At 33.7% G+C, this 72,089-nt stretch overlaps 5 protein-coding genes, 1 non-coding gene and 1 pseudogene across 8 annotated transcripts; 3 read left to right on the forward strand and 4 right to left on the reverse strand.

The window, feature by feature from the left end:
• Positions 1 to 15,733: 15,733 nt before the first annotated feature.
• Positions 15,734 to 20,635, forward strand: LOC145642498 (two-component response regulator ARR12-like). Its single transcript, XM_081693707.1, has 6 exons — positions 15,734 to 16,153; positions 17,006 to 17,158; positions 18,147 to 18,536; positions 18,974 to 19,050; positions 19,141 to 20,163; positions 20,441 to 20,635. The coding sequence occupies exons 1-5, from the start codon at positions 16,024 to 16,026 to the stop codon at positions 20,140 to 20,142; spliced, it is 1,752 nt and encodes a 583-aa protein (XP_081549833.1). The 5' UTR covers positions 15,734 to 16,023; the 3' UTR covers positions 20,143 to 20,163; positions 20,441 to 20,635.
• Positions 20,636 to 21,297: 662 nt separating this feature from the next.
• LOC145556827 (brassinosteroid-related acyltransferase 1-like) lies at positions 21,298 to 25,026 on the reverse strand. Its single transcript, XM_081618474.1, has 3 exons — positions 24,211 to 25,026; positions 22,711 to 23,175; positions 21,298 to 22,145 (listed from the first exon to the last, which is right to left on the reverse strand). Exons 1-3 carry the CDS (start codon positions 24,622 to 24,624, stop codon positions 21,639 to 21,641), a joined length of 1,386 nt encoding a protein of 461 aa, XP_081474600.1. The 5' UTR covers positions 24,625 to 25,026; the 3' UTR covers positions 21,298 to 21,638.
• A 6,176-nt stretch (positions 25,027 to 31,202) lies between these two features.
• On the reverse strand, positions 31,203 to 54,917 carry LOC145642499 (CHD3-type chromatin-remodeling factor PICKLE-like). Of its 2 annotated transcripts, XM_081693709.1 has the most exons (32): positions 54,721 to 54,917; positions 54,034 to 54,183; positions 52,856 to 52,993; positions 52,610 to 52,764; positions 52,317 to 52,478; positions 51,668 to 51,909; positions 51,430 to 51,525; positions 51,201 to 51,337; positions 50,886 to 51,104; positions 50,649 to 50,756; positions 48,324 to 48,374; positions 48,109 to 48,208; positions 47,029 to 47,171; positions 46,849 to 46,952; positions 46,586 to 46,724; positions 46,079 to 46,248; positions 43,681 to 43,747; positions 43,343 to 43,465; positions 41,506 to 41,612; positions 41,348 to 41,429; positions 40,841 to 41,041; positions 39,582 to 39,732; positions 39,384 to 39,489; positions 39,222 to 39,296; positions 37,219 to 37,280; positions 36,956 to 37,032; positions 36,285 to 36,415; positions 33,323 to 33,674; positions 32,654 to 32,771; positions 32,364 to 32,437; positions 31,805 to 32,162; positions 31,203 to 31,764 (listed from the first exon to the last, which is right to left on the reverse strand). In XM_081693709.1, exons 2-32 carry the CDS (start codon positions 54,178 to 54,180, stop codon positions 31,721 to 31,723), a joined length of 4,239 nt encoding a protein of 1,412 aa, XP_081549835.1. In that variant the 5' UTR covers positions 54,181 to 54,183; positions 54,721 to 54,917; the 3' UTR covers positions 31,203 to 31,720. The 2 variants fall into 2 exon arrangements, with proteins under 2 accessions (XP_081549835.1, XP_081549834.1); XM_081693708.1 differs by having other exon boundaries at positions 31,203 to 32,162; positions 54,721 to 54,916.
• Positions 54,918 to 61,370: 6,453 nt separating this feature from the next.
• Positions 61,371 to 62,803, reverse strand: LOC145642500 (putative CCR4-associated factor 1 homolog 7 pseudogene; annotated as a pseudogene). Its single transcript, XR_014115688.1, has 2 exons — positions 62,631 to 62,803; positions 61,371 to 62,545 (listed from the first exon to the last, which is right to left on the reverse strand). The product of XR_014115688.1 is annotated as a putative CCR4-associated factor 1 homolog 7 pseudogene (transcript).
• Positions 62,804 to 64,493: 1,690 nt separating this feature from the next.
• Positions 64,494 to 64,567, forward strand: TRNAT-AGU (transfer RNA threonine (anticodon AGU)). Its single transcript has one exon. It is a non-coding gene; the product is annotated as a tRNA-Thr (tRNA).
• Positions 64,568 to 64,626: 59 nt separating this feature from the next.
• LOC145642501 (signal peptidase complex subunit 2-like) lies at positions 64,627 to 69,057 on the forward strand. Its single transcript, XM_081693710.1, has 5 exons — positions 64,627 to 64,841; positions 65,580 to 65,731; positions 66,759 to 66,840; positions 68,386 to 68,528; positions 68,626 to 69,057. Exons 1-5 carry the CDS (start codon positions 64,734 to 64,736, stop codon positions 68,720 to 68,722), a joined length of 582 nt encoding a protein of 193 aa, XP_081549836.1. The 5' UTR covers positions 64,627 to 64,733; the 3' UTR covers positions 68,723 to 69,057.
• A 348-nt stretch (positions 69,058 to 69,405) lies between these two features.
• On the reverse strand, positions 69,406 to 71,189 carry LOC145555543 (F-box protein SKIP23-like). Its single transcript, XM_081617278.1, has 2 exons — positions 70,969 to 71,189; positions 69,406 to 70,782 (listed from the first exon to the last, which is right to left on the reverse strand). The coding sequence occupies exon 2, from the start codon at positions 70,780 to 70,782 to the stop codon at positions 69,406 to 69,408; it is 1,377 nt and encodes a 458-aa protein (XP_081473404.1). The 5' UTR covers positions 70,969 to 71,189.
• Positions 71,190 to 72,089: the final 900 nt, after the last annotated feature.

Genomic DNA, 72,089 nt, shown 5'->3' on the forward strand with positions numbered 1-72,089 from the left:
ATAATGGTCATATATGCATCCGAACGACATTATATGACACAGAGATGTATCTCCTAGGATCACAAGACTTTTTGACACTGAACCCCAAATCCTCCAAAATTACTCAAAAAACGTGGATAATAGCCTTTAATTTTGGAATTTTTGACTTTTTTTCGCCTAGAAATAAAAATTGTCAAGATGTTTACCATGGTCCCTAATACCCCCGAGAGTCCAATTGGGTGGGTAGACCCATCCAATTTGCCTTTAAACGTAAAATTTACATGTTTACAACTTGCACCGATTTCGTTAACTCAAGCCAACCACAAACGTTTATTATGAAAACATATATTGGTCAAATATACTTCCAAATGATATTATATGACCTTTAGATGTATCTCCTAAGATTACAAGACTTTTCGACACCGGACCTCGAATCCTCCAAAATTACTTTAATAGCGTGGATAATAGCCTTCTATTTTAGAATTTTTTGACTTTTTTTTCGCCCGGATATAAAAATTGTCGATATGATTACCATGGTCCCTGATACCCTTCGGGAGTCCGATTGGGTGGGTGGAACCATTCAACTTGCCTTTAAACGGTAAATTTACACATGTTTACAACTTGCACCGATTTCGTTAACTCAAGGCTACCATCGACGTTTATGACAACATATAGTGGTCCTATATGCTTTTAAATGACATTATATGACCCCGAGATGTATTCCCTAAAATCACAAGACTTTTCAACACCGGACCCCAAATCCTCTAAAATTCCTCAAAAAGAGTAGATAATAGCCTTCAATTTTGGAATTTTTTGACTTTTTTTCGCTCGGGTATAAAAATTGTCGAGATAATTATCATGGTCCTAAATACCCTTTGGAAGTCCAATTGGGTGGGTAAAACCATCAAATTTGCCTTTAAACGGTAAATTTAACTGTTTACAACTTGCACCGATTTCGTTAACTAAAGGCTACCACGGACGTTTATGACAATATATAATGATCATATATGTTTCCAAATGACATTATATGACCCAGAGATGTATCCCCTAAGATCACATGACTTTTTCGACGACGATCCTCAGTCCTCTTAAATTCTTCAAAAAGCGTGAATAATAGTCTTCAATTTTGGAATTTTTTAACTTTTCTTCGGCCAAAAATAAAAATTGTCGAGATGTTTAACATGGTCCTAAATACCCTCCGAAAGTCCAATTGGGTGGGTGGAACCATCAAATTCGCCTTTAAACGGTTAATTTACTGTTTACAACTTGCACCGATTTTATTAACTCAAGCCTACCATAGACGTTTATGACAACATATAATGGTAATATATGCTTTCAAACGACATTATATGACCCAAAGATGTATACCTAAGGATCACAAGACTTTTTGACACCGAACCCTGGATCCTCCAAAATTACTCAAAAAGCGTGGATAATAGACTTCAATTTTGGAATTTTTTAAATTTTTTTCGCCTGAAAATAAAAAATGCCAAGATGTTTACCATAGTCTCTGATACCCTCCGAGAGTCCAATTGGGTGGGTAGAACCATCCAATTTGCCTTTAAACGGTAAATTTACATGTTTACAACTTGCACCGATTTCTGTAATTCAAGGCTACCACAAATGTTTATATGACAACGTATATTGGTCATATATGCTTCTAAACAATATTATATTACCCAGATATGTATCCCCCAGGATCACAAGATTTTTTGACACCGGACCCTGAATCTTCCAAAATTGATCAAAAAGCATGGATAATAGCCTTCAATTTAGTAATTTTTTTTTACTTTTTTCGCCTGGGAATAAAAATTGCCAAGATATTTACCATGGTCCCTGATACCCCCCGAGAGTCCAATTGGGTGGGTAGAACCATCCAATTTGCATTTAAACGGTAAATTTACATGCTTACAACTTTTACCGATTTCGTTAACTCAAGCCTACCACATACGTTTATTATGATAACATATATTGGTCATATATGCTTCTAAACGATATTATATGACCTTTAGATGTATCCCCTAAGATTAAAAGACTTTTCGACACCGGACTCCGAATCCTCCAAAATTCCGTTAAAAGCGTGGATAATGGCCTTCAATTTTAGAATTTTGTGACTTTTTTTTCGCCCGAATATAAAAATTGTCGAGATGATTACCATGGTCCATGATACCCTTCGTGAGTCCAATTGGGTGGGTGGAACCATCCATTTTGCCTTTAAACGTTAAATTTACATGTTTACAACTTGCACCGATTTCGTTAACTCAAGGCTATCGCGGACGTTTATGACAAAATATAATGGTCCCATATGCTTCTAAACGACATTATATGACCCCGAGATGTATCCCCTAAGATCACAAGACTTTTCAACACACTGAATCCTCCAAAATTTCTCAAAAAGCGTGGATAATAGCCTTCAAAAAATTTTATAAAAGGAATTTTTTGACTTTTTTTTTCGCTCGGTTATAAAAATTATCGAGATGATTACCATAGTCCCTGATATACTCCAGGAGTCCTATTGGGTGGGTGGAACCATCAAATTCGCTTTTCAACGGTAAATTTACTTGTTTACAACTTGCACCGATTTCGTTAACTCAAGGCTACCACGGACGTTTATGACAACACATAATGGTCATATATGCTTTCAAACGACATTATATGACCCAGAGATGTATCCCCTAAGATCACAAGAATTTTCGACAACGGACCCCGAATCCTTAAAAATTCCTCAAAAAGCTAGGATAATAGCCTTCAATTTTAGAATTTTTTTACTTTTCATCGCCCGAATATAAAAATTGCCGAGATGTTTATCATGGTCCTAAATACCCCGTGGGAGTCCAAATGGGTGGGTGGAACGAACCCTCAAATTCGCCTTTAAACGGTCAATTTACTTGTTTACAACTTGCACTGATTTTGTTAACTCCAGCGTACCACGGACATTTATGACAACATATAATGGTCATATATACTTCCAAACCACATTATATGACCCAAAGATGTATCTCCTAGGATCACAAGACTTTTTGACGCCAGACCCTGAATTTTCCAAAATTACTCAAAAAGTGTGGATAATAGCCTTCCATTTTGGAATTTTTTTACGTTTATTCTCCCGGATATAAAAATTGCCAAAATGTTTACAATGGTCCTTGATACCCTCCGAGAGTCAAATTGAGTGGGTGGAACCATCCAATTTGCCTTTAAACGGTCAATTAACTTGTTTACAACTTGCACTAATTTCGTTAACTCAAGGCTACCACGGACGTTTATGACAACATATAATGGTCATATATGTTTCTAAATGACATTATATGACCTCGAGATGTATCAACTAAGATCACAAGAATTTTCGACACTGGACCTTGAATCGTCCAAAATTCCTCAAAAAGCGTGGATAATAGCCTTCAATTTTGAGATTTTTTGACTTTTTTTCGCTTGAAAATAAAAATTGCCAAGATTTTTACCATGGTCTCTAATACCCTCTAGGAGTCCAATTAGGTGGGTGGAACAATCTAATTTGCCTGTAAACGGTTGATTTACCAGTTTACAACTTGCACCGATTCCGTTAACTCAAGCACCACGTACGTTTATGACAACATATAATGGTCAAATATGATTCCAACCGACATCATATAACCCAGAGATGTATCCCCTAGGATCGCAAGAATTTTCGACACCGGACCTTAAATCGTCCAAAATTCCTCAAAAAACGTGAATAATAGCCTTTAATTTTGGGATTTTTGCACTTTTTTCGCCCGGAAATAAAAATTGCCACAATGTTTACCATGGTCCCTAATACCCTCTTGGAGTCCAATTGAGTGAGTGGAACCATCTAATTTGCCTGTAAACGGTCAATATACCAATTTACAACTTGCATCAATTTCGTTATCTCAAGCCTACCACTGCACGGACGTTTATGACAACTTATAATGGTCAAATATGCTTCCAAAAGACATCATATGACCCCAAAATGTATCCCCTAGGATCACAAAACTTTTTGACACCGGACCTCGAATCCTAAAAAATTCGTCAAAAAGCGTGGATAATAGCCTTCAATTTTGGAATTTTTTTACTTTTTTCACACGGATATAAAAATTGTCGAGATGATTATCATGGTCCCTGATACCCTCTAGGAGTCCAATTGAGTGGGTGGAACCATCCAATTTATCTTTAAACGAAAAATTTACCTGTTTACAACTTGCACTGATTTCGTTAACTCAAGGCTACCACGGATGTTTATGACAACATATAATTGTTATATATGTTTCCAAATGACATTATATAAACAAGAGATGTATCCCCTAAGATCACATGACTTTTCGACAACGGACTCCGAATCCTCCAAAATTCCTTAAAAAGCGTGAATTTTTTAACTTTTCTTCTCCCAGAAATAAAAATTGCCGAGATGTTTAACAGGTCATAAATACCCTCCGGAAGTACAATTTGGTGGGTGGAACCATCAAATTCGCCTTTAAATGGTCAATTTACCTGTTTACAACTTGCATCGATTTTGTTAACTCAAGTCTACCACAGACGTTTATGACAACATATAATGGTCATATATGCTTCCAAACGAAATTATATCACCCAGAGATGTATCCCCTAGGATCACAAGACTTTTTGACACCGGACCCCGAATCCTCCAAAATTACTCATAAAGCGTGGATAATAAGCAAGCTTCGTTTTTCCTTTTTTCCAAAAATGCATGTCATCAAAATCTACACAAAATCGTACTTAAATATTTTAGCTACACACACTATCTTGTTAGATTCATCCATAAATATATGCGGAAGCAAAATATGAAGGATATAATACACGAAATCGTAGCGATTTAGAAGGTGCCGTGACCCGGTGTTGGAATTTCACGGAACAATACGGGATGCATCCCGGGGTCATATAATATTGTTTCGACCCATCTATGACCATTACCAGGCTATGTATAAGCCCCATGAAAACTTGTAGTCAATACAAGAGGTGTGTTCGAAAACAAGCAAATTGATCTTTTTAAGGCAAATTGGATGGTTTCACCTACCCAATAGGATTCCCAGAGGGTATTAGGGACCATGGTAAGCATCTCGACAATTTTTATTTCCGGGAGAGAAATGGTCAAAAACTTCCAAAATTAAAGGCTATTATCCACGCATTTAAAGGAATTTTTAAGGTTTTGGGGCCCGGTGTCAAAAAGTCTTGAGGCCCTAGGAGATACATGTAATGGTCATATAATGCATTTGGAATTATATATTACCATTTTATGTTGTTAAAAATGTCTGTGGTAGGCTTCATTTCACGAAATTAGTGTAAGTTTTGAACGGGTAAATTGATCGTTATAAGGCAAAGTGGATGGTTCCACCCACCCAATTGGACTCCCGGAGGATATTAGGGACCATAATAAGCATATATCGACAATTTTTTTTTTCCGGGCAAAAAATGGTCAAAAAAACTCCAAAACTGAAGGCTATTATCCACGCTTTTGAGGAATTTTTAAGGTTTCGGAGCCCTGTGGCGAAAAGTGTTGAAACTGTATGGGATACATCTTAGTGTCATATAATATGACCATTATTTGTTGGCATAAATGTATGTGGTAGGCTTGATTTCACGAAATTGGTGCAACTGTGCAAGTTTCGAACAGGTAAATTGACCGTTTAAAGGCATATTCGATGGTTGCACCCACCCAAATAGACTGTCGGGATGTATTAGGGTCCATGGTAAGCGTATAGACAATTTTTATATCCGGATCAAAATAAGTGAAAAATTGTCCAAAATTGAAGGCTATATACATGATTTCAGATCATTTTTTTGACATTTTTTCATAAAATGAACTGAATGCGCTAGATGACTCATAGGGTCATATAAGGAGGTTTGAAACCATAAGACCCCAATAAAGATGTCTATAAAGTACCCTGGGCCCTAAGTCGCATCGTATTGAAAGTTCAAATAGTCAATTCTTTATTTTATTTTAGCATGCTTTTCGTGTATGTTGTGTCATGCTTCTCTAAAAAATGGAGCACAATACTTCTTACTTGTTAACGTGTCGTGTCAAGTGTTATGTTAGGCCACGTCATGTCACAGATCGACCCTACCCAATGCCATCTTTAGGTATGTCATCCCTTTTAGCTGCTCTAATACAACTATATATAAGACATAAGACATATCTTAAGTTTTAAATTTTTGATGTAATAACTAATTATTTTAGGTTAATATCAAAAATTGCTCTCATCATTATCCAAATCTTGCATCGCCTCTAAAATATAACCATCTTAGCTTTTAGTTACCACAAGTAGTTATTAGGATTATATATTCATTCTCTCGCTAACACTTAATACGAATTGATTCTGTATCCAAAAAATAGATCGAAATAAAGGACATATAGTAGACCTATGATTGATTAATGAAACCAAAAGAATTAAAGGAAGCTAAGGTATTTTTGGGGAGAATTTAAAATAGAAAAGAATGTTTGAGATAAATTATTGGGTAAGCTAGTCAATAGCAAGCTTCCTTTTTCCTTTTTTCCAAAAATGCATGTCATCAAAGTCTACACAAAATCGTACTTAAATATTTTACCTACATTCTACACACACTATCTTGTTAGAGTCATCTATACGGAAGCAAAATATAAAGGATATAATACACGGAATCGGAGCGATTTAGAAGGTGTCGTGACCCGGTGTCGGAATTTCACGGAACAATTCGGGATGCATCCCGGGGTCATATAATATTGTTTCGACCCATGTATGACCATTACCAGGCTACGTACAAGCCCCATGAAAACTTATAGTCAATACAAGAGGAATGTTCGAAAACAAGTAAATTGATCGTTTTAAGGCAAATTGGATTGCTTCACCTACCCAATAGGATTCCCATAGGGTATTAGGGACCATGGTAAGCATCTCGACAATTTTTATTTCCGGGAGAGAAATGGTGAAAAACTTCCAAAATTAAAGGCTATTATCCACGCATTTAAAGGAATTTTTAAGGTTTTGGAGCCCGGTGGCAAAAATTCTTGAGACCCTAGGGGATACATGTAATGGTCATATAGTGCATTTGGAATTATATATTACCATTTTATGTTGTCAAAAATGTTCGTGGTAGGCTTCGTTTCACGAATAGTGTAAGTTTTGAACGGGTAAATTGATCGTTATAAGTCAAAGTGGATGGTTCCACCCACCCAATTGGACTCCCAGAGGGTATTAGGGACCATGGTAATCATCTCGACAATTTTTTTTCCGGGAAAAAAAGGGTCAAAAAAATTCCAAAATTGAAGGCTATTATCCACGTTTTTTGAGGAATTTTTAAGGTTTCAGGGCCTGGTGGAGAAAATAGTTGAAACCGTATGGGATACATCTTAGGGTCATACAATGCCGTTTGGAACCATATATGACCATTATTTGTTGGCATAAATGTCCGTGGTAGGCTTGAGTTCACGAAATCGGTGCTAGTTTCAAACGGGTAAATTGACCGTTTAAAGGCATATTGGATGGTTGCACGCACCCAAACAGATTCCCGGGATGTATTAGGGTCCATGGTAAGCATATCGACAATTTTTTTATTTCCGGGTCAAAATAAGTGGAAAATTGTCCAAAATTGAATGTAATACACGATTTCAGATCATTTTTTTTTTTGACATTTTTTCAAAAAATGAACTAAATGTGATCGATGACTCATGGGGTCATATAAGGAGGTTTGAAATCATAAGACACCGATAAAGATGTCTATAAAGTACCCAGGGCCCTAAGTCGCATCGTATTGAAAGTTCAAATAGTCAATTCTTTATTTTATTTTAGCATGCTTTTCGTGTATGTTGTGTCATGCTTCTCTAAAAAATGGAGCACAATACGTCTTACTTGTTAACGTATCGTGTCAAGTGTTATGTTAGGCCACGTCATGTCATAGGTCGACCCAACTCAATTCCATCTTTAGGTATGTCATCCCTTTCTGCTGCTCTAAGACATAAGGTGTTTAGTTTTAAATTTTTAATGTGATGACTAATTATTTTAGGTTAATATCTAAAATGAGTCTAATCATTGTCCAAATCTTGTATCGCCTCTAAAATATAACCATCTTAGCTGTTAGTTACCACAAGTGGTTATTAGAATTATATATTCATTCTCTTGCTACGAATTGATGCTATATTCTAACAATAGAAATAAAGGACATATAGTGATGGACTTATGATCGATTAATGAAACCAAAAGAATTAAAGGAAGCTAATGTATTTTTTTTTTTTTGGGGGGGGGGGGACTTAAAAAAGAAAAGGATGTTTGAGATAATTTATTGGGTACGCTAGTCAATATCAAGCTTTCTTTTTCCTTTTTTCTTTTCCAAAAATGCATGTCATCAAAGTTAGGGGTGTTCGCGGTGCGGTTTGGATCATAAACCACACCAAACCGCAAAAGTGCGGTTTGTAATTTTTTCAAACCGCACCAAACCGCACTTTTAAAAAAAACCGCACCAAACTGCACTGCAAGATGTGGTTTGGTGCGGTGCGGTGCGGTTTGCGGTTTAACCGTATTTTATTAAAATTGTAATTATTCTTTTTAAAACAAAACTTTTATTTTGTATTATAATTATTAGATGATAATTTAAAAATTAAACTCTTTTTATTAACTTTAATTAACTAATAGTAAAAAAATTAGCTCATATATTTTAGTTCTTTTATATAATTTTATTGAAAATATAGTATAAAAATCGCAAACCGCATTAAAGTGAGGTTTGTTAATGCGGTTTGCGGTGCGGTTTGGTATCAATAATTTTGGAAACCGCAAACCGCGGTTTGGTCATTTTAAAAAACCGCACCGCAATTTTCAAACCGCAAATCGCAACAAACCGCACTCTTTACAGCCCTAATCAAAGTCTACACCAAATTGTACTTTAATATTTTATCTACACACTATCTTGTTAGAGTCATCCATAAATATATACGGAAGCAAAATATGAAGGATATAATACATACACGAAATCGGAGCGATTTAGGAGGTGTCAGGACCCGGTGTCGGAATTTCACGGACTAATATGGGATGCATCCTATGGTCATATAATATTTTTTCGACCCATGTATGACCATTACCAGGCTACGTACATGCCCCGTGAAGGTTATAGTCAATACAAGAGGTGTGTACGAAAACGAGTAAATTGATCGTTTTAAGGCAAATTGGATGGTTCCACCCACCCAATTGGACTCCCGGAGGGTATTAGGAACCATGGTAAGCATCTCGGAAATTTTTATTTCCGGGAGAAAAATGGTCAAAAAATTCCAAAATTGAAGGCTATTATCCACGCATTTTGGGGACTTTTTAAAGTTTCGGGGCCCGGTGGCGAAAAGCCTTGAGACCCTAGGGGATACATGTAAGGGTCATATATTGACGTTTGGAATTATATATGACCATCATATGTTGTCAAAAATGTCCGTGGTAGGCTTCATTTCACGAAATTAGTGTAAGTTTTGAACGGTTAAATTGATCGTTATAAGGAAAAGTGGATTGTTCCTCCCACCCAATTGGACTCCCGGAGGGTATTAGTGACCATGGTAATCATCTCGACAATTTTTATTTCCGGGCGAAAAATAGTCAAAAAAATTCCAAAATTGAACACTATTATCCACACTTTTTGAGGACTTTTTAAGGTTTCGGGGCCCAGTGGAGAAAAGTGTAAAAACCGTACGGGATACATCTTAGGGTCTTATAATGCCGTTTGAAACCATATATGACCATTATTTGTTGGCATAAATGTTCGTGGCAGACTTGAGTTCACGAAATCAGTGCAAGTTTCAAACGGGTAAATTGACCGTTTAAAGGCATATTGGATGGTTGCACCCACCCAAATAGACTCCCGAGATGTATTAGGGTCCATGGTAAGCATATCGGCAATTTTTATTTCCGAGTCAAAATAAGTGGAAAATTGTCCAAAATTAAAGGCATATACGATTTTAGATCATTTTTTCAAAAAATGAACTGAATGTGTTAGATCGATGACTCATGAGGTCATATAAGGAGGTTTGAACCATAAGACACCGATAAAGATGTCTATAAAGTACCCAGGGCCGCCCTAAGTCGCATCATATTGAAAGTTCAAATAGTCAATTCTTTATTTTATTATAGCATGCTTTTCGTGATGGTTGTGTCATGCTTCTCAATCTAAGAAATGGCGCACAATTCGTCTTACTTGTTAACATGTCGTGTCAAGTGTTATGTTAGGCCACATCATGTACGTCATAGGTCAACCCAACCCAATGCCATCTTTAGGTATTTTATCTCTTTCGGCTGCTCTAAGACAACTATATATATAAGACATAAGGCATATCTTTCGTTTTAAATTTTTAATGTTATGACTAATTATTTTAGGATAATATCTAAAACGACTCTCATCATTGTCCAAATCTTGCATCGCCTCTAAAATATAACCATCTTAGTTGTTAGTTACCACAAGTAGTTATTAGGATTATATATTCATTCTCTCGCTAACACTTAAAATGAATTGATTCTATATTCTAACAATAGAAATAAAGGACATATAGTGGACCTATGATCCATTAATGAAACCAAAAGAATTAAAGGAAGCTAAGGTATTTTTGGGGAGGATATAAAATAGAAAAGGATATTTGAGATAAATTATTGGGTAAACTAGTCAATAGCAAGCTTCCTTTTTTCCAAAAATGCATGTCATCAAAGTCTACACAAAATCGTACTTATATATTTTATCTGCACACTATCTTGTTAGAGTCATCCATAAATATATTCCATTGTTCCTTGCACAACTACTTGTTCATGGTCAGAGTTATGGTCCATAGCTTTTCAAAATTAATAAACCGAGAAAAAAAAAAAAAAGTTGCTTTCATAATCCCTTTTCTTTGTCTCTTTTTGTTTTGCAAGAATAATAATCTCTTTCATTATCTTATAATGGTGTATTATTCCGCAATTCTATCCTATTCATGTAAAGAATTTGGTTTTAATCAATCATTGAAATTTTATTAATCAATGTAGGATACCTAGGTTGGCAGCTTAACTTCATGACTAAGTGTACCAAGTTGGCAATACTTATATTTTCTTCATGTTCAATTCCCTTTACTTAGCTGTTGCTCCATCAATGAAGTGCCAAATTATATATAATACTTGATTATGATTTGATTTCAATTTAACATAATACACATATTATATTATTGGTGTAAGGGTCAAATTGCAAACCAAGTTATTATTAATAATCTTTAGGCATGAAAAATGTCAAAGCTTAATAAATTTAGATGTGAAAAATTATACTTAATTAGATGATCATAAAATCTGAAAGGAGGGATAGCTCAAGTGGTTAGAGCTTTCCTCTCGATTCTAGGAGGTCTTGGGATCAATTCTCACCCCCGTCCTTATGGGCTCTCTAAACACCAAAAAAAAAAGATTTGCATGATGCTCGTTATACGCATGTGTACAGTCCATAGTACAAACGTTGCTATATTTGGTATGGTAAGGCATATTTTCGTATTCTTATCGTAGACATATCAATATAATTGATTGCAAAACTCATGGCAACACCACATCAATTGTAGCCAAATTAATGATTTAACAAGTGAAAGCAATAGGAGTTGCAACTTGAAAGAGTCAAGACAAAACGTCTCCATTGTCGAAATTCATAATGCTTTGTTACGTTGTTGAAGCTAATTGATATTAATAATATTAGTATCTACTGGATCTTACAGGATATAAAAAATCTGGGACTTAATTTTCGGTGCTGTAACATTTTGAAAGTTGATAGGGATATGGTTCAGCGAGCACATTTACTGGCCAACAACAACAGGACTAGTTTAATTAGCTTTAGTTTAGACTTGTAATTTTAATTGTGTTACGCTGATGTCAAAAAAAAAAAAAAAAAAAAAAAAAAAAAAAAGAAGAAGCTAATTGAGGTGTCCTAGATGCTTCATTGACTAGGCCGCCCTCTTGTACCAAATTTACTTCACCTCGACCACTACTCGTAGTTGTCAAACAACAAGGCCAAAATTTCACCTCTTACCACTTCATCACCTTTTGTCCGTTTTTGTTTTCTTTTGCCTTGATTTTCATTTCTGTTAGTGAGAATAGAATGACAAATAATTGAATAAACTAAAGATTTACTACTATACCTCCGTTAATTTTAAACTGCAACAAAAGAATATTATTTATGAGACGTAAATTCTTCTTTATTGCAACTAAATGTAGAGTAATTTACACACCATCAAAACAAAATTTATGTCAAAAGCTTTTTGTGAAAATAGTGTGAAAAATATCTATGAACAGTAATTTGAAAAGAATTTAAATGTGCATGCAAAGCTTTATCCAATGTGAGATTATCTCCTTCAAAGTTCAAATAAATCACATGTAATATTTGTACTTTAGGCCAAAAATAATATTAATACTGCAATGAATCCAAAACCAAAAACCTTTTCCTTAAACAAAATGACATGCGTCTTTAAATTGATAAAAAAAAAAAAAAAAAAAAAAAAAAAAAAAAAAAAAAAAAAGGTGTAAACATGAAGCTTTATCTATAAAGCAGCTAAATAAAGTGAAGTGATCTGACCCCTTTAAAACCCTTAAAAGGATAAACTCCAACCCTCCTAAAAAGCCAACTCCCCTTAATTTGTTTTTTTTGTTTTTTTAAAAAATCTGCCAAAAGCTTTTCTTTCTTACACAAACAACATACGACTGTCGTTCTTAACCACTAAAATAATTTAGGAGTCACTATATATTAATGTAATTGAACTACCATTATTAAACTTTATTCTATTTGCTTTTTATTAAATTAATTGTTTTCTGACGACAGTCTGATAGCATCTCACCCTAAAACGGAGTTATTAAATGCTACTAGCTTAGAGTTCTAATTTGTATACAGGCTGAGTTATACGTAGTATCTAAAATGAGTGCCTCAATTTGACTTTGAACAACTCAAGTACGTCAACTTGAGCAAAGTTTATGTCGTATACTCGTATGTATATGATAAAACATAGCTATGTAAACATTTGTTAGAGTTGTCCCAATATAATTGATACTAATTATTAATTAAACTTATTATTAATACTAATTATTAAACATATTAATGATTAAATACGCCGGTAAAATAGAGGCAAACAAAAAAAAAACAAAGGGAGTAGTCGTAATAGATTAAGCATGAGTTGGAAAACAATAGAGTAGAAAAGATAGATGATTAACCTTAATGGTTTCATTGTGTCTGTAACCAATGTGGAAAATGTTAGGTCGAGTTTTCCAATTTGTAGGGCTCACATTAGTAAACCAGTGGGCCTACTATACTTACATTTTTCGGCTATGTTAAATGTTTCAATTGCCAATTATTGCTCATAACTTTAATCATCATCCATTCATCACAGTTACATGCGAGTACGAAGTAGGAGGAAAATTTAATTTTAGTTCCATTTCATTAGTGTTTGTTAATTATTTTTGTTTTTAAAAAATGAATAATTTTCTTGTCATATTCAACTAATTTCATAAAGTTACACTTTATTTAAGCTAGAATAATAAAATGAATACAAAAAATGAATAGTAACCTTTTAATTATTTCTTTACGGAATACCAAATATCTTAAGCTGCAAAGTAATTTTTTTTTTTTTTTTTTTTTTTTTTTTTTTTTTTTTTTTTGTTTTTGGAAAATACATGTTTAGACTAATAAAACAAATAATGTAAAATTACAACTTAAGGTTGATTGAGAAAGAATATTAAAGAAAAAATCATATTAGTATTCAACCTTAAACCATCATATATAAGCGAATAAAATAAAACATGATTTAAGTCCTTTTTAACTTGTGCAATACATTACTATAAAAGGGATATTGAATACGTTATGTCACTAAGTTTTTGCCAAATGGCAATTTATAGCAGAGTAATCTTGTGGAACCTTACGTCTAATATATTTATAGTCAACTTATAAATTTTTCTACATGTTAATGAATTCAAAGAGGAAATCAACACCTAAAATGTTGTTACCAAACCCATTTTAGACTAGAGAGGCATAGACAAAATGCCTAGCTTAGATACATGATTGAGAAAATAGGAGTCGATGTGAAACCACTCCAAACTTGAATTAATTCAATCTTCCAATTGAAAGAGAAATAAGGAAAAATAAAAAATTGCGTAGAGGATGTAGTATGTAGGAAAATAAATGAAAGATGAAAAGGAGCAAATGAAATCCCATAATATTTTATGATTTCCCATTATTAGAAGGCAAACGAATAGCAAAGAGACATGTATGGTCGGAAGCATCAAAACTGTTGATGTCAAAACAAACGACTGTCGTTACTATTTTGGAAGACATTCATCCTACGCAAACTGCCATTTTTAGGTTTAAAGGTCTCCCATCTTTATTTTCATCTCCAATCAATGATAATAGTAACTTTTTGTTTATTACTATCTCCCTATTTGAAAGTCGTTAAAATTAGTTTTATATGCACGCAATTAATAGTACTCTCTCTTTTTTTTTTAATCACTTTCATTTTTGCATTATTCACCTTTAAAAAATAAATAAATGTTATTATATAATACTCCATATTATTAGATTAGTCATAATGTCTAGTTTCATAATATAATTTTGTTATAATTTTTACTAATAGACAATAAAAGATATTAATGGTCAAAGTTTTGTCTCAGCAAATGTGTCGATCAAACTAATGCAAATAATTAAAAAAAAAAAAAAGGGTAATGATAAGGGCTGCATATAAGCATTTAATGTAATTCTTTTTTGTCAAAGATTAAGATTATGTCGATGAAGAGGTTATATACAAATGTTCTTTGAGGAGTTATATGTTGTGAGGCTAGCTAGGCACCCCTAATAAAATTTTGGAAGCCGAAAGTCTCAAGATAAGATTTAGCGTCCTACAATCAAAAATCATCATGATCTCATACACAAAATGTTTCAAGTGGAGCTTTCTAAAGACAGGATTTTGGCATCGAGCTATTGGTGATGAGTTAGAACCGAAAGTCTCAAGACAAGATTTTGGCATCGAGCTTTCTAAATAAATATTTGTTAGAGAAATAGATTTAACTTTTCTTGGATAGTCTTTCAAATGGCTCCAAACCTAAAATTCATATACATAAGATGAATAATTATAACAGCCATAATTACCCTAATAAACCTCTGTAACAATTTGAAAAAGTATACTGTGGAGTACTCCGTAGTATATTAGCAACTACTCCAACATAAGAAGATCAAACATTTATGCAATAAGGAATGCTAAACAATATTGTAATTATTTGTGACATTTTTTAAAATATGTTTTAGCAACTCATAAATGCTTGTGTGCATTTAGTCCTAGTACTAACTTAGCACTTGCTTATGAAGGTAGAGAGACTAGAGATGAATGAATGATCCATGCCTCTTGCTTTTGAAATTGACTTTGATTATTTATATAATATTTATAATTATAATCATTATATACTTATATACAAATGTATATTTTTTTTTGTCAGAGTACTTGATTGTTATTACATGTGTTATACTTGGTACTCCGTATATATATATATATAACAAATTATACTCGTAATTATTATTATTTACTTTTTTTTTTTTAAAAAAAAAAAAAAAAAAAAACAACACTTTCAGCAAGTCTGACTGCTTGCATGCTTCATCCAGCTTTCACAGTGTCATCCATATATGGTTAAACGTTAAAGTCAGATTCCATAAAATTTTCTAACATTTAATTCTCATAATTTAAAATTTAACCAATTAATTATTTAAATTAATTGATTGACAAGTATTAAAAAAAAAAAGAAGCAGAGTACCTAAATTCCTAATTCAAAGTCTTCCTTTTTACCCCCTTTTAAGTTTTAACTCTTTCCATCCATCCTATTATTCTGTCTTTCTCTCTCTGCAAATAAATTCTCAAAAATTTCTCAGTTGAAATTCATTGATAGTGACTTTAACTAATTCTTACTGTTTTTTTTTATTTTATTTTTATTTTCTCTCTCCTCATTTAGACTTTTAGTATTGCTCTGTTTTAAAACAGGGGAAAAACAGAGTTCACAAATCTCCCAAAACATAAAAAAGATAAGAACTTGTTGAATTTTTGGGGATAATTTGGTGAAAAAAATGACGGTTGAACAAAGGGAAGATGAATCAATTGATCAATTTCCAGTGGGTATGAGAGTTTTGGCTGTTGATGATGACCCTATTTGTCTTAGGCTTCTGGAATCTCTCTTGAGAAAATGCCAATATCATGGTATGTTTTATTAAATTTATCATCTTTTATTTAGGTTTGAAGATTTATGAAGATTTTCTGGGATTTTTCGCATAATTTGTTTGTAATAATTTTATACTTCATTTCTTACCCTAGAATAATTTTCTGTGTTGTTTACTAATAATTGTTCTGAAAGTGTTCTAATTTTCTACTCTTAATAATGAAATGCAATTATTATTATTTTTAATGGATTTCCCCCCCTGTTTTATTATGTGTTTGTTATTGATTTGCATCTGGATGATTCAATAAAATTTAGATAATACCTATAATGTTTAAATTGATTTGCGGACCCCTTGAGGTGGTGTATTGATATATATATATATATATATATATATATATATATATATATATATATATATATATATATATATATATATATATATATATATATTTTTTGCAATTTGTGAATTTTCAGCATGATTTTTAGTTTCTTTGCAAGCAATCTTGATTCTCAGATTTGTGTTGAAAAGATTGTGGCTTTGTGTTTTTTTTGTCAATATAAATCCTCAGATTGAATGTCTACAATTTGGGTTAATTTGATTTATTATCTACAGTAACTAAAGTTTGTAACATGAGCAATCTGTGAAATTGGGTTGAATTTTTAATTCCATATCATATTTTCTGAATAATTAGCTTTGACCAATGAGATCTATTGGCAAACTTTAAGGGGATAATACTGACTTGTCTTTTAACTTTGACATATTCTTAATAATTTGGAATTTGCTAATATTGTTGCAAAATAAGTGTAACAATGTCAATTAGTTTCAACTGCATAATTCAATTTTTTTTTTGGGTAAATGATGGTCTGATGTGTGAGAGTTTTGAACATTGTAGTTACGACGACAAGCCAAGCCATTCAGGCTCTGAAGATGCTGAGGGAAAACAAGAACATGTTCGATCTCGTGATTAGCGATGTTCATATGCCAGACATGGATGGATTTAAGTTGCTTGAGCTTGTTGGGCTTGAGATGGACCTGCCTGTTATAAGTAAGCTATGAAAATCATTTTATTGTTGATTTCATTTCCTTTTAAATCATATTATGTGTATCTTCTACTTATAGAAATATGTATAATTGTAGAAATCAATTTGATTTATTTCATTATTATACAATAATGTAGAATATCTGCATTGATTGGGTGTATTTCCAGAATGATATCTGTTTACGAAATAAATTAAGGACTTGATTGTAGGCTAAATTTGCTTGTTTACATTCACCTCACTTCAATTTGATGATTACTTTTAAAGACTTGTCAAATTGGTTAGTTATGAGGCGGGTTGATTTGGATAATCTTTTGTGTATTAATTGTGGAATGCTCTCTTCGCTTGTAATAAAGTCATAGTGCTATTTAGGGATGCCTAGAAAATTTGTCATCTTTAACAAAGTAGAGTTAGACTATTACTGAATTCCAAACACACTCTCACGTAAATAGAATATTGGATTGTTGGAGAAATAATTAAAAGGAGACAACTATCAGTAAGACAGTTTAAGCAAAATTATAGTGAACACTTAGTTATGAGGTGTTAGGGATTAAACGAGGAAGAGGGAGACCAAAGATGACTTGGTTGGAAGGAGTGAGGAAGGATATGAAGTGCATGGATTTACGTGAGGATGAAGTTTTGGATCGTAAGGGATGGAGGAGAAAGATTTATGTTGATGACTACACGGAATAATCAAATTTGGTTCATGTTAGCCGACCCCACTTTTGGGATTAAGGCTTTGATTGATTGATTGACTTAGTTATGAGGTGGGTTAATAAAAATGTAAATATTAACTTTGAACATAGAGTTTTCAGTGGGTTTTGTGTAAGAAAATCTTGTTTAAGCCCCGGAATATTTGGGGCAGGCTCGGTGTATGTAATGGGGGATCAACTTCTAACAGGTCTAATTTAGAGTGATTGTCCGTTTATGTGGGTTATTAGTCTTATTACTATAGCACAAGTTTAAGTGCTAAAATGGGAAAACTTATGTTTACAGTGCTGTCTGCTAATGGTGATCCCAAGCTGGTAATGAAAGGGATTACACATGGAGCTTGTGATTACTTGCTAAAGCCCGTGAGGTTGGAGGAGCTGAAGAATATCTGGCAGCATGTAGTCAGGAGAAAGAAGTTTGATCCTAAGGACCGAAACAGCTCTAACAGCCTGGACAAGAATTCCGGTGGAGATAATGGAACTGGAGGTCCAAACTCTGATCAAGATGCAAAATTTTGTAGAAAGAGGAAGGACCAAAATGCGGATGATGATGAAGACGATGATGAGGATGATAATGAAAATGAAGACCCTTCTGCTCAGAAGAAACCCCGTGTTGTCTGGTCTGTGGAGCTGCATCGCAAGTTTGTTGCTGCTGTCAACCAGCTTGGTCTTGAGAGTATGTTCTCTCTTATTCTCCTCTTCTTGCAGAATTTATGATGATTCTATAGTTTCCTTAAGATGGTCATTCTATATATCTATAAAGGTATATGATATTCGGGCCAAATTCTATAAGTATGATCCTAATATGTACCTCAATTTACATTATAGTATCAACCATCAAGCTACATAGAAAGCATCATGAGGTGCCGAGGATACATTATCACCAAGTATTGCTATTAATATGAAATTCAACTTATAATGATGATTGTAATGCTCATTTCTGATCCAAGAGCTTTGAAGGGGTTCAGACTTCAGAGAGTAGTGCAAGATTGTTCTTGTACAATTTAATTTCATCATTATTGTTATCACTGGTAGCTAGCTATTGTACTTTGTACTCGAGATTTGAGATTTTCTTATCTTAAATGCTGATAATGTTTTCTTTTTGAAATGCAGAAGCTGTACCTAAGAAAATTCTGGAGTTAATGAATGTTGATAAGCTTACTAGAGAAAATGTGGCCAGTCATCTCCAAGTAAATTTCTGCAAACTCAGTGTTTTTATTATTGTAGAAAAACACCATTTCACAAACTTAGAATTTTCCTTCTGTTTTTATGTTTCCCAGAAATATCGATTGTATTTGAAAAGAATCAGCGCAGTGGCTAATCAGCAAGCTAACATGGCTGCCGCGTTAGGAGGGCCTGATTATCTCAGAATGAACGCAGTGAATTTTCATGGCTTCAATGCGAGTCCACAATTTCATAACAACTCTCTGAGACCCATCCCGCCCCCTGGAGTCTTGGGAAGATTGAACACTCCAGCTGGGATGGGCGGCCTTCACGGGCTCCCTCCTTCTGGACTCGTTCAGTTGAGCCAGCCCCAAAATCCAACTTCTTCCATCACTGACTCCAAATTATACCCCAACTTGTTTGCCGGGGATCATACTGGCAATGTACTTCAAGGGATGCCGACATCATTGGAATTTGATCAACTCCACAAAAATAATACCATCTTAAGTGGCTCAAGCAATTCAATTCTCAGCCTTCCTAACAGTTCATTGACGATGCAAGGCCGTTCCTCTCAAGAGACACAAAGTCTTGACAGTTTTGGGGTGAACATGAATTCTGCCCCTAACTTGCTGGATCATAATAGATGTAGTAGCAGTTGGCCTGCAGCTGTCCAATCGCTGCCAAATTCTATGAATCCCATGGACAATAGGGTGCATGATTTTTCACCAAATATCTCTATCCAAAGCCGGTTGCAGAACTCGAACATGATGGGTGAGAATATGATGCAGAACACGAGTCATGTGGCCAAGCAAGTATGGGATGTAGATTTTTTGGATGGCTCGGCAAATCCTTCAGTGACTGGCACTCACAGTGTATACAATCCAAGCAGCAGGAGTAGAGATACGGGATATGATATGATGGGACAACCGGGGTTTGATTGCTTAGCCCCCCACCCCCAGCATGACCAGATGCTCCAAAATTCAGCAGTTGACATGACAAGAAAAACAAAGCAAGGGCAGTTCATGGAACAAGGAGGGAGGCCTCTGGGAAATTATAATGCTGGTAATGGTGCCGGGTCCTTGGAAGATGTTGTGACCGCGATGTTTAAGCCTGTATGATCTTTCGTTTTCTTTGTGCAGGTATACTTCTTGAACTAGGTTTACACCCTTAATTATTGAATCCAATGTGCTGATAATTATCCTGTAAACCTTGTTACTTCACTGTGGGGTCTGAAGCAACTGAAGTCAGTTCTATGTTCCCCCTTTTCATCATACTTAGTTAAAAGACCTTTCACAGCAGGATAGGAAATCATACCTTTGTGAAAGCATGCCTAAAAATTCACTTGTAGTTTGTATGTCACCATGTTTTGAGCAATGCTGGTTTTTGTTTTCAACTAATTTGCCGTTTCTGTTTCAGGAACAAGATGTGAAAACGTCGAGGAATGGGGAATTTGAATCTGATACGTATTCCTAGTTAGTGGAAGGCTTGTTTAATGGTAGAAGGTAAACTGGAGAAGCACAGCCCAATTTGGGAAATCTCCTTTATTTGTAGTTTTATGATACATTTGCTACCTTTGTTTTAGGCTAAGTAGTTGCTGTTCTAAATAAATGTTATGGTAAATGTTATGGTTAGTTGGTACTCAGATGCTTACCATGCCCCATTCTCTAATTTAAGGTTTCGTTCTTTTCACATGAATTGCCCTTTTTCGAACATATCTGAAATTTGCTTCCATCTAGACTTTCTTGACGTTATATGTACAAGCTCGACATACCACCTATGAAGTTTTTTTCAAGGCAAATAAGTTCACATGATGGCCAAGATGTTCAAACACGTTTTAATAAACGCTATCCAAATTCAAGTGACAACAAATTGAATTTCAAGTGAATAGAACACGCATTTACATCCTTACTGTTATTCACGCCTGCCTTAATGCTAAACATTTAATGATTTCCATTTTTATATTTATGATTATAATTTGATATTTATTTTGTCAGACTCGAAATGTCCAGATTTCATGGTATCCAGGCATCTATGAGATTGGATGAGGTAGTATATATCCCATTATTACTCCTCTGACATGAAGATGCAATCAAATGATATCCCATCTCTGAACAAGATATTTATTTATCTACTTGAAACAATAATAAAGACAATAATTTTTTTGTACTATTACCTCGTATGTTAAAGACATCTTTGTCAGATTTATCTTTCAACAATGCAATGATCCATCAATTTGATTAATAATCATAATGCCAGAGTACACAAACATTTAATTTCAGGGTAAATATTTGCTAATGTTACCTTACATAAGCATGAAAGAAGCCAAATTATCTAGGGCTATAATTTACAACCTTCTTCATCACCCATCCATACGGTGCCACATTTAATTTTAGCCGATAACATCTATTCCACGGAAGATTTTACAATGGTTACAAATTACAATACATTTGTTGTCATTACAACAATACATAAGATTAATTGATAATTAGTGTAATTTTTTTTTCTTTCGACGGCTACAATAAAGTTGTAGCTATTGTAATATATTCTGAGAGAAATATATAACAAAAGATAATAAAATTAAAGGAACAAACCAAAATAAAATAAATTGTGGGTGTTAAGAAATATTGTTAAGGAAATAGTGAGAAAATGTAGTAAGGATTTGTGAGTTTAATCCAATCCTCACATCAATACCTTTGTCTTCCTTAGGACTTTGCATGAAATATGCAACTTGTGGGACAGGAGGAGTTAAAGGGCATGCAGAAACAGCTGAATTTGCAAAAGAGTGCATGAAATTAACCTTGTGAAATGGCATTCTAGTCCAATCTGAGACCATGGTGAGCTCCCTTAGGGATGGGAGGGCGTCCCCGGACCCCTCGAGTACCTCGAGATACGTGCTAACGTAATCATTGTCGACGGAGTTCTTGGCCATTTTGATCTTGTTGACAAGGGTTTCGTAGCTTGCGAGCTCAAGTTCGCCTGCTGTGAGGGCGACGGAGGCTAGAACATAAGCATTTCCACTGAAGCCTTGGGAGAGTTGGGGTGTGAGTCTTGTCCTTGTGTCTACTGCAAATTGGAGACATACCATTCTTTCTCTTCTTAGCCCTAGTGCTTTTGTTCTTGCCTGTAGTATTGTATATTAGTTCATTGATCATACATGCTACTCATAATATAAGATTATATATGTAAATGTTGTGAAATTATAATGAACATAAATTATTCTTATTAGCAATAAATAATCATACTATAAACAGATATAACATTCACTATAACCTTTACAATTTAAATGAAACCATTAGGCAATGGTACGGTAAATTGAAGCTTCTTCCACAATAAATCATATTTTTAATGATGCAGCTTTGTTCAATCATCCCTCAAAACCATGACCTAACATGTGTGAATGATATGTGGTACATGATACACTGATACACCTTTAGACTTAAATTAAAGCTAGTTTAAAGTAGGTAGCAACTTGTACTACCGTACTAGCTCATTCCATGTACCAATTCAATTGCAACACGATTTAGATATAAATGTAAAAAAAGTTAAGTCAATTGCCTATTAGATGATTTCCATGCTTATGATAACCAAATGTTCATTCAAACTCACTTAATACTTAACATGAACAACATTATATCATATATATATAACCCAATTATTGAATGTTCAGACGAGCTCAGAATACTTGCCTTCCATAGGTGTGCAGTGACAATCTCAAAAGATGAACACGACGATGAAGAGTAGCTATTAAGGCCATAAGTTCTCCTCTTTAAGGTATCAATCATCGACGAGGTGAAGTGAAAGGTTGTAAGAAGACAATCATCTTTAATAGAAGACGGTACAAACAATTGAGGGTTCATAAGCATGCCACCACTAGGAGCTGCTTGGGTGATCAATTGGTACAAATGTTGAATAGCCGCGACTTTTGTTAATGCAGCTTCTGGACTATTGTTGTTGTTAGAGTTGGATTTGAGGTGTAACAATATTTCTCGGTCATGCACTGGTTTATGCCAATCAAGTGCCTTAATTCCAAGCTTGGTAGCTTGAGTATTGGACGCCCAAGCTGATAAAAAATTGAAGGTTGCTTGACCGTCGAAAAGTGCATGACTTGTTCCTACCCCAATTGAGTAGCCTCCACATCCAAATTTTGTCACCTGCATTATTAATCAAGCAAGTAACATGTATGGTTACAAACAATGCAATATGCCAATATATATACTTATTACAACATATATACACTAAATCGTTCGAGGAACTCCTAGTTGATCAATTATATTATATTGGGAAATCCCAGAATACCTACATGGCTACACATGTACATATAAGAGGTATAATTTGTGAGACATTAAATCCTCCTTTGTTGCAAATAATATGAAATAGAGGTAATAATTAAAAGTTGTTTTGAGTATGGACTAGATCATCCCAGAGAGTATCATTGAAGTAGTATTATACTTCATATAATTTACTATTGGCAACTAAACTCATGGATATTAATAGTTCAGAATTCGTTATTACATGATTCACTTGATATTTCTAAGGGAGTTATGAGCATCATAAAATAACAATCCTAGTAGCTATCTTACAAATTCACTTCTACGATTTAGACCGAAAAAGCTACTTAAAATAAAATTCCAAAAACTCAAAGTTAATTACAAAAAGATTTCAAATAATTCATAAGATTATGTTTGGAGGAATCTAATTTTATAGAATATATAAAAATAAATACTACACTTGCAATAATAGTGAGTCATAAACTATATTCATAATAAAAATTTATATGTAGGAATATCTTTTTGAATAAATTAAGGAGTATTTTAATTTTCTTCTTTGGGTATGAACAAACAAGAAAACAAATCAACAAGAGTGAAAGAAGTGCAACAGCTTTTATGTATAAAATTAAAAGCTGAAGTGTTTGTTTTACAACATTAATCAGATCATATAACCTAAGCTTCATGGTACACATAAAGTTTAACTATAAACTTACAAATCACAAAACCTTTATTATGACTTTCATCTTTTTATACATTATTTGTAACAAAATGAAATTTTATTAGAGTTAAAGCAATTCAAGACTAGCTTAATTTATGTTATACGTAACATAAATTATAGCGAATTTGCAATAATATACAGAAATTAAAATGTAAATATTCTAGTAAAGAGGTAAAATATACCAAATTAGAGTAAATTACCTGAGCAACAAGAAGGGGCATATCAGAAGTAGGCTTATAAACCAAATTCTCAAAAAAGTCATTATGTTGAGAAAGATTACCGAGCTCCGAAACCCTAGTTTGTGTAACAGCTTCAACCATAATTGCACCACCATTGTTGCACCAAAGATCAAGCTTATTCCCATTATTAGGGTTTTTGCTTAATCTCCCGGCTGCCGGGTACCATAGCGACAACGTCTCCTCTAAACCCAATTTCAAGCTACTAAACACATAATCATTACTATAATTATGATTATGATGAGAAGGATTATAGAAAAACACCAAGTACATAAGTGTAGGACATTGCCTATCTAAATTGGAAAGCTTCATAACTTTGGTAGCTTGCATGCTTTTTGGATATACATTTACCTTTTTTGTTACAAATACACTAGCCATGATTTTTTTGCTAAATAAAGCTTTATAAATTTAATTAGTGTAATAGTATATAATAGAGTAAAAATGAATAATTTGGTTTTAATGAGACATAGATGAATGAGGGTTTATGAACATATATAAGGAGAAATGTAGAATGAAGATAATAATATGTAGCTACGGAAGCTAAGTAGATTCCTAGCAGCCGACCTTTGTCTCTATTAATAATGGGTTTTGTTTAATAATCTATCTTATTAATAAATTAATTAATTAGAATGGTGTATGCCCTTTAAAAATAACAAAACAAAAAAAAAACTTAACTTGCAAAAAATCCATTGAATTTGCATGGTACTGTACATATATTTGTGTATATGACATGAAAGTTTAAAATTTATATAATTATTATTTGACTAACATATTATTTATTGTCTGGTTCCCACTGTTTATTATTTTTTATATTTTTAAAATAATTGACAGAGACAAAGATATGCACGGTTAAAAGGTGGCCGGTTCGTCCATATGCTAAGTAGTTGTTATAATTTTCTAAAAATAGTTGTACACTAAATTATAAAAATGAAGTATATATATTTCAGGAATAATAATAATAATAATAATAATAATAATAATAATAATAATAATAATAATAATAATAATAATAATAATAATAATAATAATAATAATAATAATAATAATAATAATAATAATAATAATAATAATAATAATAATAATAATAATAATAATAATAATAATAATAATAATAATAATAATAATAATAATAATAATAATAATAATAATAATAATAATAATAATAATAATAATAATAATAATAATAATAATAATAATAATAATAATAATAATAATAATAATAATAATAATAATAATAATAATAATAATAATAATAATAATAATAATAATAATAATAATAATAATAATAATAATAATAATAATAATAATAATAATAATAATAATAATAATAATAATAATAATAATAATAATAATAATAATAATAATAATAATAATAATAATAATAATAATAATAATAATAATAATAATAATAATAATAATAATAATAATAATAATAATAATAATAATAATAATAATAATAATAATAATAATAATAATAATAATAATAATAATAATAATAATAATAATAATAATAATAATAATAATAATAATAATAATAATAATAATAATAATAATAATAATAATAATAATAATAATAATAATAATAATAATAATAATAATAATAATAATAATAATAATAATAATAATAATAATAATAATAATAATAATAATAATAATAATAATAATAATAATAATAATAATAATAATAATAATAATAATAATAATAATAATAATAATAATAATAATAATAATAATAATAATAATAATAATAATAATAATAATAATAATAATAATAATAATAATAATAATAATAATAATAATAATAATAATAATAATAATAATAATAATAATAATAATAATAATAATAATAATAATAATAATAATAATAATAATAATAATAATAATAATAATAATAATAATAATAATAATAATAATAATAATAATAATAATAATAATAATAATAATAATAATAATAATAATAATAATAATAATAATAATAATAATAATAATAATAATAATAATAATAATAATAATAATAATAATAATAATAATAATAATAATAATAATAATAATAATAATAATAATAATAATAATAATAATAATAATAATAATAATAATAATAATAATAATAATAATAATAATAATAATAATAATAATAATAATAATAATAATAATAATAATAATAATAATAATAATAATAATAATAATAATAATAATAATAATAATAATAATAATAATAATAATAATAATAATAATAATAATAATAATAATAATAATAATAATAATAATAATAATAATAATAATAATAATAATAATAATAATAATAATAATAATAATAATAATAATAATAATAATAATAATAATAATAATAATAATAATAATAATAATAATAATAATAATAATAATAATAATAATAATAATAATAATAATAATAATAATAATAATAATAATAATAATAATAATAATAATAATAATAATAATAATAATAATAATGTATAAAGTTGAGGTGCAAAACTTATATTCATGAACCTACCTGAATGAAATTTAATAACTAAAAGATGAAATGTTGTGGTTGTCCAAGGTTTTTTTTTATAACTAATTAATAAGTTAATTAAGCTGTTAATAATGGGAAACAAATGCAGTTGTTAAGGCAGAAAAGTAGCAAAATAATGAAGAGAGACAAAGGTGTTGTAAAAAGTGTATTGATTCTAGTTACAGCGAGCTTTGTTTGTAATGTTTTCAAGTACCCAAGAAATTCTGGTAGCATACGTACAGGTGCTCTCCAAGAATTTTCTTGTTATCTTTTCATTGTCTTTGGTCGAAAAATCTTTGTTACCTATCAACTTGTCGATCACCAGGTTTAATTTTTCCAATGAACAATGAACGTGTACTCTCTTTGTCCAGTATTGATGATCACATTCCACATAATAATACAGACGATATTCAATGTTTGATTATACAATTGTTTGTTGTTTCATAGAAGTTGAGAATTTAAAACTAATATGATGTATAATGTATACATATGCATGTAAATTAAAACATGTTGGTGTTAGTTAGAGTTTAAGACAATAATGTGATAATGACGTGACGAATACATATATAATTTATACGACTAAGGTTTATGAGGCTAATGAATCAGTAATTTTCTAATTAGTCGTGATGAATTAGAGAAAGTACACATTTCAAAGTGGAGATTATAATTCTTACAAGATCAAAGGAGATTCCATCAAAAATTCAATTGAAAATAGGGAAGGAGAGCTCTTCAACCTTCTAAATGGTTAATATCTCTTCCCTTTTCCAATAACAATGTAATGTATAGTTTGACATCTAGTACTCTTGTACAATATTAAATCTCAACATGATCCATAAGTGGCTCCAAACAATATTATATGACCCTGGAAAGCATCCCTTACAATCTCGAGAATTTCGACGCCGAGTCTCAAAACCTCTAAATTTGGTCTAAAATCATGAATTATAGGCTTCATTTTGGACATTTTTTGACTTTTTTAGAACTAAAAATGAAAGACCTTGAGGTGTCTCCCTTGGACCCTTCAAGACCTCCGGAGGCTATCTGAGTGGTTGGAACTAGCCATTTTGCTTCTAAACAGTCAATATGACTTTTTTGTATACGTCTCCTTTCATTAGTTAAAGGCCATCATGGACCTTTATGTGATCGACTAGTGGTTGTATACGGTCCTAAATAACACTATATAATCTATCTCGAGATGTGTTCCTTACAATTCGGTGAGTTTTTGACACCAAACCCCAAAACCTCCGATATTTGTCCGATTTCGTGTATTATAGCCTTTAACTTTAGCTTCAAAGAACGATTTTAGGCCAAGTAAGATTATGTTTCCAGGTGTTTCTTGGGCTTTCCAAAGGTTCTTGGGAGTCCTACTTGGTGCTCAAAACCATCTCATTTATGCCTTTACGTCACTTTCAGAGTTCCTTCTCTTGTCTTGCCTTGGCCTTGTTACCTTGTCTTTGCCTTGTGTTGCCTTGCCTTTTCTGGCTTTGTCTTAGCCCTAAGGCAAGCCAAGACACTAGGCAATTAAGGTTTAATGATACTAATTAATTAATAATTTTCTAAGACATAATGAATTATTAGAGTAATTAAAGATTCCAATATGGGGGTTTAGATTTCTTACAAGATCACATGAGATTTCATCAAAAAATCAATTGATAATGAGGGGTAGAGAGCTCTTCAACCTTCTAAATTTATTAATATCCCTACTCTTTCCCACAACAATATAAGACATCTCAATACTTGTGTACAACCTTAATTTTAACCTGATTCATAATCAACGACAGTCGCGCGACTATACTAGTCCTTTTTGAATACTTGTTCAAAAATATTATATTAGTCATTATAGATAGTAAAAATTGTATATGAAATTCACTGCTAAATATTTTTTCCTACACCAATATAACACAATTAGTGCTCTTTTTTTTAAAAATATATATATATATATATATATATATATATATATATATATATATATATATTTATATAATTACAAATCAATTAGTACTCTATATATCATAATTCAAGTATTAATTCTTAACATAATCTCATATTATAAGTACGGAAAAAGACGTCTTATCATATTGCAACCTCGCACATGTCAACCCGGCCAGGTTGGGAACAAAGCCCCTTGGGAGTGAGGGGGAGGTAGCATGATGTATGAATATGAGATGATATGAAGGAAAAATAAAAATACCTTTTTATACTTTAGTGAAGAAGGTTGGGTTAGTTAGTTTTTGATTAAAAAGTCAGGGATTCTGTCTGGTCGTACAAACATGATATTTGTACACACATTGTACCACTAAAAACTAACACAAACGAAAAAACATATAGTTGTATATATCAAGTCCTAAAGAAATAAAAGATTAATTAGTATAATTATAGTACTAATGAGTAATAAAATAAGGGGATGTTTGTTAATAGGGGAAAAAAGAGAGGTGGGAAATTGAAGCAGCAAAGTTAAGCGAGTGATTTGTTGGAAAAACAGGTTGTCAAAGAGAGTTGCTGTTTGAGTTAAAAGCATGCGTGTTTTTGAAGCTCAACTTGTCTTTCTTTGGTTTCCACTTTCCCAGCACTTTGCCGTTTTTCCAGTCATCCCACGATTAGCTTTACACTTTTTTTTTTTACCTTTCTTGCTTTTTTTCTCACTTTCTTCTCTCTTTTTTAATAGATTATATTAGGTTGAACATACCAAGTTTATCTCTATCTTCTCCTATTGTATTGTTATATTGTACATTTCCTATATTATCTTATGGTGTGTGAATTCAATCATAGATTGTAATAAATTGGTCACTCCTTTTTGGCAGTGTTTGCCTTTCCTCGCCGTGTTGAGTGTACATATGCTGTCGAGTATATAGACCCGTCCAGTAGTTGTTGTGTTGATATTGTATTACAAAGTTTAAACTAATACAAATACGTAGTAGCTTAGTTGATAAGTTTGCATTTTGGGCTAACTAAAATTGTTAGGATCCTAAAAGTTGTACTAGTATAGTAGTCATAAGTATCGATAAGTTCATTTGACATCCACATAGTTTTAGCTATCTCATATGTCACATATGTGTCAATATATTGATCAAATATTGAACTTCATGATCTATTAACAAATATTTTTCATTGAATTTCATGATTATTTGACAAAGAAACGTAATAACATGTGTTTTAAATAAACAAAGTCATAATATAAACATACATACAACATAAAAACTCAAATATAAAACCGGTACTTTGTTAAATAAAGTGCCTAGCAATCTTAATCTAGTTAAATTGCCATTTCAAATAAGTTCAATAATTTAAAAATTATAGAGTGAAGAAATATTGTACATACAAGTGTTATAACTTCTATTAGCCACACACAATGTTTTGACTTTAACTTAACCAATAAACCTGATTAATTACGATTAAAATATGTACAACTTTCCATTATGTCATAGTTAATTGGTATATTTTGCTAAGGTCTAATATCAGTCACAAGATTTAAATATGGACCCTTAATCAAGTCCTTAACTAACAGCTCCATAAAGGGAAGTACCAATTAAAATTCTTAGCACAAAATAAAGTACTACAGTAGTTGGTAGTTCGTATAAAAGTCTAAAATACTTGTATGTATCTTTACTTAGAGTGGCAGACAACAAGGGTCTTCTATTGATGCGGCTTTGGCTGGCAAATGTAGCTAACTAAGCTAAGCCATAAAAACTGCGAAGGTGGTCCTTTTAATACCCAAGAACTTGATTCTTGCAATAAGTAATCTAGGTTGCATGAAAGTGGATATGAACACGGTGGAATCCGGAGCTATATGATGATATGGATACGAAAATTCTATTTTATAATTGATGGAACCAAATACAACGAACAATGATAGAAAACATAAATTGAAGGCTTAATACGTAGGATGAAACTAATATTTATACCTTGTAACAAACTGACAACAACCTTTACAAGACGATAAAGCTATGCTATGGAGTACATATAAGAGGTCCGAAGTACATAAAGCAAAGACGACACACCACCAAAATAATAGGGGGCATCAGTCGGAAGCTAATAGGGTTGATCGAAGGCAGAACTACCAAAATTAAAGAACAAGGTCTACGTCTTTGTAGAGAGTAGTGCTAAATTTATGTAATTTGTAAAAAGTTGGCGGAGATTGATCAGAAAAAGGCCGAGTAGCTGCCCCGTACTTCCTGGTCGGGAGTCCGTCCCACAGGTGGCCAATCATCGGTCCCCTCTCATGCCAGTATTCAGGGTAGTCCATATCCATCACAATCATATTAAATTTAACATAGAAACATTCACTACCGAATTAGAGATGGTACTGAATGGTAGCATAAATTTTCCTTGCAAAATTACATTAAAATTCATTACCAATTACGCTTTATGGTCGGTAAATAAATGGGGTGTTGTGTTGATGCATCTCATTGTGTTGCTATTTAAAGTAAGATAATCTCTTACAGCATGGTCAGTAAACAATCGGGGTGTTGACGCACCCCATTGTGTTAAAGTAAGATAATCTCTTACAACGCTGAAGCGGAAAAAAAATATATATATTTATGCAAGACTTAATTTTTACATATATAATCATGAAGCAACCCATAGCCCCATAAAGGTGATTAGGCGCCCATTGCCCATTCAGCAATCCTTTGTTCAGAATGCAAAGATGAAAGAGCCTCTATTAATTATAGCAGGCTGCCATAGTCCCATTTTTGACATAGGAACAAGGAGAGGATCAACCATTTAGAGAAAGATCCTGCCTTCTAAGATATATTAGATATTTATGAATAATATCAGCTTGACTTCATAACCTCAACAGGCAGGATCACAACATAGTTTCCAGTTTCATGTAAGTTGTTCCAAGTAACCTTTGAAAAATCAACTAAACCTGTGGTTTGAAGAGTTTCTGGATTGATTGAATACACTACTTTGGGAGGGAAATGAAATACACAATAGGGTTAGATCTGAGTCTAAAACATCTAAACCCTATTTTCCTTCTCCTTTCTGCACAGGTTCATCAGTAGCAGGACCTATTTTTTTTTTTTTTTGAAGGCTCATCAGTAGCAGGACCTTGTCCTTCATCAACTTGTGTCTTTGCATCAACTTCAGCATCCACCATCTCCACATCCTCGGAAGCTTGCCCAGATAAGTTACCATGATTACTTTCAGTTTGGGTTGCTTGAACCGGGCTAGAACCAGATGGCTGGCCTAATTTTTGAACACTACTCTGAGCTACATCATGCTGTTTCTGATCTTTTGATGCAGGTACATGGGCAGTAGGATGACTCTGAGGCATAGCAAAAATTTGGTTGACCTTTCCGCAAAGATCTTCTAGCTGGTGAAGTGTCTTGCCCAAATTTGGATCAGCTTCATAACTTATACTAGCTTTAACAGATATCTTTTCATTTTCAGTCAATATCTTGCACATCTGTACACAAATAGATGTAACAAAATACAACTTAAAATCCTTAATTTCAATCAGGGAAATATTTAGCAATTTTTTTTTCTTATTTTCTTTAAATCATAAGCACAAGTCACGAGACATTTTTGACAGGCTAGATTTTACACATCATAATCTTGGTAGACTGACAATAGGAACAGAAAAGCTAAATCTTGAAGAAATAGTCACCTGATTATAATGTTCAGCCAGCTGCTGCCGTCTAGGATCAGTATCATGACTAGCAGAAGATACTTCTTCTGCAGCTGCAGGAAAAGCAATAATGGTCATTATTCTTTCTAATATAAAGACTTGGATTGATTGATTCTTTCTAACATAAAAGAAATTGCTAATAGTAAAAATGTGCTGCAGTCTCCAGAGAACCAAAAACAGAAAAAGTTTATCTATTTGTCTTCAAATAGTAAAAACTACTTTATATTTTTTGACCAATTCTAGAAATAATAATGAGTAAAAGCTCATACCTAGCACTTCAATATGAGGAAGCTTGTCTGTATATTCTACAGTTGTAGTTGCCATGCTTGTTGCTTTGTTTCCATTTTCAGAGTCTTCAAAATAATCACCATTAGACTTCCCATCACCCTATGTTACAAACATTTAAATTTTAATAAATACAGTCAGAATTTGCCAATACCAAAGAGACATGCAGTGTGATGCTTCACAAAAACAAATTTAGTAAGTTATTGGACTTCGACAAAAACCCATCATATGAATATAAACAAATTTGCCGCTACTTTTGTTTGCTCTGTTGGGAAAAAGTTACTTTTTGGATGAGTCAGCTTTCCTAATTTCAACACCAACAAGGACCCTGCTAGTAGAAAGGTCTGAGGTTGAGGTGAAAGAAGCCTCACATGTGACAGGTATCAAGGGCAGTCCTCATTTAATATAATTATCAAATATTAATCAGTTGCATGTGGGAAGGCTGTATCTCCCATTCCATTAACCGAAGATTATTAAGTGTATGTGCACGAGTATGGGGGTTCACAAACATATTATGATACATGTAGCACAAGACAGAGAACCTGGTCCATCAGTCCATGAAACCATATAAAGAAGGCAATTGTTCAGTAACCAGCCACAGTCTCAGATATAAAAGATAACATAAGGTTCATGCAATACACAAATGGACTTACAAAGACTTCTTTCTGACATTCTGCTTGTAGGCCCTTCTCCAAAAGCAGCACCCTTTTCTTAATGAACTCAACTTGTCTTCTTTGCATTTCTCGAAACTGATACAATATGGTGGTAGCATCTACACCTCCTGCTGCTGGTTCAGAAGCTGAATTATTTTGACTAACAGTGCCCTTCACAGAGTCACCAGATGGTTCTATATTATTTGCCATTTGTGATCCACTTTGTGCCTGATTACCTCCAACAGCAAGGCTAGCAAGATTTATCACTTGAAGATTCAACTCTTGACAGATAAGTTCCTGAATCCTCAAGTCTTTATCATCAAGAATAGCTTGCCATCTTCCATACCCGTGCCTTCAGAATAAAAATAAAGCTAAGGCGTGACCAACTTATCAAACTTATTATCACTACAAGCAAATAGCACAACACCACAATGGAACGAGGAACTATACTATTCAGAAAGAGAGTACAAATTTCTTTGACCAAGAATAACAATTTTACAGTTCTGTAGTTTCCAAATTCACTTTAGCTAATTCACTTTAGCTTACTTATTATTGGATTGATGAGACTAGAGCTGTCAATTCAAGTGTTCAAGTCAAGCCAATTTATCAAATTGAATTTGATACTGGGAAATTCGGAGTTTATCTGTCGGTTCCAAGTTCAGGCCAGGTTATTTTGGGTTGTGTGTGAATCGGGTCATCACAGGTTTTCTATATTTCTAATCAGGTAATTGCTCAAATCATATTCAAATCAAGTCATCTCGGGTTTTTCCATTCAATCACTTCAGATTTAGCCTCAGGCTAACTCAGGTTAATTTAATCTGGATCATTTTATGAGATTGTTCAGCATTTGGGTTGAGTTATACCCAATCCAAGATAATTTCTAGTTAATAATACCTTGCATCATTTGTTTTCTTACACAGTACCCAATGCACTGGTTTGACCTTAAAGACTTTGATTGTGCATTGGTTAAAATTAGAAAAAGTTAAATATATCGAAAATACACATTATGACCATTAAAATAGATCCAACTCAACTATTTTTTCTTTTACATACTCCCTCTGTTCTATGTTCTACTTAATTACGATGAATACACAAATTTAGAAAATATTGAAAAAGGTGAGAGGGAGTAAGATAAAGTAAGATAAAATAAGAGAATGTTAAAAAAGGTGGGTTTGAGCAAGAAAAAAGTATAATTAAAGTAAGAGAGTGTGTGGAAAGGTGTAGTTACTGTGGGGTTGATGGGGTAAAATAGTACAAGGGGTAATCCAAAAATAGAATAAAGCAAAGTAGGTGAAACAAAACAAAGGACTAAAATGGAAAGCAAGTAGAACAAAAAAGAACAGATGGAGGACTAGTGAACAATTATGGTAGAAGAATATAAAGTTTGATCTTTAAAAAAGAGATGGTGCAACTATTTAGTCACAGAGGTACCAGGGTAGTATTAATTGAAGTCAGGCCAACTCAAGTCTTTCAAGAGCTTAATCAGTTATCGCTCAGCATTGTAGTTAAGAATTGTATTGCTATTGGATGATTTTGGGTTATTTAAGCTTGGGTCAATAACAAATCAGATTAGATCACGTTATCAGGTTTTGTTCATTTGGATGCAGATTGGTCTCAAATTCCAAGGTCTTTATAAGGTTTAGGGGCCGTTTGGTTGGGGGTATTCATCAAAGGGAAAGGGAATCAACCCCCCTAATTCCCTTTGTTGCTGTTTGTTAGTCGTTTTTTCCCATTCCCTCTACCCCCTCCATTACCCCAAATTCTTCTAAGTCCATTCCCCACCCCCCCACCCCCTAGGTATTTCCATTTCCCACCACCACCACATCACCACCTTCTTATGTACCCACACCACCGGAAAACCCAACCACCTTCGCCCCCGACCCTCGCCGCCCCTCCCCCAACCCCGTCGCCCTTACCCCGACCCTTGCCACCTGTCCCCTCCCCCGCAAAAACAATCCCCTGGATGTCGGTCGTCCTCCTACACCACTCGCTGACCTTGAAAATCTTCGTAGACCCTTCGTCGGAACACGCTGCCCATGTTCGTACCTCCGTCAACCCTTGTCGGAGGTTGTTGCTCCTCCCAAATCGCTGCCCCTCTTTCAATTGATTGAAGTTCAATTTCGATTGAAAATCTTCATAGACCCCTCTTCGGAACACGCTGCCCTTATTCGCACCTCCCTCAACCCTCGCCGGAGGTTGTCGCACCTCCCTCGTCAGTTTTTACTTTCTAGGGTTTTTTCGGGGAGAAGTTTTTCGAGGCCGAGGGAGGTTTTGCGAGGGGCGGGGGGCCGCGGGGCTGACCGGAGAAGGGAGGCGAGTGGTTTGGTGGCTGAAAACGTTGGAGAGCGAAGCTTTCAGGTGGTGGTGTGGTGGTGGGAATGGTGGGTTTCATTCCCTTTGTTTTCAAAACAAACAACATAAAATTTTTTAGGTATTTTCATTCCATTCCTTGTCTTTCCCTTTGTTCATTCCATTCCGATTACCCGGTGTGAACCAAACGGCCCCTTAAAGTTTTTCTCCAATACGGATGTCATATGAGTTTAGGTTTCCAATTTATTGGGTCACATATGGTCAGGTTCATTAAGGTTTACTTTTCCTTTATTGGGGTGTGCCAAAATTAGTTTCTCCAATCAGATCAGCTTTTAATAACTCAATACATCATGCCAAATTATACCTGAACTAAATTTGCACTTGCATGAAATATATGACCTAATATGGGCCCAAAACCCCTCCAAAAAGGAAAACATTAGAAAAATAGGCTTTGTAGAGTAAGTGCCAGTGGCTATGGTCATGGATCAGGTAGATGCGGCAGGGGGTTGGGCTAAAGTCCAAGTGGTCATTGCACGTCTAAAGAAGCTATACTTAATACTTCTCATATTAAGGGTGAAAGGTCAATATTCCATGTAGTGTATTCAACTAAAATGATAGATTTTTTAATGCTCAAAGTAAAAAAGTAACTTACTTCAACACTGCTTGCAATAATATAAGGTCATGCTCTCTCTTCCAGACTCTTCCACCCTTTAGAGTTGGATATCGCAAAAGTATATCATCTGCAAACAGGGGATCATCAGGGCTTCCTGAAGCAGATTTAACCTGTTGGGTAGTACAAAATGGTTAGTGAAAGGAATTAACAAAAACAAAGCAGTAAACAATGATTTAAGTATGATAATTCAGGATAGACAAGCTCAATAAACAGAAAATGAATCAAGATTTAGAACATTAATAGTAAGGTTGATATACTGTTGTGTACCAAAAGGTAGCATCTGGCATGAGGAATAATGGATATCATCCCACCCAGATCAACTTAAGAAGCTAAAACAATTATGTTAATCAAGAATACTGGCAGCATATCATGACTGAAAAAGAGTGAAACTGCAAATACCTATGCCCAATATCGTCAAAAATAGAGGCTCAAATAACCACATGTAAAGCAAATGACTTATCATGAATAAGAGACTGGCATAGTATAAGTTGCAGAAGCTATCTTCAATATGATTCACAGAATTCACTTAGCTTCATCATAATGACAGAACGATAGCCATTCTTTGCCAAATATTTTACGTTTTGTTTCCCTATAAGGATTCTGCACATAGCATATCAAAATAGACACAACAGAAAATTTGTGCTACCTACCTTATCCCTAATCATGATCAGGGTTGAAATTCTGACGAGAACATCTTGAACTCTAAGCCCTTCCTTTGGAACACCATCTGTGATCAGCATAAACAAAACATTGGGGCTCAGCAAATTAAAACTGACAATTCCAAAATCAAATTGCCTCGATGAAAAAGGCTGAATAGTAGTTATGTAAGTTCCTGACAAAAGGAAGTACTATTATCTTCTTAAAAAATTATCCGAAATTCATGCATGCATGGAGAAACGCAGAAGCAAATAACCTGAAAAGTTTGGTGAATCCGTGATATCCTCAGAGAGATGAGACAAGAAAAGTGCCCCATATCTATGTACAAAGAAAACAATACACCAGTAATCATAAATTTCTTAAAATAGAAATAGAACATAAAACTGGAAGCGAAACGAAAACAAACAATAGATTAACAGGACATATAAGCCAAACGTTACGCAAATCTTAAGCACTTAAGCTAGCTATCAAAGTTAAGGAGTACACATTCAACGGAATCATATAAACAAAGGGAAAACAAACTACAAACTTCAATATAGTTGAACATACACTAATACACACAATCACTTGCGCCCTTAATTAAATAATTTTAACAAGGGACATAGAAGGCCTATAACAAAACTTTCATGCAAAATTTCCTTTGTTTCTTCCTGGATAAATGTGGCATCAGTAAAATAACTGCCAACAAAATTAAATTAAACAGGAAATATAAAAAAGTGCTTCCTCCGTTATCTTTTATTACAGCTTAAATTAAAACCTTTTATTACAAGATTACCATATTACCCTTAGATAAACCAACTATGAAACAAATTAACAAATTGCCCCAATAACTCAGCCCACCCAGCCCATACTCTTTCTTAACCCTCACAGCTTAAAAGAATGTTTAAGAATAGGGTCCTTTCCTTTAGTTGTATAAACAATATTACAAGTTTACAACCTATCTTTTGAAGATGCACAGACTTCACAACCCCAGATGCCAAAAACAAATACAATCTGAGTCACGATAGTCTTTTCTTTGAGCTTCTGAACAAGTATTTTCTCCATATAAACACTTAGCAACCATGCAGTCCACCAATACACAAATGAAATATGAAAGTCATGATCGACCTTGACATTGAAGCAGACACAAAGACTTAACATTCAATGAAATAGCTTGAACTAAAATACTCTATGGGAGCTGACAATGATTCAATTCCACACGCTAGGATTGACACTCCACTCCTGCACTCACATAGCATGTAATGGGACACAAAAGCACAGTACTAATTGCATCTCAATTCTTACAATCCAGTCACAATTTCACATTCATCAACATATAACACTACAGTAAATCAGTAAATCACACATCTATCTGAATCTTTTTTAATATCCAAAGGTAAATTTGAGACTATCTTCCTATATCTGACCAAGAAAGGACATAAAAAACAAAATAAGAATTCAGCTCCCCCTTTTGGCTCAAGACTGTGAAGTTGTGCCTTCATCCCAATAACTAGAAACTCCACTTGTCTACTAAGCGAAAGAGATACAGAGAGATTAAGGGGAGAGATAACTGACACGCTGACAAGGTCAATAACCAGGGCAACACATCTCCTGTCTTGGGAAGCGCATGAAAGACAGAGCTCACCAGACAGCCATAGGAAAGACAAAGCATGGGCAGAGAAGACCTGGGCCCACTAGACATCTTTTCCATTAAAAGGAAGCTCTAGTGAACACAGGCTTAGCAACAGACAAAGGCAACAAGAAGCTCATATAGGCTGTAAAGATAATTAGCTAAAGTATGTAAATAACTGAAACAAAGTGAGGCAGTAACACACAGACACAGCAAATATTGAGAAGCCTATAATGGTGGCCAATGACAGGAGGCCTTGTCAGAAACAGCATTTCCCAATTAAATGCCTTTAGCAAGATCCTGATCAAAACCATTTTAGATATTCGCAAATCTGCAATCATTAATTCCAACAAGACCTCCACTATCTCTTCAACTCTCTGTCTCTCTTTTCAGAAATTTGGCCTTTTTTTCAATTAGATTAAATGCATTCCCTCATAGGGTTCTCATTAATTTCCTAACGAATGTAGGCCTATCGACAACCTACCCATAACCTCCTGTGAGAATCCCAGATTCATTCCAACAATAAAAGTAAATAGACATATATCAGGTGATAAGTCAGTTAAGAAAAATGATCTTCCAAAAGGAGGGAACTTCACTTTCTGTGAGATGATAGCTCAACTTTCAGACTATAAAAGGGCATTAATACATACTGTTTGATTTCTTCGTAAGTCTTCTGTTTCAACCGTGGTACAAACTCTACCCAGTCAAACTCGCCACATCCAAATCTATATAAAAAAAGATTAGTAGAAGCCAATCAGGCCACAAAAAAAAAATCATTTTACAACAGGGAAATGTACGAACTAACTGCAAACCTCATCAGAACTTGCACAAAAACAGCTCTCTGGCTCTGATTAAAACCAAGCACTCTAAATGATTTCCCTTCACCTTCCATCAGCGGAAAAGCTTCCATACCATCAACTGCAGAGAATTTTTCAAACGATTTTCACCTAATCAATATCCTTTAACTTACATTCGTTCATCCTTTTAAACATAAGACTGGAATCACATACCACGAGCTCTCTTTTTGTAAGTCCTCCTGCCAGAAGGTAATCCAGATGAAGTTGTCTCACTGTCAGTTAATTCAGCCTCATAGTTGTCATCTTCACCATCAGAACTAACATCTTCTAAACCGGCCAAGTCATCATCTTCAACAGATACCATCTGTAGGTGGGTAATGTCATAGTGTCAAGCATATATCAGCCTCCCATCTTGTGCATATACTCAAACCATCAAATTATGGCTTCAACCACAAAAATACAAGAATTGAACCCCCCAAAGGAAAAAAAAAAAAAAACACATACAGAAATAAAAGTAAGAGCTTAATTTTAATTAATCATCTTACACAACTTTGCGAATAATCCACCAAATTTATTTAATATAATAGCACCATACATGGACAGATAACTAAGTAAAAAAAGGCAACACAAGACAAATATGCCGTACAATATTGAAACAAAGATAGTCCATTCCTTTTTGTTTTTCCCATTTGCCTTATTGGTTTTTTGCACAGTTTTAAATGCACAATTTGTCCACACATCTTCAACTAGAAAATTATAAAAAAGTTATTTTTAAACTGCACAATGAGAAGACGAATCTAACACGATTGCACATGAGTACGTTTTTTCTTATATAATTAGATAAAAAAATCAGAGTCAAAGCCTATGACTTCAAATGCTATATTCTGAATGGCACAAACAAAAAAGAATGGAAAAGGTAATTTATTTGACAAATGCTTAAAAGGGAAAGCTAAATTTAATTCATCATTGGATAATTACAAATATGTATAACCAAAGGTGTACCCAAGAAATACATTAGACCAATTACGTATTTAAGACTCCAGTCATTAACATACATAAATTGTCTTATAAAATTAGCAAACCTAAACCAAAAAAGCAAAAAGTCAAGGTAAAACCTATTAATCTGGACTACTGATGCAATATGTTAATCATCATAGGCATCTGTTTATAATTTACAAAAACATTCCAATGTCATGTAAAAAAAATCATGCATTCACTTTACAATTCACTTTCACTACCTTAAACAAGTACTAATTTTTTGCCGAGATAAGAGATTGACAGCATTCTTCTGTCAATATTGTAGTACACCCAAAACAAGGTCTATTACAAGATTGATAATTTTCAAAAACCACTAAAAAGAATTAAAATAATGAGCTAATGATGGCATTGAAGCAGTCAAAAGTCAGGTTCACAATTAATGCACATTCATATTTTATAGCCATTATCTTCAGCTAAAAAGTCACAAGTAATACCTGCTTACGGCTTCTCTTTCCTTTTCCAAGAGAATTAAACTCCTCAACTTTGTGCACCTCATATTTATCTTTTAATAAATTCTCCCAATAAACGGATCTTTCCGAGCTATTCACGTTGCTTTTGGTTTCAGCAGCAGCCTTCTGTGCCGCTGCTTCCTTTGCTGCAGCTTCAGCTTCATCTATGTACTTAAAGTTTGCCACCTAAATAACATAATAATTAACTTCAGACCATACCTCTTCAAACTAAAATTGTGGTTTGATCCTAGCAACAGAATATTAAGTCTTGGCAGAAAACAAATACATAGGGACATGACAAGCTTAAAACAAAAAGAAAAGGCAAAAAGAAGAAAGGTAAATACATTGAATCAGAAAGCACGAGGTTTAAAATCGTTTAAAATCAACAACAAACATCAATTTATCTTTCCATTAGCAAGCGGTTACAAGCTATATCAATAGTCAAGCAAAGAAAAGTAGGCTTTGAGTCAGAAACTAGATCAGAATGCAAACCTTAAATGCTTTAAGAAACCCGTTGTCATCCACTTCATCTAAAGTAGTCTCTTCATCTCCAGCACGCTCACGGTCAAGTAATCTAAAAATTATAAACGTTATAGCTCCTAACATACAGATTTCAAATTAAAGAAAAAAGGACAATCAGATGTACTAACCTATCTATTGCAGCATCATCATAGTGAATCTGGCGGGCCTTTGCCTCTTCAGTTTCATCAACAAAAAGCTCTTTTGAGCCATATCGTATGATATCATCCAACTCTTCCTGAAAACTAACAAATATCAGCACTGGCATTTGTATTTTCATAATCAAAGCAGCCTAAAAAGAATGATTTGCCTAATTGCATATTCTTCGACAGACAACAAACAAGGATGAATCATGAACTCAATTACATTAAAGCATAGGGTCATCCCAGTTGCCAGGCAAAAAATAAGGGGTAAAAGTAGTCAAACGACCAAATTTGAGTGCGAAGTCCAAGGTCACTAAATGGAATTGAATGAAAAATCATCAGCCCATGCAAGTACAAGAAAAATAATACTAGAAGTGCATGTACTAGTCAGCCAAGATATCAAGGCTGTCACCAAAAATTCAAAACAGGAGACTTAGCAATATTAAACTCACTACAAGGCCAGGTCCACCTCTTGAAAGTTTCTAAGATTCAAAGCCAAGTTTTCTCCATATAGAGGAGTCTATTAGACTGAAGACTGTTAAGTCATTTATGTGAAGATTCTTTAGTGAGGAAGCTCTTGAAATGTTAACTTGAAAGTTCAATGTCATTAAATGTGACACTGACAACATCTACCAGTTCGTTGCAATAGAAGTAAAAACAGGTCTATAATTGGCACTGGCTATACAGCGTTGAAAACTTTTAGTGTTATGTAAGACAGTGTGTTACATTTATCTCCCTACCCCTGTCGTGGTGTGCTTGTATCCACGGCTTCTACTCCATCTGTTCCTAGTGGGGTATCTGTGTGTATATAATGGAAGTTATGTAATGGTTCGCAGTGGCACCAGCATGGAGCATGATAAGTTGCCCAAAAGGCCAAAACCATCTATAATGGACATTTGATATAAGACGTATGAACAAAAATATAAATTTGATCTTACCTCTATTGCATACACTCAGAACCTTTCATATGAGTGAAATCTACTTACGAGAAGGGAAAAAAATAACACACACACACACACACTACTCAAAATAAGCCAACCAAATTTCTTTGCTGCTATACCTCCTTTACAATCCATTACTACTACCTCCCAACAGTCAGCCTCATCCAGCATGCAACATATTATAAGCTACAGAAAGAAGCAACAGGCAAACAACTTTGTAGATGCACTCAGCTTGATAGTTATTAACTATTAGTGTTGTAAACCAGCATTTGGTGCTATATTATCATGCTCAAGCTGCAAAAGGATAAATTATACACTTGGAATGGTATAATAAACTCTTTCTCCTAGTTCCTAGTGGATATGGTAGCACTTGTGATCCATTGAGCTTGTCACAAAGAAACAAAGACAGTGACTTAATAAATCTATGAAAGTGTGAATCGAGTTCCACCCAAATAGCACACAAAGCCAAGTCCAGTCAAACAACATTTGGCGATTAGAGTGAAGTCCAATCTTGTTCGAAGACAAATTACAATGTGTAACAAACCCATAGACATCAACGCAATCAACCAAGCCATGGGTCGCTAGGATAGGCCCAACACATGGCATGCATTTCTTGCCTACACTAGATTATAATACACCACTAGATCACAGATCTACTTTCTCAATCCTTAGAGATTTATTCCCAAAATATTTCAGCACTTAACCATAATTCCATCAGTACAAAATAAATTAACATGACAGCAAAGATATTTTAGTATAATCTCTCACATTAAAAAGATTAGAAGATTTGAAATACAGATGATCATAATCTTTGGTGTAGTTCCACAGCATTTTGCATAAGTCATCAATTAAGTGACAATCTGACAATTCAGACAGGGAAAAACCTGATTGATATTTTGTGTCTTCAGCTTTCCAACAACTAAATGCTCCAATACCATCTTCTTCTTTGTCATCTGCATCATTCTTTCTTCAATTGATCCTCTTGTTATGAGTCTGTAAATCATGACCTGCAGAAATGAAAAAAAAAAAAAAAAAATTGTCCAAGAGAAATTAAACCCAAATGCTATTATGCCACATCTTTTAGTTCAAATATCAAATAACTCAACGTTAGATGGTTTAGGCAGCAATAGCCACATGTAAATTCCTAAAAAGACATTGGACAGCCCATATAAGCTATAATAAAAGATAAAATCTGCCAAAGTGGATAAAAATGAAATTTAACCTTATTAGTTTGCCCTAGCCTGTGAGCTCTGGCCATTGCCTGCAAATCAGCATGTGGATTCCAATCGCTGCATCAATGCAGAATGTGAGAACATTAAAAATCAACAGAATATGGTTGAAACATGAGGCTGTAGTAAACAGCTCAGGGTTAATGATAAAATATACATTAACCATGAAGAAACATATCTTGACTCAGGAATTATATTACATCCAGCAAAATCTAAATATTACCTCCGTTTTTTTTTTTTAGTTGACAGGTATTCCTTTTTGGGAAGTGTTTTTTTTTTAAGTTGCCACGTTTGTTTTTTAGGCATATTTTCTATGGTGAATAATCAATTGTAGTTATTCTTATTCTCTCTCCTGCTCATATTAGATTGTTAGACCAATCTCTCTCCTCTCTCTCACCTGACCCAATAAACATACCACCCACATCGTAGTATTGTACCTCACTCCTCACCACCACCTCTCATCAGTCGTCACCTCTTTCTCTCTCCTCCCTCTGCCTTCAACACATCAGAACCCTTCATCATCGCAACGAGATTTAACCCACTAGATTAAGATCTCGTTTCCGTCAATCTTGGCATTCCTCTTTTGATTCCGTCAATAGGACTAGTAATTTCATCCCCGCATAACAAACTAATAAAGAGTAGATACGGAATTTTTTTTGTTTCAACTCTTTTAATTAAATTACTAGAACTTTGATTGTAGCATCATTTTTGTCACCTTTCGTCATCGTCGTCTACTTTTTCTAGTACGTGAGATCTAAAGGTAGTAGGCAGTGAATGCTTTTGGATTTTTTAGAAATTTATCAAGGTTGAGTAATTTTGCGGGTTTAATATGATGAAGGTGGTGACGAAGGTGACGATGGTGCCGAAGTACATCTGAGTGGTGGTGGACAAGAATTAGTAGATGAAGGTGGGGTGGAGTTAGGGTGGGCTGGTGGTGGCTCATATGGCTGTCAGTAGGAAGAAGGAAAAAGGAGGTTAAATAGGAGTATTATTGTATTTCACATGTCTATCTCACTCCTTAATATGTGTACCTATATTGAACGTGTCATCTAAATAGAAACAGAGAAAGTATTTAAGAACAAACAAGCCTAATCCGAAGCCACGAAAGTATAGGAATCCCAAAAAATTTATGATCCCAAGAAGTCAAATATTAAACACAATAAAGTGGGAAAAAGAAACTCCTAAAGTCCTACCTGAATTTACACTGCTAAATAATTACTACAAAAGAAATAATTATCACAAAAATTGTAATATTACTAACATCAAGTCTCCATTTACTTCCAGCAAGTCCAAAGGCCCTTGCACACCAACTCCTTTCCAGGCTACACCAAATCTTATATCTTCAGGCACTGATGCAAACTATTACTTTAAAAATTTCCATCTAAATCGTCATAACCGAACTCAAAGTCCTTCTTTTCCTTCTTCCGCCTTTATACCATGACATAAGCTAAAAAAAAAAAAAGTCAAATCCCAAACTATGTTACTCTAATTCTAAATTTCACTTTAAATGCCTGTATCAGATGCTCGAACCTGACAAAAATATGGACATCTAACATTACAATGTAGACTGAATGTGCAAAATTTTCATAAAATTACCAGGTCAGGAACCTGATTACATACCCGCATCCAACACTAACATCCAACTTTGAGTAACGTAGGTCACAGAGCACCTAGCCAACCACATAAACTATATCGAGCCATCTTTTGAAATCCCTTCCGCATTAACGGGTTTTTAGCAATAGAAAACAAGGATCCCTATGTTATTATGGCAATGCTTTATCGAGCACTCTCTAATTTCAAGGACAAGTCTTAATGAATCACTCCCATGAGCAACTCAACCAACAGGTTAATTTTATAAATTTCAGCCAATTTGTGGTCTTAAACGATCCACAAACATCTTTCAAGACCAATTCCAAAGTTGGAACATGTTCCTAATCTAATGACTTTCTTACTACAGAGAGCTATCCCAATTAAGTGAGGAGCCAATTCTAGATCATAGATTTACCTATACATCTGTCCCAGGCAGAATCAGAGAACAAGATCAAATTAATCTCTTTTTATTTTTTATTTTTTTGGTAAACAAAAATAAAAAGAACCACAATTCAGTAATTTATTTTTGTTACAGCATCGTACTACTTATCTGAAAGTAAATCAAAATAATAATTATTCAACAACTAGAATCGCAGCCTTGCAGGTGTAAATGTGCTAGAATTCAACATATTGGCCAGAATTTCAGCAATAAAGTTGGAATTTGATGTATTTCAAGCATTTTTTTTATATTAGGTCTCAATTAAAACAACTTAATGAGTTTCAAAATGATGCTAAAAAACACAAGTACACAGCCATAGCATTTGGCCATTACAAGACTGATAATCGGAAATTAGAAGTCACCTGTCATAGATTATAACTGTGTCAGCTGTAGCAAGGTTTATCCCTAAGCCTCCTGCTCTTGTAGATAGCAAGAAGCAAAATCTGGAAGAGTTCTTGGCATTGAATCTATCTATGCGAATTTGTCTCTCAGCTCCACTGACCTTGCCATCAATACGTTCATATTGCCATTTCTAGAAAAAGAATATAATCAAGTACCACCGCTAAAAGACTACTTGGAAAATAGGCTTGCTTTAAATAGAAAAGTTGTTGAGCAAAATCATAATATAATATAATGCTGTTCAAGAACTACATAACGCTACAGACTTCCACATCAACACATTTAAAAGAGCAAGAAACAAGATCGCATAAAACATGAAGTCATGGAAACTGAAATATGAAACATGGCTGTGCAGAATTAGATCATCCAACAAGGTCAAGATCTGCAGAAAAGATGCAATCCCAACTATGCAGTACATAAGATAAAATAAAGGCACCGCCAATGAAGATAAAATGCAACAATTTCAAAACCTTGTAAGTCATGTAATCTTCAAGTATGTCCAACATATTCTGAAATTGAGTATAAATAAGAACTCTGTGTCCTTGCTCCTTAAGCTTCACCATCATTTTGTCCAACAACTGCAGTTTTCCGGAAGATTCAAGAAGTTGTCTGTCATATAGTACAAAAAGGGCAGTTAGCAATTTTCAAAGTTGAAAGTCAGCCTCTTAACCAAAGTCCAAAGATCCCAAAAATAAGACAAGGGTTCGCTAGGAGGCAAAATATGAGAAATTACTTAAAGGACTCAGTTGAATCTGGTATTATTGGCTCGACACCCTCCAGCATGTAAGGATGATTGCATAACTTTCGCAATTCCATGACCACATTAATAAGAGAAATCTGGCAAATCAAGAGCACTCAAACATTAGATCCTATCATGTCTTAAAACACAGATTAGCCAAAGCAGTAGCCTCACCTGCCCACCACCCTTACGAGTTAGAAGCTCATAGTTACGAGTCAAAATAGCCTTATAGTATTCCTTTTGCTTACTACTTAGCTCAACACGTAAGATGAGTTCTTTCTTAGGAGGCATTTCCTTCAATACATCTTTCTTTACCCCTGGACATTTCAAAGATTGAAGTCATAATCAAATCTACATGCAAGACCTATATAATTAGATAGATGAAAGTTAAGTACCAATTTTCAATAAGTACATAGCCTCTCCATCACATTTTAACATAGTTCAAACAGACTAATGAACCCAGCAATTTCTCTTCCATTCAAGCTTAACCAATAAGAGTCTAAGACTGCAGCTATTTCATTTGACTTTTTTGCGTTGGGAGAGAGGGGGGTAGCAACATAAATAACTGAGGTAATAGTTAAACATATTATTACCAATTTAAAACCAAGTTTCAGAAAAAAAAAAAAATTAAAAAAAAAATTAAAAAATAAAAAAAAATAAAAAATAAAAAAAATAAAAAAAACCTAGTTGTGGAATCAAAGACTAGTAAACTACACATTACAGTAAGCACAATTTCAAACAAAAGTTCATATTTCACATAATTTCATATAAAAGCACTTCAATTTAAGTTTATAATAATTCATATCTTAGAATTCTGATTACGAGGAGATTCAAATTAAGAGTTCCATTTCCATATCAAACCTTCTTATTTCTTAATGGAGGTTAACTTCTCAATTGAAGGTGTGATGGAAGTAGTGCAAAAAAGGAGGCAGGAGGAAGAGGAAGGGACAAGAAAAACAACAAAATACGTTCATGAGATGCCAAATAAAACAGCAGGTTCACTTTGAACCGGATGAGCACAATCTTCTAAAAAAAAGACGTTAGCTAGCTGAATGAAAGAACAGCGACCAACATCATCAACGACAACAAAAAAATAGAGCACAAATGCAACACCAGATGGCTTGATCAGATACTAACTACTACTACTACTTATACTCTATAACCTTAATTGAACAATTTCATTTCAGAAAAAACTGAATCAAGTGGCAAAATCACACAACAATGCATCAACAGAACAAGGTTCGTGACTCATACTTCGAAGAAGATGAGGAGCCAACATCTTGTGAAGCCGTGAAATCTGCTCCTCTTGGTTAATATCTTTGAACTCTTCCTGGAATTCCTCCAAGCTTCCAAACTGCAGTTTATTTATAATGAGCACAGACGAATACAAATGAACTATGAAAATAATTATGATCTCCTCAAAAAGGATAACAAAATGACACTCTCAAAGCTCCTATCAAAAGACTGACCTTCCCAGCATCAAGAAAGTGCATCAACATGAACAGCTCATCAAGGTTGTTCTGGAAAATTCACCAAAAGATCATGAGGTGGATTAGTAGCAAGAAACTTCAGCAATTCAATCATGGCAAACATGAAGGAAAAAGATCGACCAGAGACAGAAATGGAGCTGAACCATAAAGTGAAATTCATAAACCATAAAACCCATGATATTGTATATCCCTACAATTTATGATGATGTATTCCCTCCATTTTATTAAGTGTTACACTTTCCTTAATCGGCAGTATGTTTTTAAGGGTTACACTTCCTTTTTTGGCAAACTGTAATGAACCCACAACCACCACCAGCGATCCCGACATACAGCAGGCGACAGAGGAGGCAGCAGCAGGGGAAGGATCACAGCCTACCTCCACTACAGGATCAAGCAACAGTCCTTAAAGCTGTTGGCTGGCAACCTTGGCTTATTAGCCTTTTACTAGGTTAACTTAGGAAGAAGACAAGAAGTAGTAAATTGAGCAATTAAGGCTTTAAGCCGCATCATGTAGTAAAGTGAGTAGTATAAATATTACTAGCCTTAGAGAGAGAGGGATTGTCCAGAAATTTCTCTATTTTGTATTTTGAACTTTGGAGAGTTATGGCCTAAAGCCATTAAACCTTGTACGCAAGCTTTTAGCTACGATTAATCAAAAATTCCTTCTTCTTCCTGAATTATTATCTGAATTTGTGAGTTAGAGACGCTAGTCGGTTGCAAAAACTACTACATTTTACTATTATTATGTGACTCTCCTCTCATGGTCCACACACATACCCACTATACCAGTGTTTGAAAAAGCGCGCCTAAGGCGCACCTAGGCGCTGAGGCACAAGGCGTTAGAGGTCATGCGCTTTTTATGGTCTAGGCGAGGTGACTTCAATGAGGCGCAGCTAAGGCGCAGCTTGAGGCGCAACAAGAGCTTTTTTCAGAATTTTTTTTATTTCTTATTATATGTGCCTCACTTCAATGAGGTGCGCCTTAGGCGCAAGGTACTCCAAAACGCCTTGGTGCACCTTGAGCCTTTTTATACATTGCACTATACTTCTTTTTTTTTTTTTTTCTCTATCCTCTCACATTCCTTATTTTTCAATATACTATTACCCCAACTACCCCACTTATATCTTTTCTTATAATTTTTAATACCCCAATTACCCCACTTATATCTTTTTATATTGAAGTCAATTAAACAACCAAAAACTATGAGTCGGTCATAAGAGTAAAAATATAGGGAAAAAATAAATAAATAAATAAACTAGAGGGATTGCCCGCTTTCAATTTGAGGTGTTTTTATATAATGTACCAACTTCAACTTGGAATATATATCTTAACATCTTATCCTCCTTGACCCCAAGATATTTTTACCTTTCCGCTCACTCTCTCTATCTTCATTCATTTTATTTTCTTACACCCACCCATTTTCTAATCCCCCTGCCTAACTTTATCCATCTTTTTCATATGCAGATCCACACCCCCTCGAAACAAGAGCACATTGTAATTAAGTACATCATGATAAAAAGAAAAGAGTACAGTATTTTATTAATTAGAGCCATCTAAGAATTTCACAATACATAAAAACATAGGTAAAGTATGGCATGAGAATAGCATGGCAACTTGATAACTTAACAATGCCGATAGCTAACGGTTAATAAGCATAAATGGATCTACAAAATTGAGAAAGAGAGAGAAATTATTCAAGACTTCCAATTCGACATAAAACTCTAATAGATTGCATTCTCGTGAATAGATCTAGAGTGAATTAAAGAGGAGATGCAAATCTAACGTACAATTTCCATCACAATATAACATCTTCCTACATGATTCTTATGTCACAATATATTATCTTCCTACATGATAAGTATCCTGAGATTCGCATGAATCTATCTGAGGGAAAGGATTTGAAAAGATAAAGCTAACAATATTATTTAAATTTTGAGGCTACAAGTATCCAGACCAAAACATATCAATAGGTAAACTATAAAAAATTACTGAGTTTCTGTCTAACATCTCTATTAAAATCCAAGTAATAGACAATAAAATCCAAGTAATAGACAATCAGACATTTGTAAGGTCGCCTAATCTTCATACCAACGCATAGCTACATTAAAATAGACTATAGACCTCATATCACCTAATCAGAATTCAATCAAGCATGTCATTATATCAACAGTCAAACCATAAAAAGCTAGAAAAATTGTGAACCTTATGAAATTGAAAATGAGGTTGCATATTTAAAACAGACAGTAAATTGTAAACTCTAAGCTAAGATTTAAAACACCAAATACTAGGGTATGATAACAAAACCTGAAGAGGTGTTCCAGTTAGGAGCACACGATGTTTACTCTGATATTGCTTCAATTGAAGAAATAGTTTTGAATCCTTGTTTTTTAAGCGGTGACCCTCATCCACAATCTACAGAACAAATTGAAGACAATTTAAAAGAAAACAAATCAGAATCTTTACTGGTGATGGCATAGATTCTTTATATAAATCAGATTGGATTCAAAAGCTTTGATCTGCAGCAAAAATAAAGGACATTACCATACACTCCCATTTAATTGGCTTCAAAGATGCAGAATCTAGGTTGATCATTTCATATGACGTGAGCAGGACGTCAAATTTAATTCTATCTTGTTTGCTTTCACTGGAAATGTGACCAGATTTCTTTTTCTTAAGCTTCGTTGAGAGAGACTTTTTTGGATAGTAAAATTCATATTCACGTATGACACTACGAGCTTGAGAAGAACCAACATACATAATCTGCATTTATTAGCAATCAATAAGCTTAATGAATAGGAAATATAGGGGCAGGAAGCCCTGTACTGGGGCCATAGATTGATACTCCAGGATACATACAACATTCATTTGCGGTGCCCAAGTTGCAAATTCGCGTTCCCAATTGCGCAGCGTTGACAGTGGTGCCACCACTAGATGGGGATAAACTCCTTCTTCAAGAAGAGATGCCAAAAAAGCAATACTCTGAATAGTCTTGCCTGCAGTCATCACAATTCTTCAAAAGCTATATAAACAGAAAAAAGAAAAAAAATTAACACACTCACAAACATTCGAAATCACAAGAAATTACCAAGACCCATTTCATCAGCCAGTATCACATGCGTCTGTTTGGACCACGAGAAGCGTAAAAAATTCAGCCCTTCGAGTTGATAAGGATGCAGTGAGCCTTCAAGTTAAGCATATCAAGCTTTAGAGTTTATTTCAATAAAGGAAGCAGAAGACGTAGAGGAAAAATTGCAAAAAAAAAATAAAGTAACAATGTAGGAGTATAAAATAATTATAAACATTAAAGGAAAAATTTGATATACCTCCAGTTAGAAATTCAGGACTCTGTTCATAATGTTGAAATTCTTTTGGTTTCTTATGAGATTCTGCAGAATCACGGTGGATGTTCTTCAGCTTATTAGAATGTCTACGACGCCTAGACTGTATTTTGTTGAATCTTTCAATATCGGGCCTGAAATCGGATATATCGGACTCGAACTCCCAAGAACATTCATCATATTGCAGTTCTTTCCACTTCACGAGGTACTCCTTTTCATCATCTCCTCTGCAAAAAAAGAAAAAAAACATAATAAAAAAAAAATTAAAAAAAATAAATAAATAAATCAGTAAACAACCATGAAATTAATAAATCAAGACAAAAAGATCATGTTTTACAAAAAGTCTGGTATAAATAAGGAATTGAAGGTTAGTAAGACATTGTGTAAAAATAGCCCAAAGATTTTTCTTGTTAATAACCATCTATGCCAAAAAAGATAACTCGGAAAACGATATGGGGCACAGACAAAATTTTAATATTCCATAAAAACTAAAGCCTAGATCACCATATGTCAATGATGCTTCCCAAACCTAGACAACCATAACAATGGAACAAAATGGTTTAAAACATTTGAAGTACTTAAAATAATGAAGGTACATTCATCACTAGATTTACAATTCTTTCAGAAAATAAACCTGCAAGCGAGGATCCGATCAACAGTAGTCCATTCAGATCGAACAGCAGCAAAATCATCTTCTGAATTGTTAGCTGACGACATCTGCCGGTGAAAGTTATTCACTTTGGTCTTTAAACGAGGAAGGGTTTTATAGGCTTCAATAAATTGTTTCTCAGGCACCCTGCAACATATGTATATCAGTTCTTAAATGGGTATCAGATAGGCTTCCAGACACAAGAAGCAGCAAATGAGTGTGTGTATGTGAGTGTGTGTGTGTGTGTGTTTGTGTGTGTTGGGGGGGGGGGTGATTACCATGTGCAATGCAAGTAGGAATATCCCTTCCACTTTACAAGATACTGCTTGACAAATATTTGCTTCGAACCCAACATGGAGGCATCACCATCCTCAGCTGCAGTAGGGCGCGTTTCATAGTCCAGTATTTTCTCAATGTCATTGAGCGGGCTAACCTACAAGGCCAATAATATTTCACATAATCCAGTCACCAAAAAATATCCTACAAACTTAATACAAGTAACTCAATTGTATGCAAGAGCATACACATTCAGGACACTTCCAATCAGCAGGGAAGGGTGCTTTCAGTTTTGGAACTAAGCACTTGGGATGATAAGCATAAGAACAAGTTTCACACTCCAGCAGATTTCCACTTTCTCCACATGTTTGGCATAAATCTTCTTTCTGCAAACCATTAGAAGACATGCATTAAAAACAAAGTACATTTACAACAAATGTCACAAAAGGCTCAGTTCATAGGCTGCAACTCTAAAAGTATGGAAAGCCACAGAAAATTTATCATGCCCCACAAACAGAACACCAAAATCAAAGAACGACATAATTCTAACCAAACACTCATACCATACACAATAACACAATGGGGTAAAGATCACATCATCAAAACCAAAATAACACACAAAATCATATATCTACATGGGAGGCTAAAAAAACATTTATGTGCAATCACGCACCTGAAAACCAAATAGCATATAAAAAAACACAAACTTTTAAATAAAACGGATGTTCAGTAAATTACTGAACATCTGTTATAAAGTGACAATAAAATGTGCAAAAGTTACACTAAAACGCACAAAAGTTACCGTGACATATATAAGAGTTATTTATGCTTTATTGATAAATTTGACAAAAGTGACACTAAATTTGACAAAAGTGACACTAAATCTGACAAAAGTGTACCCGATGTACAGTAAATTACTGAAAACCGGGTGTATACAAAAGTTTTCCTAAAAAAAAAATGCAGCAAGAAAATTGGTACACCTGACTTATATCAAATGAGCATGTCCCTTCCCCGGAAGAGCAATCTGAGGGACAAAGAAGCATCACTTTCATCTAATAACCAAATAATCATCTTGTCTCATCAAATGCACACAACCAAGTAACAAAGAAGCCTGCACTACATAAACCTCCCCGTACAAATACTTGAGTTTTAATTTTGTGTCATGTAATTTAAATTTATAACTTGTGTACAAAGATGGGAAGAAAGGTTAGGTTTTTGCACATCAGCACATCCATCCATGTAACTACGCAGAGATCACTTTAAGAGCAGTAAAGCAAAACTACTATATGCTATTGCAGGGCCACAAACACCACATCGTAAGTTTTGAGCAATGTACAGCAAACAACACGATTTCAAACTGAAAACCAACAGAGTGCTTTACTTCAAATATACCAAAGAATATAAAGAATCATTAAGTGTCACAGACCGTATCTTCTCTAGCTATCCTCTCAGGTTTCTCTGAAGGGTTCCCGGATTTTCCACGTGCCAAATCCGCCTCATCATCAGATACATCAATGTTGTACACAGGCCTTCGCTCTGACCTTACACGGAGCCTCTCCACCAAGCTACTCATTGTCTGCAAGAAAATAAATTCCATTATCACACTTCCCCATCAAATTCATACAACCAAGTTACCACCAAAAAATAAAAGCACCAGAACTACAAGCTTTCACCCTTGCCATAGAACCCTAACCCTAAAGGCCCCAAATTAATAGATCTTCTGAAAGAAAGACAGCTAAAAATGCTTAAAAAATCTCCATTATTACTACCAGAAAAACAATTTATTCACTTAAATAATTAAATATCAACGCAAAAAGAAAATCAAAAGATAAAACCCCAACTCCTTTTTTTCAGCATTTTGCTTTCAAGCATTCGCAAAAGCAATCCGGGACATAAACAACAAACCAAGAGATTCTAAATCAACCAAATTAACATTCCGAAAGAAGAAAACGAGCTTATTCGACACGAACAAAGCATTAAAAAAAACCCTAAAACTCATGAATTGCCCAATTTGCGCAATTCGAAATACAAAACCCTAATTCTTACCCAAAAAAAATAACACTAATAATTTTTGAGATCAAAACGATGATTAAATTAAGAACAAAATAGTTACCTTAGTAGCTCCGAATTTAACAATGCAAACTGCCGTCAAAAATTAATCGACGGCGAAAATATTCGGTGAAATTTAGCTGTTGTTCAGTTGAGTTGCCTTCTCCGGCGAGTATAAAGAAAGAAGAAGAACAGTTATACTTCGTCTTTTTATTTTTATTTTTAGTATTTAATTATTTTTTGGTTCAGAGTCTTAAGACACAGTAATGAGACTTTACATTTTTTTTATGTTTTTATTTATATACTACGGTATTTTACTTTTAAACTTTATGAAAAATTGATAAATACCACCTTCTATTGTTGGCAAAATTAAAAATACTACCTTAAGTTTTTTTTTTTTTGTATTTTACCACGTAGTTTTTTCCTAAACTTTTGAAACTCCCACCATAATGTCACTGTGGGTCCCACATTTGCGTTGTACCTCTCTTTCCCTCTCTCTTCCCTCAATTTCCCCTGTTCCTCATCTTCTTCTTCCCTTTCTTCCAATTTCGTTTCTTGAATTTGATGGCATGTACAAAAAGTTGCGCAAATTAGGTTATAATTTATGCAATCTAACCTAAAACGAAGTGTATTGATTAGATTAATTAGGGTTTGGGTAATTAATATGGGGGTTTTGCTAAATTGGACAAATTAGGGTTTATGAAGTTAAAATTGAATGAATAAGTGGACAATTAAACAAGTAATTACCACGAAAACACAATTAAACATGCAATTGGGGGCGAAAACACTAACATTGTTGAATAGAGAAGGAGAAAACAAGTAATTACCACGAAAACACAATTAAACATGATTCTTTCACATAGAAAAGGAGAGAGAGTGAAAAATGAATGTTGAATGTTAGGGTTTAACAATAAATTTGGGTGGGTGAGAGTATAGTAATGGGTACTGAAGAGGAAAGAGATGAAATTGAAAGAGGGAACTTGAGGAACAGGGGAAATCGAGGGAAGAGAGAGGGAAAACGCAAATGTGAGACCCACAGTGATGTCATCTAAGAAAAGAGGTGGGAGTTTCAAAAGTTTAGGAAAAAACCAGGTGGTAATTTACAAAAAAAAAAAAAAAAAAAAAAAAAAAAAAAAAAAAAAAAAAAAACTTGAGGTGGTATTACCAATTTTGCCAACAATAGATGGTGGTATTTATCAAATTTTCCTAAATTTATCTCATTTCTATTGGTTTTTTTATGAGTTTGTAATGGTGTTTTGCTATATAAGAATAAGAATTTTGAAATGAAGGGTTTGTTCTCATTGACTGAACTGAACTGAGCTGAACTGAATATTTTATAAGAGAAGGAAATTAGGAGCTGAAATGAACTGAACTGAACTGAACTGAATTTCAACGTAAGAGACACAGACCCGAAATCATGTTTAATATAGTGAATCAATTATTATTGGAAACAAAATCAAAAATCATGATTATTTCCTTTTTTGTGGATATTGGGAATAAGTTACAATAAGTAACAATTATACTTCCTCCTTTCTTTTTTTATTGCACCATAAAGGGTTTCACGTTTGTCAATGCATTACTTTGGCTATTAAGAGAAGTGAATCCAATAAACATACAATGACCCTATATGCCCTTTCAAAAGAATCTAAAGGTTATATAAATAATTCTCCCAACATAAGGAGCTTAATTTGTGGCCAACTTAAAATTTACTTGGCATTCAAGTATAGAAGATTAAGAGATACCTCAGTCAACCTATATAAAAATAAAAATTAAAAGATTTTATAGTATCTTTACACAATTATATTTTCATTACAATTTATTGAAAAATAGTTAATTGTTATTATGTTTAATATATAAAGTCATTATTGCACTAAATTTGCTTCACAAATTTATTTTTATTGTTATGATCTGATGGTTGTCTATTTAATTGCATTGTGCACCAAACATATGGGGAGTAGATATAATGATATAACTAGCATTTTGGCCCGTTCAACGAACGGGTTGTAGCTCATTTTATTTTTCTTGAAATGTGTTGTTTATTTGTGTTGTATGTTTTTGTGATTTTTTGTTATAATTTGCTTAATTTTCTTACTTATAATTTGCAAGTTAGGAATACATAAAGATTTTAACATTAAATAATTTGTTATTTTAACTTTAAATTAAAAGGGGTATAGAGAGGAGTACAACTTTTTTTTTATATAGTGAAAATGGAACACTCCATGTTCTTACTCAAATTTGTAAGTTAGGAATGCATAAAGACTTTAGCATTCAATAACATTTTATTTTATCTTTAACTTTAGGATTTTCTGTAAATTACCACCCTAAAATTTAACATGTGTTGAAATAACCACCCATTTTTGTTGAAATTAAAAATAACCACCCATATTTTACAAAACTCTAGGTTTTACCACCCCTAACTATACTCCGGCCAGTTTTCCGAGCATGTGCCCCACAATTTCATTATGAACAACCCTAATTTTCAATTCAAGTTATATAAATTGAATAAATCAAACAACGATTATATCATTAAATTCCTAATAAAACACATTTCAAGCCAAAAATATCGTATAACTTGAATTCTACTTCATTAAAACATTGAAAAATAATTAAAATAATAATAAAAATTAAGTGCGATCTTCAATTACCTTGCTGTACAAATTGGTTTAAAAAAATTTAAGTGCGTTCTTCAAAGGATTCGCTTGTCAATTTGCAAAACTTGGAGTAAAAATTGGTAGAATTTATGGGGAAAATGAAGAATTTTAAGTTTAGGAATAGTTTGTGAAACAAGGGAGGAAATAAATCGAGAAACAACTTTTATAAAATAAATAACAGCCGTTATGTGCGGCCCATGCTCGAAAAACTGGTCGGAGTATAGGTCGGGTGGTAAAATCTACATTTTTTGTAAAATAATGGGTGATTATTTCAATATAGGATATATTTTGGGGTGGTAATTTACAAAAAAATCCTTAAGTTTAAAAGGGAGTATAACGAGGAAATATTAATGGATGTATTATGTGACATATGGGTGAATTACGATGACATGTGTCATATAGGTGATTGTGGTTTGTCTTTTTAAATACTAAGTATAGATATAGATATAGATATAGATTAAGCTCTATTGAAGGTATGGACTTGTCTCCACTGTAGGAGATCTCTAAACTAAGGATGTTGCAAGGACGCATTCCTGACTATATATGGTATTGATGGTAAATCAGGAGCCTTGAATACGGGCAAGATTAGAGCCCTACTATTGGAAGATATCGGAGGTTTGTGTAATCTGCAACCATTGTCTCAATTACTTGATCATTTCTCTACAATTGGAGACTTCAATTTTATAACATATATTGTTCATGCAGTCACTCCCAAACCTGAACTCTTGATCAAGGCCAAGCAAAGGACTTCAATTTTGTAAACCTTTACTTGTTATCTCCAATTCTATTGGCTGAAGTGGTCTTGGCCTAATTGAAATTTTGAATATGAAGTCCTAGATTCAAAATGTGTAAATCCTTAAGAACATCTCCTTTTCGTGTACTATATTTATATTTGTTGTGAAAGAAATGAACCTCTAGCTCTTTCTTCAACTTCACCATGGAACTTAAGCCAATAGTTTGGGATGGCAAGGTAGGTTGCACTGTGTCTGTAGAGAGGTTAAGATTGCAAGCAGGAAGATGATTTCGAGTGGGTGTTAGGGAGTGCAATTTCTAGAGAACAACTGTAAACTCATATTTGTAAAAAACGTTTATCAACAATTTTAAGATTGTATTCACTTTGTATTAGTGGCTTAATGTATTTGATATTACTTCCAGGGAAGTTTCATTTTTGTGTTGTTATTTCTCACCATTCAAATGTTTTGGTGGTATTTTGGCTCATACTCAACCTTTTAAAGAAAAGTCAGTTTTACTATTGTACACTATTTTAGAGTTGTTCACAATATGCTGGTACAAACACTCAACAACATTAGTACAGGGTATTTCATGGTCAAATGTATGTTGAACGTCTTTTAATTTTATCATTTGTGACATAAATAACATTACGATCTTGCTATATACGGAGTAAGAAATAATTACAACAAAAAACCATGCTAACAGCCATATAACATTACTCAAACTACAAAAACCCTTCTAAAAGAACTAGTTGCATCGAGTGCATTGGACCTCACAATTGATAGTATAGCTTTTGCTCGTCTTGGAGACAAAGCATGGACTGAAGTAGTTGAACCATGGCCACGAAATCCAGCCAGTCCTTTTATTCATCAAGCCATGGTTTGGGATGGAAAAGTAATCATCTTGTATGGTACTATTAATCAATCTCATGATGCAGCGATTGCATATTGTGATATTGCTAGTATCGCGGCTAATTCTAATCCTGTCAAGGCTAAAGATTATGTTACCATTCCCTACCATATGTGTAGAGAAGCACCATCAGACCCAGATTTTTTTTTTTTATGGCTGGAGAGATGTATATGGTGGAGTTAGCTGGTGATTTGCTTATAGTCTTACGCCAAAGAGAGTCTGGTGTTTCGGATGAACAGGTAACTGATGAGGTTGTATACCTCTGGGACAATAAACATTGCTACCGTACCATTAATTTCAAGATCTCACTCAAGTTCGATCAAAGAGAAACTTTCTTGATAGGAAACTAGGCATCTGAACTGATGGACACCAATTAAAAGATACTACTTAAACAGCTTCAGACACAATCAATCAATCAATCAATCAATCAAAGCCTTAATCCCAAAAGTGGGGTCGGCTAACATGAACCAAATTTGATTATTCCGTGTAGTCATCAACATAAATCTTTCTCCTCCATCCCTTACGATCCAAAACTTCATCCTCACGTAAATCCATGCACTTCATATCCTTCATATCCATGCACTTCATGACATGAGCCAAACAGCTTCAGACACAGTGGTGGTGAAAATATAAAAGCGACAGGCAAAAAATGGTAATAACAAGGTACACAATCCCAGTGGAACAGAAGACAACTGACCCAAGCCAACATAAGTAGAGTTGCCAAAAAGGCAAAAACTAACCTGAGCAATGCACCTAGCCTAATCAACACGAAAAAAGACTGATCTAGATTTAGCTCCAAAGCTTATTCAATTATTCAGTCTTGCGTGAACAACAAATTTCAATCTAACACTGTAGCATAAAATTAAGAATCTAATCGAGCAAGACCTATCTGTGAGGCAAGGACCAAAAAAATAAAAATAAAAAGCAGCCAGGCACAGCGGACAGGCAAGCAAAGAAGCTAAATCTAGCCAGTCTGAAATCTGTATATTGCTGACTGATTTTGACTCAGTTCTAAGACACCATGATTCATTTATAGTCAAAGTGAGCAAAACAACTCTGATAAAATTGGCTGAACACTAGCTGTCTCCACAAAGTGGAAAAACAACACGAGTGAAAGAGAAAGAATTGGAACTCAAGTAACTTTTTTATTTTGTAAAATTAATCAATCAGGAACTAGTAAAACAAACCAACAACACATCTGATCAGCCTGTACGTGATTGTTCTACATGAAAAACAACAAGCTCATCTATTAAATATTAATGAGCAGACTTCAGGTGATCTTTCTTGTCACATAGAGTTATTGCAATCAATCCAAACAAACTTACAGCATCAACAAGCAAGTTCTTGATTCCATGATACTCTTTTAATAGAACAATTCATCTTGCCCAGAAAAAATGGTGCTCAAAGTGAGACTGAATCTAAATCAGTGAGCAACATACAAATAAAAGTAAAATTGTTAACATGTATAAGTTATATCTCTCTATAAAATCTTTCTTAATGATAAGCTTTTAAGTAACAAAAGACTAAGGCACACAACGTTAAATATATACTAAAATAGAGAAATTTTACAGTTTCACTTCCACCAGATAATCTAATAACATGGCCAGGTAAACACCAGGCAACAAAGAGACAGTAAAAGATTGAGCAAAGAAATCAGCATCTTTACTGAAACCGTATCAGTTAGCCACAATCAAAGCCATTCTTACACCCCCAAAAAAAATTGAAAAAAAGATAAAGTCATGCATCTCACCTGCATAAATTTATTGTATTCAGAAACAAAACTGTAACGGTGTACACTCCTGAAAAAGGCAGACTTGGTGTTCAATAATCAAACAGATAGTAAGACACTCATACTTAAGTCAACCATGCTGAATTGCTGATGGCTTGGTATACTAGGATATGCAGAAAAATGTCAAAACAAATGCACTGTGTATTAGAAATGGCTTTGAGATTTACATGACAGAGCATTACTGAAACAACATCATCAAAAGAAAGCTGCAACAGATCAACAAGTACGCAGTCCAAAACATGAGATAATAACTAGGACTCAAGACAACCAGTACGAATCATAGTGTAGAACAATTAAACATTTAGTCACCCCAACACCATTTCACAGCATGGTAAAAACATCTCCAAACTTTCATTACTATACATTGTCAATAAAACAATAAAATCTGAAGGGGAATACAAAACAGCAAATTATGTACCATAACTAATGAATGAAAGCACAACATTATATTGTGAAGACAAAAGGACAACATTATTTTAAAAAGTAAGCACGATATCTTGAGCGAAATTCTTAATAAAATCTATAATTGTGACTCACAACTAAGTTTGGACAATCTCCCTTTTACCATTTGGTATCATTTTAATACCAATTGTTCAAAAGAAAAGAACTGCGTTAAAGAAACAAAGGACAAAGTTGAAAAGAAGGTAAGCATGATTAGATTCATGTTGAACAAGTGACTGTTCTAATTTACAGAGAACTATGCTCCTAAAAGAGCAGAGGTTTCCGTTACATTGATTATGATGGACTCTACTACACAAGCTACAAAGCGATGGACACCCTTCTTCTTATAAGTAAGAACAACAATACCCTTGAACTAAATTGTGTACAAATACAAATGGGAAACTCCACAACAGACTAAATCAGACATAATAATTCAACAATGGCTTGGTTTGGTTTGGTTTGGTCAATGCTATTTCTTTTTTTAACTAAAAAGAGTTAAAAACAAAAGGCATAAACCCTAACTGTCCTCGCCGAGGCCATATAGAACACCAGCATACTTCTCAGTGCTACCACCGAAGAAATTATCCTTCAACTTCATAAATGCACAACAAGTGAGCAAACTATCCGACCCAGCCTGGTGACCAATCCCAACTCTTTTGACCTCCAACAACTCGGCAAGCTTGTTAAGGCCACCATGAAGGCTGTTACAGAACTTCATCAAATGCTTAATATCATACAGAAAAGGGAAATAGATATTGATCAAGTTAAAAAACCCGGCCTGCGTTTCGGGCAAGTCCTTGCAAGTCAACGACTTAAGCAAGTACCCAAAATCATACCCACTATGAAATGTAACCCATTTGATATCATCATTCAACACAATCCCAGACGACATAAGAAGCTCAGCAAATCGATTCGAATCGATACCCTCCGCCCTATATTTAGCAAAATCAATCCCACATTGCTTCAAAAGCTCAATGGAATCACTAGCATAAACATCCTCCCCAACATTAAACTCCCTAAAATTAAACTGCCAAATACAGTACTTTTCAGTTCCACAAGTTGGCAAATTCCCCTTTCCATCTGAAAAAGTTAAACCCAACTGAATCAACTTCAACATATCAACATTATCTTTTAGGGTCTTATAATTAAAGTCTGTAATATTCTTGAAAGTTCCAACTGGTCTAATTACAATCCCAGGAAACTCAGAATCCATTGCAACATAAGGATAATAATCAACAATTTCTCGAATTAAAGCAAACTCTTCTTCTAAATTATGATGCCAAACCTCCCTGATTTGAACCGTTTCTTCGCTAATCTCCATAATCGAGGACATGGGTATTCAATCAAAGCGCATAATAGCAGCAGATCTGCAAAATCAAGACAAAAAAAGTTCAAAAAAATAAAAAATAAAGAAAACCCATGAAAGTGGTAAAGTGAAGCAGGAGATCTGACCTTAGAGCGATGAAAAAGGGGAACTAGAGCATCAGATCTAGGGGAGTAGAATGATGAAGAAGGAGTCAACCAAGAGTTGAGGGGTGGGTGAAACTGTGAAAGTGAGCGTGAAGGAGAAGAAGAAGGGGTGAAAGAGAAAAGTGAAGAGGGAGAAATAAACAAGAAAGAGATGAGGCGGCGAAGGCGATAGAGAGGAGAGAGACTCAAGAAATGCACGCGGTTGAAGGAGACTGCCAAAGTGGACTACTCCCAGTAATAAAACTTTAAACTTATTTCAAGATTTACCAGTTGGACGACTCTTTTTTTTTTTTTTTTTTTTTTTACTGTACATATATTTTTTTTATATATAAAATACTCCTATTTTTTTTTTTTTTTAAGAAAAATGTCCCCCCCCCCCTTTTTTTTACAATAAAAAAATAGAAGGTCTTTTTAAAATTAAATCTCGCATTTCTCAAAATAAAAAAAAAATGAAAAAAATAAATCTCGCACAAATTAACTTGAGTTGGATTAGCGGAGGAGAAATAAAGTGTTGAGCAAAGGTGCTCGTATTAATGTAAATGTGTATATTAGAATGTATATATTCATGTGTTATCACGGGATATATCAGACTAGAAATTATTAATTCTTCTTTGTTTTTCAATAAAAGCAACATATATTCTGACATGTATTTTGAATACAAAAAAGAGAACCATGATGTGCTATTGTCATTTTTATTTATTTAAGCTAATTTATTAGAATATTTCATTTTTTTTTTTACAGAAAATGCATGTTGTAGCCTTGGTCCTCGCAAGGTTTCACTCGAAAAAAAATAAAATAAAGGGGCATGAAAATTGATTGTGTTTTGTTAAGTAAAAGGCGACTATTCTATATACGGAGTATATTAATATTAATGCTTAACTTGCAAATGATTACGAAGTTTATTTGTAATATTTTCTTCTAATATATTACATTAGTGATTTTATATGCAACAATTGTGCTAGATTGGCAAAGTGGAATCCTCCTAGTAATAAACTTATTATTTTTTTGACAGAAATAAACTTATTAATTATTTCAATTTTCAAGATTAATGTTTACTAGTTGAACGAGTTAAGTTTTATTTATATATTTACAGAAAACTCCTCGTGTTTTATAAAAGATTAAGCACTTGTGAAACAAACTTTAAGCACAACTATGAAGCAAACTTCGTGATTCACTTTTTTCTTTCATATTTTTTTTTATTTAGAGCTCAATTACATTGAGCCTTGCGTTAGTTATAATGCTAGATTGCTAACATAAATAACATAAAATAATCGGGATTGGGAAGACCAAATCCCCTTCATTCCCGCATGGATCTCCTTCTCCGTCTTTCATATTCATAGATTCGTAGTAGGGCATCGGATGTGGTTCTTGTGTTTCCTAATCCCGGCTTTCCAGTCTCTTTGCTAGCCTTCTAATTGAATCAGCCTTTACAACAGCCTAATTCTTCTCCCCTTAAACAAGTAATGTATTGATTTCTATTTCTTTCTTAGTCTTGGATGTCTTGCTTTATGTGAGTCTTCATTCCTTTATTGGATGGAGTTGGTGTAATCTAATAACCCTAGGAGGGAATAATGCCTCAATTTTATCCATTAATAAATTTAATGTTGCATAAGTAAATTATAAAAGTTATAGATTGTGATAATATATATTGAGACAATTCTAATAAAATCCCACATATATGTTTTTTCTTTACATATAATTCACAAAATCCGATTAAAGTAGGGATAGTGAATGGTGTAAAAGTCAAAATGAATCAAGTAAAAGATAGAATTTATATTTTTTTAAAAAAAAAAAATTAGAAGAAAGTGATATCTAAATGAAAATACTCCATCAAATAAATAAGTAGCTCTCGTAGCTCAGTTGGTTAGAGCACCCGTTTAGTAAGCGGGAGGTCTTGAGTTCGACTCTCAACGAGAGCATTTTTTTCTATTATTTTTGGCCTTTAAATTTCCCACTGCAATCAGCCATTATTCTACAAACGCAAATCCTATTTAATCGATGAAAGAGAAAATCGTTTCGATCAGAGAAAATTCAAAGCTACAACTACACTTCAATTTCTCCACACCAATTTTTTAGAGAGAGAAAATGTCGAACGAAACAAATACCACCTCGACGAAGCAGCAAAACCCTAAAAAAGCCAATTTGTTGGATCATAATTCTCTCAAACACATCCTTGATGAATCTGCTACTGAGGTATCTCTATTTTTCATCTCAATTTACAAAAAAAAAAAAAAAAAAAAACGTTTTTTTTTCGTAATTTGTGTTTGTTTATCTTGATATCCGATTTTGATTGTATTTTCATTAATTGTCGAACGATTTTGATGTTCTGTACCTCTGGATTGTTCCGAATTGAACGAATTTTATGACAATTTGGGATTCTGTATCGATTGTTTGCAATTAGGGTTTGGTAATCTGCAGTTTGTGATTTTAATGAGTTGTATGAGTTTTATGATTTCAGTTGAGTGATAAAGTTTTAGTGTACAAAGATGATTTTGTTTTGCGGATTTAAATTTTGGGATGCGAATTGGATTTTAGGTGGTGAATGTGGAAAAACATATTGGCTCTATGCAAATTTTGGAAAATAGATGGTTAGATTACGAATTCTGGCAATCATTGTTGCCTGGAATGATAAGAAGCTGGGTATACTAGGACTTTGCCATTGGCTTATCGCATCCCAATGGAAAAGTCGAGATTCAGACAGTTTGTCTTTGTATTCTAACCAACTATACAATAGTTACAACTTACAACTAAATTAGTCTTTCTTGCTGACCATAATGTGTAATGTGTCGAGTTTCTATAGTTGATAGTGATAATTTCGTTGTTTGGACTGTTAAAGGTGCTAAATTGTGAGTAGGGAGTAATGGAACTTTGGCTGAATTAGATAGCTGCATTTCTCCTGAGATTATGACAATGTGCTTATTATTTTTCCAGGTTGTTAAGAATCGTGGATATGTGGAGGATGTTAGGATGAGCAATGTACGATTGTTGATGGGAACCTTCATCATAGCCATTGCCTTGGTGGCACAGTTTTATCCTAAGAAGTTCCCAGAGAACAAGGATTTTTTGATCGGATGCATCACATTATATCCTTTTCTTTCATAGTTTTGTTTTTTATTCTTACTAGATTGTGTGCTACTGTAAACACTATTGGTGCATGCTATTGCTTCTCTTTTACCACTTATCTTGGTTACATATTGCAAACATTGCTCACCAATTTTTAGCAAAGTAACAGTGTTGTTAACATGGAATTACAAACTTAGGTTGTATGTATTGTAATTATTGGGTGTGATATTGTATTCTGTCTGGGTTTGTCCCTGATCCATGGTAACTATGAAGTCCATAGCTACAAGGGAATCGGAGTTTGTTCCCCATCTTTATGTTACAAATTCTTCTTTGCAGGATAGCTGTGAATTAGCTTCTTTTAAACAGGTGTCATCATATATGTTTAAGTCTTAACTGGTTAGAAAGGTTGGGTTTATTATGAATCTCGACCTCTTAAGAGCTTAGCCACTTTGAGTCAAAAGTGTGTGGTATTGTTATTTTCAATTCATGCTTGTCAAGACCACTTATTATAGTGCTATTAATATTTTTCTTGACACATGGATTGAGTATGTGTGCTATGAGGCTTGCAGTCTTGAGTTACACAGGAAACAATAGATTGGGATTAGGAGCCTCTTTAAATATTATGTAGAATGTAATATGGTTGGGTAAATTTAGACCTGTAGGCTTGCCTTGTGAGTCGTTTTGAATAGCTATATAAGTGCATAGGAGTCTTTGGAGAGCTTTTGATGTTGGAGTGTTGGACATTGATGTTAGTTTATTTAGCCTTTAATTAGAGCTTGTTGTGTCGTAGCTATATTATTGCTTGTAGGTTATTGGTGGCTTCCCTGTTTTTAAGGGACTTTGCAGTTTGCACTTACTGGTTATCAGCCTTCCTTCTATGGCATAAATGTTACCCTCTCAGACAGTAGTTTTATGCAAGTCTCAGGGTACCAAGGCTAATAAGCTAGAAAATAATGCATGTTATTCTGACCTGCAATCAAGCTACAGTAACTGCTGTGTCAATATGTCTAAGTATGGAATGATGTTTAATCCTTGACTTCCCTGCACATATATCGTCTTCAATGGTTTGTTGCAGCTGATCATTTACAAAAAGGAAAAGAACGCTATAATGTTTACTTATCCTCCATCGGTAGGTATCTAGAATCTTATAAAATCAATTTATGTTTGTTTGTGTGTCTTTTATTGTTTTTATTGTTAATGTTCGGAAATTGGAGGTTATATCATGGAAAATACATCGTTCTATCCTTTCAATATGAATTATTTTCTTGCTGGGTTGCTGCCAGAATGTGATTCAATTGATATTATCTTGATAAAAGTGTGATTCCCGTATAAGTTTAGCTTCTCATTGAGTGTTTTAGTCTTATACAGTCATGAATCAATCTCATGATGTTTAAGGTTGTGAAAGACCAAGGCACTTTTTATACAAAATAAAATAGTCTTTTAATGTACAAATGATGCGTTTTGCTCAACTCTAAATCAATATCATCATCCATTCATGGATTTATAATTGAACTAGGTCACTTGATGATAATTTATTTGTTTGGTATGTATAGGAATCAAAGTGTTTGACTAATTTGTAAGTGGTAATCATGAAAAGGATCTGAATATCCTTAAATATTTCAGGAAACAACCATTGTTATGCTTCATTGTGTCTCAAGTCTCAACCATTGTTTTTCGATCTTGTCTTCCAGATAGTTAGTATATGTGGAGCATTTAATCCTAAAGGGGCTGAACATCTAAATTAATGGTCTTGATGTAAATCATACGCCTCTTCTTATCTAGTAGTCCTGGGATGAAAAGGTTTCGCTTTTTAAACAGCTTGTTCAAATTGTTGACTGATCCATTTATAAGATGTTTCTTTGCTGTATAGTTTTGTCCTTGGATGAAAAGATACTTGGGTGAATCTAGAATTTGCAGCGCGCAAATATATGTCGACAGTTGGCACAATTCTGTAGCCTGTCCTGTATTTTAAGGATGGTTTATTGATTCCAGTATTATATACTTGTATAATATACTGTTCTGAACATGGTATCTGAAATTGGTGATTAACATCTTTACTGTCTCGTGCTGACAGCTATTGAATGCCTCTTACAAGGCTCTCACTATGCTAGGGTAAGGGAATCAATATATGCAGCTTTTCCTATAGATTTGTGATGAAACTCTTTAACCTTACTCTAATAGATTAGCGGAGTTTGTTTCCATAGAGAATCTGACCATCTATGAGCAACCATTCTTGTTAATAATTCACGTTTTCTGTGGCTTTTGCTGACCTGTCAACTATTGTATCTCCTCTTATTTTCTAACCTTGGATTGGGTACTGTATGTTTCAGTCTGCTAAGTATTTGGGGCTTAGTAATATCTTTTCAGGCTCACCCTGCAATTTATTCACATATGGAATGTGTTGTCCATGCTTCGTGTCCATCTATGTTTGGCAAATAGATATCTGATTGAATGAAGATTTAGTGTCAGATGTGGGGTTATTCTTTTTGCACCATTGAAATTTGAAGGAGGCTTTACTTTGTAATTTGAACGAGCTTTCATCTGCACAACATTTGTTTTTTTAGTGCTCTCCCTCTTTGCTCTTTATGAGTATGTGTGACATTGTTGGCATATGCAGAGTTTCATAGCTTATTATATAATGTGTGATTTCTGATTTCATTTTGCCTATGTTCAGGGATCTTACAATGCTACAGGCCTTGTCATATCTTCAAAATTACCAAGGTTCTCTGATATGTACACATTGACAATCGAAAGCGCTGATCCAAAATCAATCTCCGCCCACAAACCTGTTGAATTGACTAAGAGTGTCACCAAATGGTTTCTCTCTACATACTCTAGAAGACATACTTTTCATACATTCATACACTGAGGTTGTTTTGATTGCTTATTTGTGTTGTTTTGATTAATCCTATAGGTTCACCAAGGATGGAGTTTTGGTGGAAGGTCTATTCTGGAAAGATGTCGAGGGGCTAGTAGATGACTATAACAAGGAACCAAAGAAGAAAAAATGAATAGTATGAGATTTTCTCTTACCAGCAGAGATCAAATCAGAGAATGGTCTTAGAGATTTAGAATTCAGTAGAACTAATTTTATGCTGGAAAAAACTTAGACATGTCAAATCTTTCAGAATTCTGTTTCTTGAGATTATTCTCATCTTTCTTGAGTGCGAGAATTTCTGATCTCAAGATTATCATTGATAGTTTATACGGAGTACAAGGTTATGCTCAATACTTATACCTTTTGTGGTCACTCTGCGGTGATTGCTGATTAGGGCCTTAATTGTATTTGGTTGGAGGAAAAATCCTTTCCACATAATGACATATGCTACTTTGCTCTTTTTCTTTCTTTTTTTTTTTTTTAAAGGAAAAACTACTTTTCCCATTTTACTAGTTTAAGAAAAAAAAAAAAAACAAAAAAAGACCTTAAAAGATTGTTCACATACACATATTAGAAAAGATAGTTTGTCTGTTGATATACGTATTTTTCCCACATTAAGCGTAATGGTAATACTGTGGCTCTTGTGAGATGGAAGACCGGGTGTAATGTGGAGTATGTACTTAATTAGAGTTTCATCCCCAAACCTTTATTACTTTGGTGATATTGGATCTTTCATATGATTTAATTATCGGAGTATGATTACTAGTTTTCTACGGGAAAAAACACACAAATATATAGACAAAGTACAATATTCAATTAAAAATTGGGCATAAACCATATAGGAGAAAAGTAGTTGGAAATTGTATCACCACCATCATAGAATGATGTAATTTTTCCGGATGCCATGTCAAACATACCCATATCATGTCCACGGACTTCAGTTCCGCACGAAGCAGACCAATATGTTCTTGATTCATCGTCAATAAAGTATATAACGTTCTTTTGGCAATTTGGAGCCTTAGATATATGAACAGCAGTAGCATAATTATCACCAACAAATAACATATAATTCCCCAAATCCTCGACATTTTCCCACGACAACGATGTTGGGTCACAAACAAGCTTATGGACCTTGAAATCAATGGTACGGTAGCAATGTTTATTCTCCCAGAGGTATATAAACTCACTTTGACCATCTTGATAATCATTCGAAATACCAGACTCTCTTTGGCGTAAGACTATAAGCAAATCACCAGCTAACTCCACCATATAAATCTCTCCATCCATAAAAAACAAATCTGATGGTGCTGCTCTACACATATGGTAGGGAATGGTAACATAATCTTTAGCCTTGACAGGATTAGAATTAGCCGCGATACTAGCAATATCACAATATGCAATCGCTGCATCATGAGATTGATTAATAGTACCATACAAGATGATTACTTTTCCATCCCAAACCATGGCTTGATGAATAAAAGGACGGGCTCGATTTTGTGGCCATGGTTCAACTACTTGAGTCCACGCTTTGTCTCCAGGACGAGCAAAAGCTATACTATCAATTGGGAAATGGATCGCAAACACAACTAACTCATCAATGCTGTTGCTTCCAGGAATCTTTAATACAATGAATCTTCGCACTAAAACTTTCATAGCCCAGGGATATTTCTCTATCCCCACAAGATCATAGTCTTCATCTGTTGATCCGTCTTCATCGTCTGATGATCCGTCTTCATCGTCTGACGATCCGTATTCTTCACCAGGGAAGTAGTCGTCTGAGTAAGTTGGCAAATCATATAACGAAGGAAGGCTTAATTGAGCTTTAGTAATAGGATTAAACAACTTAACATTCTTGTTGAAGTCATGCATCACAATCCACCCATAAGACGAACCCCAACATCTTTTCTCAGTAATCTCAGGAAGCACCATGTCGTAGCACCTGTTTTTGGTGATACTGAATACTTTTCTACAATTAGACTTGCCATCATTGCCCTGCTCCAGATTAGGCTCTGCTAGCAGTAACCAAGGCGGATTTGGTTTATCTGCGCGACTCCATTCGGTTTTAACCATGGATGAGCAAACATGATTCCATGAATGACATACAGCGGAGAAACAAATTACTTCCTCAATCAAATCCAATTTCAAAGCGATTCCAACAAGAATATCAGAGGGCAACAAGGACCAATCGCACATCTACATTAAAACATAAATTAACACTCTCAAAATCAAATTCAACAAACTAAATTCATAACCAAAGAATCCATAAATCAAATACAATCCATGCCAGAAATTCCAAATTAATCTCTTATATTAAATTAATAATTTTTTTTTTAAAAAAGTACACGGTAATTAAATTGAAAAGATAAACAGGCAACATACCTTTATTAATTTGTCAATTTGAGCCTGCCAAAACGAATCAAAATTAAAATTAATCGCAGTATTTTTCTCTCTATATATAAATTATAAAGGTAAAGATAGGAATAAACCAATCAATTATTAACACATGAGGATTTCCATAAATGATAAACCTATATTGACTTGAATTAGGTTTACAACTTTATAAAATTTGAAACCCACAGCAACAGCCCATATAGATTCAAAACCACGACAAATTATAATAGGAAAATTTGATTATAATAATCCAACCTTTTTGCGGTCCAATTAGGGATGGCAATGGATCTGGACCCGACCCGGATCCGTGGATCCAGATCCATTTTTCACGGATCTGGGTCTTCAAATTTTGGACCCAACGGATCCGGGTCGGATCTGGGTCCTGCTGACAAAAACGGATCTGGATCTTGGTCTGGGCCCTAGACCCGGATCCAGATCCGTGGACCCGTTTTTTTATTTTTCCTATTAAAAAAAAACTAAAATTGTTTGTTTTTTTATTAAAAATGTTGATATTGTTAGTAATGATAAAAATTAACCCTTTCAAGGGATAAATTTTGGATGCTTATATTATATACATCATCTTTGTTTTTTCACTAGCTCATATGTAACATCGTATTTTTTTTTTTTTTTTGTTGTTTTTAATTTTAATTCAAAATATGAGTGTATAAGTTGGTTAATTTGGGGTTGAACTTAATAACCAACAACGTAAGTTTGAAATAAATTTTTTGACCCGAAAATTACATTTTTTGCAAAAAATTAGGCAAAATATATTGGACCCGTTTTGGACCCGGATCCGTTGGACCCGACGGATCCGGACCCGGGTCTTCATTTTCTAGACCCGACAGATCCGGGTCGGATCTGGATCCTACATACAAAAACGGATCTGGATCAGGGTCCATCCGGACCCGGTCCAGATCCGACCCGTTGCCATCCCTAGGTCCAATTCAGCCAAGCTTTAGGGGCTATTCTATTCTATTAGGTCAAAGTGACCTACTACCTATTCTTCAGGTAAATATTTTTTTTAATTATTACTATTTTCAATTTATTTAACAAAAAAATAAGGTTAAAAATAAAAAATCCCAGCCAAAAAGCTTTCCCCTTCCATGGCC

Source organism: Chenopodium album, chromosome 8 (genome assembly GCF_948465745.1).
Source record: "Chenopodium album chromosome 8, dcCheAlbu1.1, whole genome shotgun sequence".
Classification (NCBI taxonomy): Eukaryota; Viridiplantae; Streptophyta; class Magnoliopsida; order Caryophyllales; family Amaranthaceae; genus Chenopodium; species Chenopodium album.

Bases quoted from the DNA above. Each gene is read 5' to 3' on its own strand.
- LOC145642498 (XM_081693707.1), top strand. From the start codon at position 16,024: ATGACGGTTGAACAAAGGGAAGATGAATCAATTGATCAATTTCCAGTG. The intron at 18,537-18,973 runs GTATGTTCTCTC...TTTGAAATGCAG, and splicing joins CAACCAGCTTGGTCTTGAGA to AAGCTGTACCTAAGAAAATT. The intron at 19,051-19,140 runs GTAAATTTCTGC...TATGTTTCCCAG, and splicing joins ATGTGGCCAGTCATCTCCAA to AAATATCGATTGTATTTGAA.
- LOC145555543 (XM_081617278.1), bottom strand. From the start codon at position 70,782: ATGTGCGATTGGTCCTTGTTGCCCTCTGATATTCTTGTTGGAATCGCT.
- LOC145642499 (XM_081693708.1), bottom strand. From the start codon at position 54,180: ATGAGTAGCTTGGTGGAGAGGCTCCGTGTAAGGTCAGAGCGAAGGCCT. The intron at 48,375-50,648 runs GTTTTGTTATCA...TGAATTTTCCAG, and splicing joins TAACTGGAACACCTCTTCAG to AACAACCTTGATGAGCTGTT. The intron at 37,281-39,221 runs GTATGTATTAAT...CTTTGTACATAG, and splicing joins ACTTACGAAGAAATCAAACA to ATATGGGGCACTTTTCTTGT.
- LOC145642501 (XM_081693710.1), top strand. From the start codon at position 64,734: ATGTCGAACGAAACAAATACCACCTCGACGAAGCAGCAAAACCCTAAA. The intron at 64,842-65,579 runs GTATCTCTATTT...TTATTTTTCCAG, and splicing joins TTGATGAATCTGCTACTGAG to GTTGTTAAGAATCGTGGATA. The intron at 68,529-68,625 runs GTTTCTCTCTAC...TTAATCCTATAG, and splicing joins ACTAAGAGTGTCACCAAATG to GTTCACCAAGGATGGAGTTT.
- LOC145556827 (XM_081618474.1), bottom strand. From the start codon at position 24,624: ATGGCTAGTGTATTTGTAACAAAAAAGGTAAATGTATATCCAAAAAGC. The intron at 23,176-24,210 runs GTAATTTACTCT...TTAATAATGCAG, and splicing joins TGCCCCTTCTTGTTGCTCAG to GTGACAAAATTTGGATGTGG. The intron at 22,146-22,710 runs GCAAGTATTCTG...ACAATACTACAG, and splicing joins TCACTGCACACCTATGGAAG to GCAAGAACAAAAGCACTAGG.